Below are 72,089 nucleotides of genomic sequence, written 5' to 3'. Positions count from 1 at the left end.
AGTTCTAACATGTCTACTTTAGAGATAATGAGTGAGTTTCAAATGACTAAAAGGGATATATGCTAGAGTAGGAGAGACTACGTTTATAGTTAACGCCGAGAGGTATTGTCGTAGCAACCGTCTAAGAATACCTAGTAATCCTGTCAGGCAATTTTAGTGAGTCATAATAAGTCATTCTAAACTGAGAATATTTGCTGTCAAGACAACGGTTTAGCATAAGTTCTATGTGACACGTCTGAATATGTGAGGTTGTCTGTATTATATTCACTTGTTTTATTAGTCTGCATCTTAATTTTTCCTCAACCAAACTTTTCTGAAATCATTGAATCATTTTCTTAGTTCATTAATATTAGTTCTTAGGATAATACTTAGTAGGACTTAGCTTGTGACATTAGTTCTAGTTGTGGTGAAAATATATTTCTAATCCAATCCATTTGGAGACGATACTCAGTCACTACTATATTTCTTGTATTTGTGTATACTTGTACAAATCTGCTTGCCTTAGCGTATACATTTACAAGCGATCAAGTTTTTGGCGCCATTGCCGGGGATTGGCAACTGATGATATTTTTTAGCCATAACAAGTTCTCTTTGTCACATTATATTACTCTAACATAGTTTACTATTTTCTTTTGCATATTTTAATTATTGCATGACCTTGAGATCTTCTGGTAAGCCTTTGGAACCATTCGACCCTGAAATTGAGCAATCACTAAGACAAAGGTTGCGCGCCCAAAGAACCAGAGAACAATCAAATCAATTTCAAATGCAACACAACATTGGAGATTTAGGAGATCTAGATGCAACAATTAATCTTCAAGTTGCAAAGACCAAGAGCGATACAAGATCATTTGAACCCTATTCTCGATGACCTCAATCCAGGCATAGTGGCACCTGAGATCCAAGCCACTCACTTCGAACTCAAACCGGTGATGTTTAACATGTTAAACTCTATCAGATATTTTGGTGGTTCACCCAATGAAGATGCGAGACAGCATGTTCGTTCTTTCCTTGAAATATGTGACTCGTTTCGGCAACAAGGAGTACATGAGGATGTGCTAAAACTGAAGCTTTTTCCTTATTCCCTATGCGATAGAGCAAGATTCTGGCTCAGCGGAGTTCATTCCGGCTCAATGGAGTCATGGGCAGATTTATGCAAGAGTTTCCTACTACGATACAATCCGCCCAATATGAACACTCAGCTTCGCAATGACATTGCTAGTTTTCGCCAAGGAGATGATGAAGCAATGTACGAATGTTGGGATAGGTATAAAAGTTTACTTCACAAATGTGTTAACCATGCATTTCACGATTGGACGCAAGTGGTAATGTTTTACAATGGAGTCGACACACCAACTCGAATGATGCTAGATGCCTCAACGAATGGCACCTTACTGGACAAATCACCCGAGAAAGCTTTTGACATTCTCGACGACGGGATAGCAAATAACGATTATCAATTTCCAAGTGCAAGATTGGGAACTGACAGAAAAACATCAGGAGCATATGAATTAGAAGATAAAGATTCGATAGCATCTCAACTTTCGGCCATAACCAATATATTGAAAAATTTGCAACGTCCTAATGAGGTAAGAGAAGTCAAGGTGACCAATAATGTATGTTTATTTTGTCATGGCAATCATCATGAGAGTGAATGTCCTGAAAACCATGAGTCAACTAATTTTGTGGGTAACTATAATCGAAACAATAATAACCCCTATTTGAATACATATAATCCTGATTGGAGATAGCACCCAAATTTTTCATGGAGTAATCAAAGGAACAGTAACAATCAAGCCGCAAACTATAGGCCTCAACAAAATAATTCTGACCATCAACATTTTCAGAATCAACATCATCATCAGCCCTGGCTGAACAATAAAGGTATAGCTTCTTCCTCTAACACCAATTCGAATACTAATTCCTTGGAGTTATCATTGCAAGAATTCATGGACCTTGATGCACGAACATTCTGTAACAATTAAAAATCAAGAAAATCTATTACAAAGCCAAGCAACGCATTTTCAAAGCCATAGTTCATCTCTCAGAGCGTTAGAGAATCAAATGGGACAAATTGCTACGACATTACATTCTCGCCCACATGGAAATCTCCCTAGTGATACTGAAGTCACTAAGCATCATGGGAAGGAGCAATGCAATGTACTTACGCTAAGGAGTGGAAAACAAGTTAACCAAGATTACAAGTTTGGGGGAGAACACCTGAACAATCCTCGCCAAGGCGTAACACAACTGGATGACCAATCTGAGAATGTTGAACGAAGGGAAGCACCTGAAGAGAAAAAAAGAAGTGAATGCTCGAAAGAGCATCGACCAGATAACAAAAAAATTCATGGTCAATGCCAGCGATTACTCAGCACCATCAGCAGTCGATGTGAGACCACCACCATCATTCCCTCAATGATTGAAAAAGCATGATGATGAAATCTAGTTCAAGAAATTTGTTGATGTTCTGGATCAGTTGTGCATTAATGTTCCCTTACTTAAAGCCATCGATCAAATGCCTTCCTAAGCCAAGTATCTTAAGGAAATTTTTATAAAGAAAAGGAAAGTAGAACATGTCGCCACGGCAACAGAAATCTGTTCAGTAGTAAGCAAACTCCCACTAAAACAAAAAGACCATGGCAGTTTTATAATACCATGTTCCATTGGTAATGACTTCATAGGACAAGCTATTATCGATTTGGGATCAAGTGTAAACTTGATACCAATGTCTATATTTATAAAGCTAGATGGGTTTCACGTCCAGACCACATCGGTCATCCTACAGGATGCTGATCGGTCTTATGTGCGACCCGAAGGTAGAATCTGATCGGTCTTATGTGCGACCCGAAGGCATAATAAAAGATGTCATAGTAAAGGTGGATAAATTCGTATTTCCAGTTGATTTTCTCATCCTGGATTGTGAAGCCAATGAAAATGCACCAATCATTATGGGACGCCCCTTCTTAGACACTGGGAGAATCCTCATAGATTATGAAAAAGGAGAATTCATCATGAGAATAGGTGAGCAAAGTGTCATTATCAATGTATTCAACTCCAGGAAATAGGTGGACGATTCAGAGGAATGCCAATGCATTAACAAGATTGAAGAAAAGGTAATCATTGGACGAGGTGAATCCCTAAGGCTCGATGAATACAATACATTGTACCATGAACCTACAACCGAGATACATAAAGCATAAAACTTTGGTCCAGACGAATTGCTTTCAGAAGATGATCCTGAAAATCATGGCCTCGACCACAAAAATCTGAGCAATGAACACCCCGAAAACTATACCAAGCCAAGATACGGAGGAAAAACAAGGGACCAATCGAGACTTCTTCATAACAGATCAGGTATGAAATTTGAACCCTTACATTATGATGAAGTTAAATCTCATGAGTCATCTTCACAACATGCACTGAAGTTGGAACTTAAAACTTTGCCATCACATTTGAAATATACTTAACTAGGAGTTGATGAAACCTTACCAGTGATAATTTCTGCTAACCTAACCTTCGAACAGGAGAATAGTTTGTTGAATGTCTTGTCACAGCACATGAAAGCTATAGGATGGACGATGGAAGACTTGAAAGGAATCAGTTCGACCATATGCATGCACAAAATCAACCTTGAAGATTGGTGGAACCCCAAAGACAGCTCAACCCAATCATGAAGAAGGTAGTCATGAAGGAAATTATAAAATGGCTGGATGTGGGAGTAATTTATCCTATATCTGATAGTTCATGGGTTAGCCCAGTACAATGCGTACCAAATAAAGGTGGTGTGACTGTGGTTAAAAGCGAGAATGATGAGCTACTCACCACGAGAACAGTCAGGGGATGACACATATGTATGGATTACAGGAAGCTCAACAAAGCCACAAAGAAGGATCATTTTTCCCTCCCATTTATTGACCAAATGTTGGATAGACTATCAGGAAAAGCATTTTATTGATTTCTCGATGGATACTCGGGGTATAACCAAATTGCCATAGCACCAAAGGTCCAAGAAAAAATAACTTTCACGTGCCTGTATGGTACCTATGCATTTAGATGAATGTCGTTTGGACTGTGTAACGCTTCAGCTACATTTCAAAGATTCATGATGATGGCAATCTTTTTGGATATGGTGGAAGAGTGCATGGAAATATTTATGGAAGACTTTTCCGTCTCGGGTGATGATTTTGACCGATGTCTCGACAATTTATCCAAGGTGTTGAAATGCTGTGAAGAAGCCAACCTAGTACTGAACTGGGAAAAATGCCATTTTATGGTGACCAAATGAATAGTGTTGGGTCACAAAATTTCATGCCATGGCATTGAAGTCTACAAAGCCAAGGAGGATGCAATTATAAATCTTCCCCCACCTACTAATGTGCGAGGTGTACGCAGTTTCCTTGGACATGCAGGCTTCTACAGACGGTTCATAAAATACTTTTCACAAATTTCTAAACCTTTATGTCTTTTTCTTCAACAAAATCATCCATTTAAATTTACTAATGATTTTTTGAATGTCTTCACAGACTTGAAGAAAAAGCTTTCGGATGCACCAATTGTTATCCCACCAGACTGGAATGAACCATTTGAGCTCATGTACGATGCTAGTGACTATACAATAAGAGTTGTTCTAGGGCAACAGAAAAGTAAACTTTTCACTTCATATACTATGCAAGTCGTACTCTTAATGATGCATAAGTGAATTATACCACCACTGAAAAAGAACTCTTAGCAGTAGTCTTTGCATTCGATAAGTTTAGGCCATATCTAATAATAGGCACTAAGGTAATTGTGCACACGGATCACCCTGTCATTATATATCTGATTAATAAAAAAGATGCAAAGCCTAGACTAATTCGGTAGATATTCTACTGTAATAATATGATTTAGAGATCAAGGATAGAAAAGGTATAGAAAATCAAGTGGCAGACCATTTGTCTAGGCTAGATAAGAAACCTGATTGTCCTACCATCACACAAATTAAAGAGGATTTCCCATATGAGAAAATATTACTTGTCATGGATGCGCCGTGGTATGCTGACATTGTTAACTTTCTTGTTAGTGGTATTGTTCCTCTTGATTTATCTAGCCAGGGCAGAAAGAAGTTTCGACATGATGTACGACATTACTACTGGGATGAACCATTTCTATTCAAGCAATGCAGAGACCAGATAATCCGAAGATGCATTCCAGAAGAAGAGCAACAAGAAATCCTACACCAATGCCACTCGTCACCATATAGAGGGCATTTTGGTGGAATGAGAACAGCAGTAAAAGTGATTCAGTCTAGATTTTATTGGCAAACCATGTTCAAAGAAGCGCATGAATTCTACAAGTCATGTGATAGGTGTCAACGAACAGGAAACATCTCGAAATGGCATGAGATGCCATGGAAAAATATTATAGAAATCAAACTTTTCGACGTATGGGGAATAGATTTCATGGGGCCTTTCCCATCATCATTCGGAGATTTATATATTCTCCTGGCAGTGGATTATGTATCAAAATGGGTGGAAGCCATCGCACCACCTAAAAACGATTCCAAGACAGTGCTAAAGTTTTTGCACAAAAATATATTCACCCACTTTGGAACACCACGAGCTATAATTAGCGACGAAGGCACACATTTTGACAACAAATTGATTACCAAGGCACTGAAACGATTGGAGTACGACATAGGATTGCTATGGCGTATCACCCTCAAACGAATGGATAAGCTAAAGTGTCTAACCGGGAGATTAAGCAGATCCTTAAAAAAGTGGTCAACCCGAATCGAAAAGACTAGTCACCGAAGCTAGATGAAGCACTATGGGCTTATCGCACAACATTCAAGACACCGTTGGGAATATCCCCGTTCAAGCTGGTCTATGGAAAGGAATCTCATATACTGGTTGAACTTGAACATAAAGCCTACTGGACCATTAAAAAGATAAACATGGATGCTCAACTTGCTGGAGAAAGAAGGCTCTTGGAGCTGAACGAGATGAATGAATTTAGAGCACATGCATACGATAATGCCCGCCTTTACAAGGAGAAAACAAAATGATGGCATGACAAAAAAATATTGCCGAGGCAATTTTATCCTGGACAAAAAAGTACTGCTCTACAATTCACGCCTTAAGTTATTCCCATGCAAGCTGAAATCAAAATGGTCAGGACCGTTTATCGTTCACCAAGTCTATGACAATGGAGCAATTGAAATTCAAAACCAAAACGATGGTTCCATCTTCAAGGTGAACGGGCAGAGACTCAAGGAGTACAAAAGAGCCTAGTCATGCGCGATAAACCGGCATCATTGGCACATGATGCCCAAGAATCTGCTTTACTTAATTGAGTAAATATTCGTTACCTAGACAACGAAAATTTTAATTCTGTACATAAATAAGTTAAGTTATTTTTTTCTTTAATCTGTTTTATTTTATTATTTTCTTCTTTCTTATTGTAGGCAAACAAGGAACACGTGGCAACATGGGGAGTTGAAGCATGCATGAAGAAAAAGCCCTAGGGTACATGGTTTTTGCGGCAGAATAAAAAGGGAAAGAAATCCTTTTCCCCACTTTACGTCCAATCAGATATTTCTCATTTAATGAGAAATCTTTTCCCCACCATGAAAGGACTGAATTACTTCGAAACCACCCATCACTTTCCCAAGAAAAACTACCCAGCCTCTTCTTCTTCATCGTGTTTCCCTCTCTCTCTACAAACAAGAAAATGTTTTCTTTGTCTCAACAATACCTCCCCATCGCCACCACAAAAGTCAACCAAGTACAAGGTGAGAACAAGGAAAACGCCAATCCCAACAGCAGCTACTAGTCCAACACCAATCCCAGCAAAACCAACTCCTACGACCGAGCAATCCACTCCAGCATGAGCCTCATCCAGCAAAAAGCGCTACAAGAGAACCACGGGTCGTATACTTCAGCCATCTCCTTCTCAACCAGCAGCAGTAGATTCTAGATCCGAGAGTCCCTCTTCTCCCAAACGACGTCGAATAAGGGCGTATAATCAAGCCACCCCACCACAGTGAGTCGTTACTTTAGTTTTTTTTCTTTTTCGCATATGCATATAACATCATGTAGTTTAGTTTTCATGCATTGAGGACAAGGCATCCCTCAAGTTTGGGGGAGGTATTGTACCATATTCTGCTATACTTTGATATAAAGTAATTGATGTTAATTGGTTGAGAATTCTAGTTGTCATAACATAAATAGGTTGATATTATTGTTAGGAATGAATTAGGGATGCCCAATGATGAATGCAGAATTTTATTACCTAGGCCAAAATTATTGTTAAGAATGTCTAAAGAATAGAACTAACCCTAGGCTTGATTCCTTGAAATTTATAAACACGATTGTAGGTTGTCTTTGCTCTAGGTAATCTGTAAAAAAAATTTAGGAAAGAACTTTCTATTTACTGAGACTGCAGAAATATTCTAAGAGTAAAGTGGAAACTCTCTAGTGTTTTAAAAGTTGAAAAACTCAGAAATACAAAGGGACACTCCTCTGTGCAAAGGCATGAACAAGAAAAACTCCAAAAACAAATTGAGAGTAGCCAAGGTATATGAGTGAATGAAAGTAGTCACAGGATGACTCTGCCCGACTAGCTTGGGGGTGGAAGGTATACTCCCTTTCACCTAGAGTGTGGAACGGTAGGTGTGATGAGCTGACTCCCCTGATATATATATATATAAAGAGAATAAAAGTTGATAAATAACTAGAAGTATAAACTAAGTCTGATGAATAATTTGTTGCCTTGACAAATCAGGAGTGCTTACTTTAAGTTTTCAAATTGCCTCTATGCATAGACTGGTTACAATCACGCACACACAATAGCAAGGGATCCTGACTAGGGAAGGGACTTGACTGATATGACTGTCGAACATGTTGAGGCTAAACAATTTTTGTTGAGGGCTGAAATCTCAAACCATATGATTTTCTTAATAATGCTTCCCATGAAAATTTTAATTCTCTTCTAGCTAGTATTCATTACTTGAGGACAAGCAATAGCTTAAGTTTGGGGGTGTGATAACTCTGTGAAAAGACTTAATTCCTAGTATTTTCATTTAAGTTATTGCTCGTCTAGACAAAGTATGAACTGCATTTTTAGTTGCATTTAGTTGCATATAGGTTATATTAGATTGTGATGGATAAGTTTTACTTAGGCAAGATTTATTTGGTTTGACTGATGCTGCTGAAGAGAAAGGGTTGTTTGGGTTGAGTTTTTGTAGGAATCCTACAGTGGAAGAACATTTTAGTTGTGACAATGAAAGCGTTAGCAAGCAACTGCAGTACTTTCCCACCGTCTACCCACCAACCTTCCTTGGTGTCCTCCATAGCCAGACGATAGCAGAGCAGTGATCAAGCCTCGAGAGAGGGTGATCACCAAGCAGGCGCAGTGCTAATCAGGATTGTCGCGACAGAGCCCCCGGTTTTGGGAGTCGTTCTTCCTTTGTTTTTAACTCTTTATCTATTTAGGGTTGTAGTAAACGTTAAATCTTGGATGATCTTTGATTGCACTATGAATGCTTTACTTGGTGTTAAACTTTGTTTTGCCTGAACAATATTTTTATGTTTATGAATGATGAATTAAGTTTCGTTGATGCTTGTTTTGTTCATAGTTTAAATATTTTTCCTTAGCACTTTAAGAGCATCGAGAGATAGCCTTGGGTTTTGGTAAAACATGTCTTGGCATTGTAAGAGCATCGAGAGATAGCCTTTTGTCTAGATAAGTGATTCTTAAATTCGAGAGAATTAAGATATATCAACGTGAGCAATAGAATGAATCCGGGATAGTGAAGTTCTAACTTGTCCCTTAGAGATAAGGAGTGAGTTTCAAACGACTAAAAGGGATATATGCTAGAGTAGGAGAGACTACACCTATAGTTAACGCTAAGAGGTATTACCGTAGCAACCATCTAAGAATACCTAGTAATCATATCGGGCAGTTTTAGTGAGTCATAATAAGTCATTCTAAACTGAGAATATTTACTGTCAAGACAACGGTTTAGCATAAGTGCTCTGTACACGTCTGATTATGTGATGTTGTTTGCATTATATTCACTTGTTTTATTAGTCTGCATCTTAATTTTGCCTCAACCAAACTTTTCTGAAATCATTGAATCATTTCTTAGTTCATTAATATTAGCTCTTAGGATAATACTTAGTAGGACTTAGCTTGTGACATTAGTTCTAGTTGTGGTGAAAATATATTTTAATCCAATCCCTGTGGAGACGATACTCACTCACTACTATATTACTTGTATCGATTGTGCATACTTGCACAGATTTGTTTGCCTTAGCATATACATTTACAAGCGATCAGCTTGTAAGAAAAAGCAATCTGGTTGAAATGACTCTTTGGTGAACTTAGTGAAGACCTTCAGATCAGTACGGTATTATGTGACAGTCAGAGTACTATATTCTTAACGAAAGATCAAATGTTTCATGAGTGGATGAAACATATTGATATTCGTTATCACTTTGTACATGACGTAATTGCCCGAGGTGACATTGTTGTGAGCAAAAGCAGCACTCATGATAATCCTGCAGATCTGATGACCAAACCGCTCCGTACAACCAAGTTTGAGCATTGCTCGAACTTGGTCGATGTCCATTACTGAAAACTACCCCTTTGAGGGGTGTTGTGGAAGAGGTGGAGAACATGTTCGTTGAAGTGAAGAATTGTTTTTGTTGAGTTTGGGTGTCACGTCAAATTTGGATGTTTTGTCTCGAAACCTTTGCACTTTCATAATTTGTGTCAAGGTGGAGATTTGTTAGAGTTTGACTCGAATTCAAAGTGGCACAAATTAATTAATATATAAATATTGGAAAAGTAGGAAACCGAGTTTGATTAAAGTAGAAAACTTTATTAAAGTAGATTTTTACTTTATTTAATTTTCCTTGGTAATCAAGTATCTATCCTTATAAATAGATACTAAGGGTTAGGGTTAGATATCAAATTCCTTTTTTTTACCAAAATCATTTTGTATTTTCTTCCTTCATATTAGTAAAATTATTCTCCTATGCCTGTGGTTTTTCCCTTTTGGATTTTCCACGTAAATCGTGGTGTTCTTTGGTTTTCCTTTTCGATCATGTTTATTTGTTTGGCGATAATCATCGTTCCGATATTATAACAGAATCAATACTTTCAAACGTTAAGATGAATGCACCTATTTAAATTTCGATTGCGGTCATATTTAGTTATCTTATATTTATCGTGATTATAAATATAACAAGTATTATTGTTATCATTACGAATATAATGATTGTGTTTGAACAATTTTAATCGACAACTTTATCACAATATAACAATGGTTATTCTGATAGATGACAATTGTTTAAACCTGATATGTATAAAGGATGGGACTAGTGGGTGAAGTGATTACCTTTTCTATCAATTCAATATTTTAACAATTTTAGTTTATTAATTGATTTAGGTGATAAAAACTTTTTTTTTTGTTGAAAAAAATTGAATTCAAATAACTATTCGATCTACTGTTACAGCTTTATGTGCAACATCATGAGCAAGAGGTTCGGCCAGAGGATAAGCCACTAGTTCATCATGTTTTCCCTATATCATTACGTAAAAATTAGTACACTCAATTAATATATGGTGCAAACGATGTGATTATGCAAAACAATAGGTAGTGAAAACTATGATTTCGTTTTGAATTTAAAACTAAAATAAAATTTATAAGTGGGCATCGAATTGTTGAATTCGTCTGTTTCATTTAATGTTACAGAATGTATGCATTTGATTTGGTTGGAACCCATTCAATACTATCATTCTCTCTAAAGATCTTGGATTCGAGTATTTACATGTATAATATGAATACACAGTGTCAACTAGTTAATAAAATTCTCATGTGTCTAGCTTCCACTGAACAAAAACCCTAAAGTTGATGCATTTGTTTTACTATAAACCTACTTGATTCGTTTTGCAGCCTAAGAAAAATCGGATTGGTTGTTGAGATACGTAACATAAGAACAATCCTTTGGTACATTTGGAAATGGCTTCACTTCAATATATCAATATAACCCTTTTACTTGTAATCTCCACATCTACATTGATTCACCAACTCAATCCATATATTTTGATACTAACCCATATCAAATATTGTTCTTTATATTACACTGAAAAATTAAAATAAAATTTTGTAAAAAGAAAACAAATATAATAACATTAATCATTCATGTGTCGGTATCTATTATATTTGATTTAATACATACGGAAATTGAGTTTAACAAAAGAGTTAAACTCGATAACACAATTAATTTCAGACAATTGAAAATTGTGACATTTTAATAATATATCCAATATACATCGAGGTGCTTTAAAATGATAATTAGATATTCTTTTATAAAAGATAGCTATTATGTGACTATATCTTCGTATTTATCTCAAAATAAACCATCCAAATTAAAACAATGAATCATCAAATGCATTTAATAAAGTCATTGTCTCGAAATAAATTTCATGAATTGTTCTTATCACTCGAATTTTAAGCTATAAATTCATCGAGGATTAGTCTCAGGTGAAGCCTGAGGACACCTTGGGATACAAAAAAAAAACCATTTTTATTAAAAAATTAAGGTAATATTTTTTTATTACAAAATTAACGACACAATCTTCTAAGTAGAATGTGATGTTGGTTAATATTTTGAACTAAAGAGACATCCTTTTTAAACCAAGTGAATTGTTTTATTTAATTTTAAAAAGATTCAATTAAAATTTTGATTTCAAATAACATTTAGATTTGCATCAATAAAGAATAGTAAATTAAATTTAAAATTTAAATTCATTAAATTTACTATTAAGACAACATGTAATCGATTAGATAATAAATTTAGATATTGTAAGGATACTAACTATTCATCACACGTAATAGATTCTTAAATTTTTTATTTATTATTTTTCTCTAATTTCTAAGCACAAATTTGAAAAGTTATATTTAAAAGCACAATTTTCAATTTTTTAAAAGACGATTTTATAGGTATTTGATCATACATAGTCTTAGTGGCGGATCCACCCTTTTCTCAAGAAAGACACGTGTCCACTTTAAAATATTATTTATGTACATCTTATACGATAATTTTGTATTATTATACATGTATGTTCATCCTTAAAAAAAATTGAATCTACACACATAATCTCATACGATGGATGACAACTCTATTTCAATTTAAAATCGGTTCTTCAAATAAATATGAATATATGCATTTTCTAAATAAAAATCATCGAGCTTGACAGATTAATTTTTCTTTTAAATCCTTTTAATTTGTACGCTTTCAAAGTTAAGATAATGATTAAATTATATTTTTATCTTTCAAAATGGTAATGGTATAATCTATCTTTGATCCTTAAAATATTTTTGGCTTCGTCTCTATTCAAGAAAATTGAAAATATAATCTAATTAAAAAGGTTTAATTAAATTTAATGAATAAGATATAAATTACAATAATTGATTAAGTAGGTTATACGTATATAATTATATAAACTAGGTTATAATTAACTTTCTTTTTAATAAAATAAATATATTTAGGGGTAAACTATAAATTTGAGTAAATTTTCATTTTTACCACTGAAATTTTAAAAGTAACTAATTTGTCACTAACGTTATTGATTTGTAACAAAATGATCACTCCACCATTATCCATGATAAGTTGATGACTTGGCAATGTTATCAATTGTAAGAGTAATATTTAGTTTTACTCTTAAACTACTACTAAAACATCAAGCATGTCATTGAACAATGATCTTATATATAATTTGTCTCAAAAACTTTGTAACTTTCAGGTTTTTCGAACATCCCACCACCTATCTGACAAAACAAAAAACACACACAAACAAACCCGAGACATAGTTGTTAACATCTTTCTTTCCCTAATTGTTAATATCTACAACTTTTAGAACTGCCGGGAACCGTGGGAGATCTATTGTTACTTAATGGTGTTCTGGCTCCATGAGAAACTGATGCTCTTCCATTGCTCTCTTTCAGCTTCTATTCCATGCCAGTAAATGATTTTTCCTTCTTCTTAAGGTCACCCTTTCGTTGAACTACGTGTTTTTTGAGTTTTTTTCTTTCTCTACTTCATCTTTGGACATGGAATGTTTCAGTTTATTGCATTGAGATTTGAGGACGTAGAGATTCAACTTATGCTTCTTTCTCATCCCTCAGGTGCTTGAGGTTGAGATTGAGTATATAAATCATGTAATCGAGCGGAACTTGAATAGTTTTGAGTTTTATTTCTAGTGAAGCTTGAGTTTGAATGATGGTGTATTTGATTGAGCTCGAGTTTAGTTTCTAACAACAAATTTAAGTTCAAGCTAAAGCTTCACACCATTTGTGCTTGACTCGGTTTGATTGCACCCCTGTTTCATTATTTCTGAGCATTAATCTATGAAAACTTGTGAATCAAATACACATATGACATCTGTTAAAAGCATAATGGGGTCTTAATTATAGGGGTATTATCGATTCTCCAATGTAAATGATCAACATAAATTAAGAACATTCTCTAATGAATGATGTAATATCCCAAATTAAGGGCTAGTGACTAAAATTGAAGTTTTGAAACTATGAGGTCTAATTTCGAAAGATTGAAAAATTCACGGACTAAATTGGGAAATAGTTTGTGAAGGATTTAATAGTAAAGTTTGAAAGTACTAAGGGTATAATGGTCATTTGATAAGAAAGATTTTTATTTTTCCTTTATAAAGGAAAATCACGTGGAAAATGATAGAAATGAAAAGAGAAATCTGGAACTTTGCTTATTCTTCTTCCTCCTCTTCACCGTGAGCTCATTTCAAAGGTGAGTTGGATTCAACTTGAGTGTTTCTTTAATTTTAAGGTTTTTTTTTATTCTTAGAGTGATAAAAAAGCTTAAAGGAATTTTAAGTGGCTTAAAACTTAAAGAATTTCAAGTTATGAGAGATTAAGAAAAATGAGTTTTTAAGTGAATTGATGAAATAAAAGGAGTTAATGGATTTAGAAACTGGAATTGACTTGTCATCAACCTAATTAAGAAATATGAAGTGTTAGAATTGAAAGTAGAACATATTGAAAATTTGGCATGATTCTTGATTTCTATATAGAGGATAGAATTTTTAAGATAAAGATGTGATAAATGAGCAAAAATGGGTGTAAGCATGTGTATGTAAGCAAAGAGTATGAAAGGGAATGAAACATCAAGTGTTGAAGCTGAAAAGAGTTAATTTTTGGGCTTAAAAAGGAAAATCTGGGCTAGGGGTATCGATATCGATTCATCAGGTACCGATACTTCAAGAGTAAAATTAAGGAAGTCATTCTTGAGGTATCGATACCTGAGGAACAGTATCGATACCAAGGGTACTGATACCTTAAGGACGATATCGATACCATCTTTGAAACGAAAAATTACAGAATGCAATATGGGTATCGATACCTAGGCAAGGTACCGATACTACAGTTAGGAAGTATCGATACCCTAAGGGGTACCGATACTACTTCAAGTAGAAAAGAGAATTAAACCTTTATTCTAGCTTAAGAAATTAAGGATCAAATTATAGTATTGGGAATGATGATATGTATATTATATGTATGATTGTGTAGATATCGATCGAGAGCAACGTCCGGACAAATTGACAAGTAATAGTCATCAAGAAGAGATAAGGAATTGGTATTGACTAGTGAGGCCAGGTGAGTGCTAGTTATTATATATAGGACGTTTTATGGAAATAAGACTTGTGATGAGTCTATTTCCACTATTAGATTGTATAAGTCCTTGAATGCAATTGTTGTATTAATATGATTTCTTTGTGGATATGAACACATGCATATGTTTATAGGTTAAGTATGTGAATATTAGTCATGAGAATACGTGTTTATATGATACATGTTAAGTATCCATGATATATGTGAAAACATGATAATATGATATAAGTGAAGTTATGTGATACTAGATTATGAAACTGTATGAAAAGGGTTATATGAGTATGTAAAATAAGTTATCAGATCATGAATCATATAAAATAGTAAATGACTTATAGGATAACAACGGAAAGAATATGAGCTAAGTGATTATAAACAGGTAGATATATGTTTAGATGAAGATATGATAACAAGACATAAATTATATGAGTTAAGTATTAGAGGAAATTAGTATAATAGACTTATTGTATTAGAGGAAAAGTGAGAGAAGCTAACTAACATTGATCTTTCGGATAATAGGAGAATATAAAATAAGTCATGTAATTATATGATCATAAGAGGTAAGCAATATGATAAGATAAATTTGATACATAAGAAGGTAATACAAGTTGTGTATAAGCGATGAATTATGCAAATATAAAACATAAAATAATGAATTATGAGACCATATGCGAATAATATATAAATTAGGGGACATGATCGTAAATGATAATACTAAAGTATAGGATAAGCCTTATAGGAAAGTTGTATATACTTAAAGGAAATTATGATATAGGAATTATCGAATGAAGAATTATAAAATCCTATGAGAAGGTTATAAGTGTTATATGATTTAAGCAGAGAAATGCATATAAGATTATATGCCTGTATGATCATATGAGAAAGTGAACTAAGTTCAATGATTTTATGTGAATATAAGGGAATAAAACGTAAACTATATGAAAAGATATAAGTCATATGATATGACATTGTTAACATATGAGAAAGGGTATAAGAGATATATGTGTTACGTGATATATGTGATATATATGATATATGGGAAACATATGTGAACAAGAGATGGCAATGACATACATGTTATATGAACACATGAGAAGTGTTATAAGCTAAGTGACATATGAATATGAAACCATATGAAAAGTGACATGTATATGTGAATATGTCTATGCGATATAAGTGATATGAACTATCATAAATGCCCATGTTATGTGATATGAGAGCTATAGGTATAGTTGGCATGCCAAGAGTCGAGGGTTACCTAGATTCTTCAGGACCTATGGATAGTGGTCCTTCGGAACAAATTCTAAGTGCCCCTAGTGGGAATTATACGAGCTGTGGTGACAGCATATGTGCACAACCTCTATGTATTCACATATCTTTAGTTTTCACATGTGTACATGGGCTAATAAAGAGATAACAACAAATACATTATATATGATTTATATGTTTTGTGCTATGAAACATGTTATAAGAATTATAGGATGCTATGTATATTTCTTTGCGAAATGATATGCTTGTTATATGATGTACAGAAATAATAGGTACAATATCATTTGTTAAAATGGATTAATTATAATAATATATGATAGGGATAAGAATGTGAATGATGATATGTGTGCAGGTGAATAGTTGTTGCATGACAGAATATATGATTTTTGTATGACATGATAGTATAGATTATGCATGCATTGTTAGGAGTTAAAGTTCATATTATATGTTTTGCTATGCCTCATTAGGTCATAGACTTAGCGTGTGTATGTTTCACACGTAGGTTCCGACAAGAGAAAAAGGAGTGAAGATAGGCGATCCAGGTCAGCTCCTCCTTTCAACAAATCAGATCACAAATTATTTGAATGCGTGTATTTTTATTACATATAATGTTGTTGGCATATAGTCTAAAGATTTGAATTGTATAAGCTCTAATATGTTTTGTAAAACCAATTGATTTTAAATAAAAGAAAAGTATTCACTTTCTTGAATTATGAAATTAACTTTTAGTCATTTTGTAAAAAAAATGTTTGAAAAGTCAATGTGATACCTTGGACTCGGATCCAGGTCGGATACAGGTTGGGGGTGTTACAAATGAAATGTCTCCTATATGCATTTGCATCCTCCTACAGGAGTGTGCACTGGTTTGCTAAAATTTTCAGTCGGTGCTAGGATGTAGAAAGGCTGAAAACCTTGACAACCCTACAATTGCATACTATTTATTGGCAACCCTGATTAAGCATTAAATTATTGCATGCTGCATTGTTTGAGTCTTGTATTTGATGACTTTTAAGATCCTTTTTAAACACCTATGAATTTCTTACCCCTGAGGAAGATTTGTCATCAACCATAAACCCGTTACAGGTTGCAGAAGCTACATACCCCAATAACCTGACATCCACCAATTAACCCAAAACTAGCACGGAACCTCGTACAGTGACAGCCCCTATTTTAGAAACTGAAACAATGCAGAAGCAGGATAGAAGTACCCAGTTCAGCCCCAGTTTCTGTTGCAGCCCAAACTGCAAACAGATGGTCCAACGTCTATGATTAATACGCTAAAGTTGTTGAAAAGGTTGCAGATGCTAACAATTAGGGAACGAAAAGTGTTAATAATTATGGCAACGGTTTGTTTTGGAGTGGTTATCGCTTTGTAAGGAAACTGGTTCAAATATAGGGAAGATGGTGAAATGTTTAAAAGAAAACTAAAAATTTTAACAAATTTAGTGTAAATTAGATATAAAAGCATTGTTCAAAAACTTATTTAATGTTTCAATAATAGTTTAGGGATAAAATCAAATATTATTTTTTTGTTAATGTTGTCGCATCATTAATTTGACGGGATTATAGTGGAATGACCTTTTCTTACAAATCAATAACGGATCAATTGATTACTTTTGAAACTTCAGTAAAAAAATTAAAACTTATTCAAACATTAGCAATGGTATACCCTACATTTAATGACCTAAAACGCATCTCAAACACAAAATACAATGTAGCAATTAACTTGCATGGAAATTCTCTCAAGCGCATGATAAACAATGTTGTTAGCTTCATATGCTCCTGCAAGTCAGCCATCTAACCGGTCTAATTAATTAAGTAATGTATATATTTCCGATATAAGTTTTAGAAATTTGTTTAGTACGTTAGTTATTGGGACACAAATATTAAATAAATTCTTTTTTTTTTTGTGAAAAACAAACAAACATATATGAAGTAATGAATTAAAGTTTGAAAAATTGTAGGAAAAAAGACCAATTGCTAAGATTCCTTACCTGTTGCATAAAAATACATTAATGCGTCGCCAACGCATAATAATTTACAAAGTCGACACTACTTGTGAAAATAAGATGGTAAAAAACTTCCATAGTTGGCCTTGTGTAAAATTACTTCTTTTTTTTCCGTTGAAGCCTTCAATGAAGTCTACCTAGTTTTGTGGGCTTTGGCCAATTTCTTCTTTCTTTTCTTTACGGCTTTCGGCACTTTAGTCTTTCGAGCCTCCCTTTTCTCCTCTTTGACTTTCTTTTTATTCTCTTTTCTAGCAGCTTTTTTGTCAACCTGCGCCGAATCATCATTCAACAGACCCTTCTCTTCCAAGTCACTCGAGTTCTCTTCATCCTCACCTGTTTCAGAATCAGATGCAAACTCAGCTTCGGATTCACTCTCCTGAGAATTAGGATGGCCAGATGAATTGGTCATAGACCCTTCTACAGGTCCCGTGTTATTATCCCGCTGCTGCTCCACTAGTGAAGATTGACCTTTAGGGAGAGCCTCCTTTAGTCCTGTAATAGTCTTGTAATATAAGTCTCCAGTGTCCTTGCCACTTGTTATCCGTATTACGTCCTCCTCAACATTCTTGACATGATCTAGTGTCTTAGGAATATATGACTGAGGAAAAGGAACAAATAATCATGAAGTTAATATTCACAACGAATTTATGAAACCTGATATTCTATCTTAATGCAAGTATGATGCAAAATCTTGAAACTTTATTGCAAAAGCAGATGGTAAATCCTCAAGATAGGTTGTAAGTAAAAGGAAAAGACTTTCTAGACCAAGCATAGGTTACATGGTCTCTTGTGGGACTTTAGTGACAATGTGTGACGGTAGAGAATCATAGCAAAAGATATACGAAAACTGGTAATAAATCAAAGCAGGTTGGCTGACATAATCTTTTGCACTTTGTTGGGAAAAGGATGGACTCAGATGCATCCCAGAGAAAAGTAGGATTTATTTCAACAAACCTGAACAAAAACAGAATCTGCAATTTCATCCTCCACAGACATATCTCCTCTTGCTAAAATCTTCTGTTGAACCTGAAATGATATATATGTTAAGATAGAAGCATGAATATAGATTTAGTTTTGAATTTATACGAAAAGTGTGTGAAGCAAATACAAAGGATAAACCTCTTCCAAATAACTATCCACAGACTCGTCCGTGATTGTTGGATCCACTATGAAGTCAAATAACTCTCGAATTGTCATGACAGCAACACCATGTTTTCTAAAAAAATCCTGCATGGGTACAATGTATGATCAGCTCTAGCAGTTGTCCAGTCAGTCAAAGACAATGTTGCATTCCTCTTATCCAAATAAATATTTACTATATGACAAGAAAAGCATAACAAGTAATCTTATTTAAGGGAGACTGGAGGAAGGAACCAAAATAATGAAGGAAACATACAGAAACATGAACACAATCTTCACGCAAGAAATCCAGGGCGTGTGGGTGGTCAAGATCAACCGATTGAGATACGTCAATTATGTACAAATGCCCCTGTAAAGTGGAAAATTTTCAAATGAACCTAGAATTACTTAAAGTTCTTTTTTTCCTCTTTGACTATGTTTTTGCTCAGAATCTACAAAAAAGAAGGGCTGAAAGAAACTTGTATTATCGGTAGCAAGGAAATGAAAATATTAGTCATCACCTCGAAATAAAGTATGTTATATTCACTGAGATCTCCATGAACCAGTTTGCATTTCTGGTATAACGTCCGCATTGCAACTATCATCTAGGGAAAAGAGGGCCAAGTTTAGCATGTGGAGAAAAGAAAGAGAAAAATGAAGTAATATAACTTAAAACATTTTGGGAAGCCCAGAATAATGTTATTGTCACTTGACATAAGGACACACCTCAACATAACATTCCCGTAACTTGTCCAAAGATAACGAGGCGTCTTTAAGACGAGGTGCAGCCCAACCAGCTTTTCCTGTAACACAGTTTTAGCACCAAAAACCCATGTAAAAACAGCATAACAAAAACGGTAAAACCACTTGCATATGTCCTGATTATCAGACAGACGTGAAGTAATAATGATAAAGATTTCACATACCTATGAATTCCATGACCAGCACATGAAGTCTCAAAAGTAAGGGGTTTGGACACCTAATCCCTGCAGCCTTAAGCCTGCAACTCAAAACAAACATATCCACTGATGGAATGCAAACAAAAATGATGCACACATAATTATTGATGTGCCTCTATTAACAGAAGCAAAGGTCAACTTTTAAGAAACAATATTTTTTTTTGTTTTACCTCATAAGATTCCTCATTTCTTTCTCAGCCCATGTCTTCACCATTTTTCTAGGATTGTGCTTACAATAACCATATCTGAATCGGTAATCACCTTGTACATATCGATCACGATCCCTGAAGTTATTATTAGAAACCATTTGATTACATTGGTGACATATATAAACATTGGCACAAAAACATGGAATTTAATATTGTTAAGGTATAAAATCGTATAGCAGTTCTTACAAAATTAATTCGCTACACAAAATATGGAACAAGAGACAAGCCAATATGTATAATGAAATTGAGAACATTCACCCAAAAACAATATCAAATGGAATGTAAAAATTATGCTTAAATCCCATGCCCTCATCTCACCATTACTAACTATTTACAAATGAAAAGTAAAGTTGTACAAAGTTAGGAATAATTAAACAGAAGATGTTTGAGTCCAATCATCTAATAAAAAACCCACTTACTTGAAAACCAAAACAGAAGTTTTATACACTTTGATTGCCAGCTCCTGACCATCCGATTTTGTTGCATGATATACATTTGCCTGTACAAAAGACAAACTAAATATCACATGAATTCATCAAACTATGATACTACAAACTGATGCATAAGAAATTAACATCAAATAATAACATCACATTTCATACTTCTTTTCCAGTTGAGATGCAGCCATTTATATCATGAAATACACCTCGGTTCAGCATTTTAAACAGAACCATACGAGTTCTTGGATCAATAGCCTGCAGAACATCATCATGAGCGACTCAATCTTCCAAATGACTAGTAATTAATAAGATTAAAAAGTATCATTAAATATTCAGGGTGATCAATTATGAGTATTTCACCTGCTCAACAGTAGCACGATCAGCTTTCTCTGTAGTTTTTGTTTTACCGATGGCCATGTCACGAACACTTTCACGAATTGCAGTTGTAACTGAATTAGACATTCCAACATTTAACCTCCCTTCCCACTCCTACACCATCCAATTCAATCACCAATACAACTAAAAGAAACGAGGCAGAAAAGGAACAATAAACTTAAATTTAGCAATAATAATCCATTTTTACCTCTAAAGGGAAAGCTTGAATATGACTAGAGAACTTCTGGTTACGGTTAGAGAGAGGTTGAAGAGCGGAGGAATTAGGCCGTGAGTGATGGCCGCCGTGAGCGTTAGGTCGCCTCGAAGTAAGCGCGAAAGAACCATCGATGGACTCCTCATCATCCTTTGGAATCCAAATAATCCAATGCCTCGCCAATTTCAGAATCGGATGACCACGAAAAATCTTCCTCGTCGTCTTCGAATGCTGCAGCACCGTTCGGTGCTTCTTCTGGCTTCTCTTCCAACTGAGACATCCCGCCGATATGGCTTTGGCACTTCCAGAAAAAAACGAGAAGGTGGTTGGCGGCAATCGGTTACGGGGATAAAACCCTAAACTCCCTGAAAACGAACAAAATTTCTCTTTACTTAAATGGGCTGGCTTGCTGGTCCAACCGAGATCTCTGGCGGAACTTTTCGGGTAGGCATTTTTTTCTACTTATCTATGAATAAAATAATTAAGAACATTTTGGTATTGTTTTTAAAAAAATTTAAAGTAATTTTAAATTTAATTATTTAAAATTATTGTAAAAATGTAAAATGATAAAAATATTTATTTTAGATATTAAATTATAAATTTTAAGTTATATTTAAATTTATTAATATTATTTTTCATTCATATATTACACATTTAAATTATTATTTTATTAAATTAATTAAAGAATATAAATTTTTAATATTAAAATTTATAATTTACAAAAAACATATCATTGAGTATAGTCATAGAAACAATGCAATCAATGCCGTGCATAATCATACTCACAAAATCAAAACAAAAATGAGGTTCGGATCATGAAGCTTAAAAATCTATCCACAACACACAAACAGAAATTATGATGTAGTTCGGAGTTACACGTGCATCTAGGGACTCACACCTTTATAACTCAATAATAATGATGATTTGGGTGAGGCGTGGGTCATTCTCGCATCACGAACGTACATTTAATGGCCCAAGTGTCTCGAGTGAGACTTGGAGCACATCTGCATCATGAACATATTATTCTCATATCCATTTTTAAGATTTTGGTTGTCCTTGGGAGAATAAAAAATTAGGGCCTTAATTAAAGATTTAAATTACAGTTTGTATTTATGTCTTCAGTTGTATTGTGTTTTATCACTACTGCAGATATAATAGATGATGTTGTAGTCACTGCAAGTACTGTGATTGTGAATTTTTAATAAATATGTTACTATGGACATAACGATTGTAGATATCGCGGTTTCAGGCAATATCATTACCACTACATGATGGTAATTGCTGCGGTTCCATACCGTTATTTAAGTAAATGTTTCTAATAAAAAGTATTGAAAAAAATAAATCTTAATGGCAATTCCATAATAACAAATATTAAAAAATAGCTCTCTAATAACAAATATATAAAATATATTATAAAAAATTTGGGCCCCGGACATGCTGAGATACGACTCTAACTTCTGTAGAGTACAGGAAGAAGTGTAGGTCATAAGAGCATGACATCAATATCCAACTAGTAGACTTTTAATGCCTTGATACAACTCTTAAGATATTAGATAACTCATCAAATATATTTATGTGACAATGAAATAAGTTTTATAGAATATCTCATCATAATGTTGTTATGAAATAAGTTTATTAACTATCACTAATCTCGAGGCAAGTTTATCAACCGCTTGTTAGATATTCAAAAAGTAACCAAACGCTTGCCTTGATGAGTAAGAAGCGATGAGTAGTTTTAAGTAGTGCTGAAGTTGAGATTGGTACACTTGCACCAGGAATTTGTAAGGGAGTGTAGATTTAGAGATTATTGTTTTTATATACAAGATTTGAAGATGAGTTAAAAATGATTAGTTCAAGGTCCTAAGTGAAAACCAATATGCTATAAGCAATAAGCATTGTTAAAAATATGTTGAGTTAGGCAATGAAGTGCATATATTTCTTCTACATTTACACAGATATGAACAAACTACGCAACAAGGCAGTCACACTTCAATTCCGACTGACTAAGTGCACCTGTTGTTCTTCATTTACAGGAATGGCACATGAAAGAAATATCCATTTCCAGGTATCTGCAATCTCCCAATAATCTGCACCAATAACCATATAGCGGATAATTATGGCATTCATATATAACATCTCACCAACTATATTCTGGATGTTGCACTCTGATTTTGGTTCTGTTGCAGCAGAAATGGAAGGCTACTCTACCCGAACCGTCTCAGAAGAGCAAAACCTTGTAGAATTCGAGTGATCAGAGATCCTAAAGTTCCAGAGTTCTTTAGAAGAAACCAAGTTCTCTTCACAAAGGAATTCCCGAGAAAACCACTTTTCTATTGTCCGGTGAACGTCATGCACTACGACATGAGTCGTCGTTCCAGCTCTGGCTAACATGCTTGCAGTGTAGATAGTTGACATCCTGCCTGGTGCATCCAGTGCGTTCCCGATCGGTCCTTCGACCACCACAACATCCCATTTGATCTGATACTGTTAGGTATGGCTCATAAATATACCAGTAAAGAGGACAGGAGATGGAGCGGAGTGAGCGAAGCGAACGCAGCGAACATCAACTGTCCTTACAAAGAAAGTCTCGTCGTGGGGTTACGAATTATGTGGGTTGGGGGTACGGGGGCGCAGCCCCCGCGGTACAGTACAGGGTTAATTTTGTAATTATGTACCAGGGTTTTCTATTATAAATAGAGATGTAACCTAGACCTAAAATATCATTGAATAAAAAAAAAAACTTCTAGCGCCGCCTAGGCACCGAGGACGTAAGCACATTGCCGAACCTCGTAAAATTCTCGTGTTCTTTTGTTTTCTTTACCCGTTTTCGTCAACAGATACACTTCTTTTGATAATGTTCTCAACGCCAATTTGCAAGTTGATTGTTGGAACAGACTTGTGATAGGAGTGCAAGCAGGATTTCCCCTGGCATGCTTGAGCAGCTCGTATGCCTTCTTAGCTGGTACCTTGTACTTAACCTCATAAATCCAATTCCCGTTCGAATTAGCCTTGATTTCACTTATCTTGTAAGGGTCATCCTCAAGAAAAATAGTGATGCCCCCTGCATTTGTTGATGAGAGATCGAGGTATTGGGACTGAAGGCCAAAAACGAGGAGGTTACAAGGCGCTTTACTGCTAACGAGATTCGAAAGAAGCATGAACTCCTTTGGGGTGAGAAGGGTTGCATTGAGGGAGGCTTTATGTGAACCCGCCTTTGATGGAACCTTACTGCATTCACGAGGAGATGAACACTCCTGCTGCATAGGCGACGACCGGCAGCCAGAGACGAGGAATTCATCGCGGTGATCGCAAGTTTAAGAAGTCTGAGAATGGAAAGGTACGCCAGGATGAAAACAAGCACAGGCAGTAGTTTCTTTCCAGGGAATTTCATCTTTAAAGCTGATGCTATGCCAAATTTGGGGCTGTATGAGGCTGCAGAGCTCGAAAACTGAATCGAAGGAGCGATCAGAAGGGCATGGGCTTGAGATACTTCAGGAGGCATTTCTTCTCTAGATTTTTTCCTTTTCAGTACTTTACGGGAACTATATGACAACCTACACACAGAGAAATTTGTGAGGTTTCTTTTATATGAAAGAAGACAGTCTTGAGACCAAAAGAGCTAAATTTGGGATTCATATCATGTTGCGTGAGGAAGAAGAAAGGTCTGTGGGTTTGTTTTCGAGTGTTACACCTTTCCTTTATTATCAGCTATCAGCAATCCACCTAACTGAAATGTGGATCTGTATAATCATTAAGGTTTGGTGTTCCCATCATGTTGCATAAATGGTCTGAAATCATTAACACGTTTCTGTGATTCTTAGATTTATATTTTAACTGTTTTGGTGGGTTTGAGTAATGGTTAAGGAGGCTCCCTTCAGTTTGTTGCCCCATCCCTTTCAATCTTTCTTTACTTCCTTTTTTGGTACACTTGCTTATTGCATGTGAAAACTGCAAGTTTTTGGCAGATTGGGTGCTACTTCATGCACTTGTATTGTATTTTGTGTATATGCTGATATTTTATTAGTCTGATATAGATTTTAACATTTTTAATTAATTTCTAGTGCTAATGTTATTTTTTTAATATTCCCTTTTGGCTATTGCTTTATGTAACGGGTCATTACTTTCTTCTGGAGAAAAAAACCATATATGATTAGATCTACAATGCCACTAGTTGTGAAACAGATTATGCATATTGAGATGCCCTGAAAAAAAATCTATGAACCTTTCAAAGACTTTTCACATTTGTGAGAATTCAATGCAATATAAATCTATAGAGCAAAGGAAAACTAGGATTCAGGGCTCAGTACACATTTGTGAAACAGGTTATGCATATTGAGATGTCACTTTTTAAAAGTGATTGCATGACATTGGAAAAGAGAGTTCTCGGGCAACAATATCTACATCACAGACAAATGTGCTCGCAGACCACCAATATTTCGCTTTACTCAAAATTATTCGAGTTGTTTTGACTCAACTCAATAAGTTTCAATAAAAATTTATTCAATATGTGCTCATTAAAAAACTTTTTGTTCATTAAGCTCGTTAGAATTTATGCCTTGCTTTCTTTAATGCATGTAAAATATAGCAATAATATTATATAAAACTTAATATAAACATAAATTAATAAATTTAACCAAAAAAATATTAAAAGTGTGCGAAGCAATTCAAAGTCACAAATAACCAAACTAACATATTAAACGCCATCATGGAAAACAAAAAGTTTAAGAATACATAATCCTAAAAATAAGGCAATCAATATTTTAAAAAATTATTAAAAAATTAAGGAACTACTAGTGAAATTATCAAATGAGTTAAACCTTGTTGTACTTGATTCATTAAGGTATCAAGACGAGTTCAAATTCAAGTCGAATAAATTCATAGAACATTGACCGAGTCGAACTCGAACCGCTCAAGTCTGAGTTTACAAGCACAGGGGAAACCAAGAGTGACAAGTAGAAGGAAGTTGATGGAATGGTGAAGATTGGAGGGCATCTGGCAGGAAGATAACTAACCGGAATCAGGGACAATATGGAGCTTGCTTCGCAAAGCATATGAACGTACAAAATGCTGCCCCCAGAATGTAGAATTTGCTAGTAGAAATTAGACAATGCCGAAATGATTGTTGAAGCTTACGATTTAAAAGAAATGAAACAAGAGGTTGTTGAATCATCCGGAAAACATGACAAGAAGTGCACATTATGATTAGGCAAGTTTTAATGTCACCTGCCTCGACTCAAGCTCCAAGGAATTGTATAGAAGCACTAAATATGAGTCAAAGCAAAGGTGTTTGAGATGTCGTCGAATGCAAGCATAAAACAATAGCAAACCAAAATTCCTTGCAGCTCAACTCCAACTGTCTGCCCAATTGCTTAGCTTAACAAAAACAACATTAGCAAGTCTGGATGGACAAAATTACTTTAATACAAAAACAACCTTCAAATTGAAAATTCTCAAAATCAACCAACATTAAACCTACCCTTGCCCGTCAACATTCCCCTCAGCTTCGTTACCTCCGCCTCCATAGGAGGCATCCTCCGCCCCGGTCGTCTTCCAGACACTCTGCCATGCCTGGGAAGGAGGCTGACCATAAATACCAGCGGTGGGGTCGACGGATGGTCTCCCAATCATCATCCCACCAGGCTGACCCATGGGAGGATAAAAGTAGGGCACCCCACTGACGGCAGCCCCCACCATCCCACCCAAAAACAGCCTCTTCATTGATCTCATCTCTGGGCACGATATCACCAGGAAATTGAAAATGGCGGCGGCGATGTCGTTCTTCTGAAGCGTGCGTCGCTTGTTCTCCTCGGCGTGAAGCCAGGAGCGGATGGTGTGTTCCCATATGAAAAGATCGCAAGCCTTGGCAAAGAGAATGGGGGCCTCGGAGGAGATCATGCGGACATCTTCGTCGGCCTTCATGATCTTCTTGATGCGAGCGAGGGGGAGTTGGTGGTTCTTGAAGTCGTTAACCTGCTCGATTTCATGGCGCTGGTAAGACCAGAACATTTGGAGTTGCTGCTGCTCCTGCTGCTGGAGAAGGTGGTGGAAAGGAGGAACGGCGGCGGAAGTGGGGGGTTGAGGAAGATAAGGAGAGGACCGAGCTTGGTGGTTGGTGTCCATTGGGAGAGGTACGTGGGAAAAGCAGAGGTTTTGCATTTTTATTTTATGGATTGGATCGGGTAGACTTGGGGTTTGATCGTAGGGATAGGGTTGAAGATGATTGAGATGGATGCTTTAAGGGTCAGATTTGGATGGGATAAAGTACCGCTTGCCCTTTCACCTGAAATTTTTAATTGGATATGTTCCCTTGACTTCATTTCTAAAATTTAATAAAATGTTGTCTCCATTTCTCATTTTATTACAAGAAAAAAGTTCTTTAACTTAAGAGTAAACTGCATTAAGTAATAAATACCACTGAAGTTTAGGATAAAATATTTGGAACATTTTAAATTTGGATGATTCAACTAAAAGTTTACTTATAGTCAAGTGATTATTTGGATAATTTACCCTTTTAACCATGATTGATGCTTTTTATAATAATTAATTAATATAATTTTGGAATCTACACTCATGCAAATGTATAAAGGACAAGGATTCGAACAATCGCAACTACATGAAATTTCGCAAATTTGTAAAAGGTGCAAGGGGTGTGAGTTTACAAGAGAGGGCATGCGGCTGACTGGGGGCCTTAGGTGTTGATTGAACAACGCTAGAGTGCCTAGTACTGCCAAGGCTCGGTGGGGGCCTAGGTTTCCAGATGCGAGGGCAGTGAGCGTTGTGAGGATTTAGAGTTCTAAAAGCAAGGGTGGTGAGCTATACGAGAGCCTAAGGTTACAAGTTAGGGGTGTAATTTCAACGAAACAAAGGGAGCTGAGAGGCTATCAGGGTTTGGATGAACAATAAAGACGAGAGGCAAATGGTCTAGTAAAGAGACACGGTTGCTGACAGAAGGAACACGACGAGAGTGGAAGGGCGTTGGGATTTAAATGAATGAAAACGAGAGTGCAAAAGGTTTGGTATTTGGACAAAACAAAAGTTAATAGTCCAATGATAAAAATATAATGAAATGATAACGTAAGTGATCAAAACAAAACCAGTGATCAAACCGAAAACAAAAGAGATTAATGTATTTTACCCAAAAGTGAAACATAGGACTGAGAATCATATACTATTTACACACGATTCTGGTAAATACACATAACGAAAGGAGATTGTTGTTTGTACAAACGGTCAATTAATCAAGGATCAGATAAGAGAGCATTTATAGACCCATGGATGCAAACTAGAATCTGAAGCAAATTCTTTTGTTTCATCTAATGCTACAGTTTATTTTATATATTCCGTCATTCAGTTTCAGTTATAAACAAATAATGGAAAATAATCATAGCTCAACACTCTAAGCCATGCATCCAGCAAGCCGAAACCTGATAAAATTATGATTTCTCGATTTGATTCGAGAAGGATATGAAATCAAGCTCCATGTATTTAAAGGAAAGTTGAATAATTTCATCTTACAATTTATGAGTTACAAATGGGAAGAAGTTTATACCGGTGCTAATTCCCGGATCTCTTCAAGAAAGCTAATAAGCCAAGCCCAGCAGCAACTGCAGCCCCAGCAGCAACAGCACTGTATGCAGCAGACCATGCATCGGAGTTGGCATAATCTAGGCTTCCTGAACCAGAACCCATTCGATGTCCTTTTGTTCCTGAATAATCTAGATGCAATCGCAAACCCTGCAGAAGTCATCAGATCAGTTGTATCAACTTAAGAGACCACGAATAAGATGCTTGGGAACCGCAAACTATAAAACCTGCGAGTGATTAGAACTACAATGAAATAATGTCTTAATGGATATCCATCAAAGATCGTCAATTTGTTTTTACAAGTTTTCTTTGGACTCATTGTACGAGCTATATCTAGTTCCAAGCATCTTTCCATCATACATAAGTGTATTATTGTTAGCGAATAACGAGTAAAGTACGCTGTAAAATGCTCAAGTAAGCGTAAATCCATTTAAATCACACAGTCCAATCATACCTTCCAACCAACTAACTTTGCATGCTCAACAGCCTCTGAAAGATCACGGTCGGATGCCAATACAACTTTGTCATGGTCTTCATCTTCATACTGCATGAAATCTCCACCGATTAGCATAAATTTTGGAGATAAAAGTTAAATACCAAATTAATCATCATGAACAGTCCATTCCCCCTGCACCTAAAAACCTACCAAAATTTGAGGTACACTGTTTCTATCTATGTCGTCCTCCAGCCTATTGAGGATTGCTGTTATTAGATCTGTCAAACTCCGTGTATCTGTATACAGAAGCAACAAACAAAAACCGTATTAAAGGCCTTACAGAAGAATTAGGTCCCTCCGATAATATTTTCATGATTGTGGGAAATACAATCGCCTGCTAGCTCAAAAGGTGCTACAGTTGTAGGGCCAATAACCAAATGCAAATCATACTAGATATAATCCATAAGATCAGAACGTAATCCAAAAATTATTCCCGAAGCTACTGTCATGTAAAAGTTAACTTGGCCAAGAAAAGTTTTGGCAACGTAGCAAAAATTTAAGAAGTGAAAATATAAGCAACACTAAATGTTACGATCATACCAATTTGTTACAATCATGTGTTTGTGACTGATAGTTCAGCTCGTCAAAGGGAGACTGAAACCTTTCAGCTCGTCAAAGGTATATTGAAACCTTAGGATTCGTTAAAGAGAGACCCAAATCTTTTAGGGTTTTGATATAAATTCTGCTTAGGGGTTTACTATTTAATGTCCTTTAAAAACGGACTAGTCTTATTACATAAAGGAAACCTACTCTTAAAAGGAAAATAAAATCAATAGCATACCACAAGTAAATCTATGCATTCGTCCCCTTTTATCTTGTATTTTGAAGCCAAACGTATTTGGCATATTGGATGAAGCATAGGGAAGAGATCTCCCTGTCTCTGCTCCATCACTGAAACATCACTATGAATAAGTTAGTGGACAGTAATGGCACAAATCACAACTATATAATCAGAGAAACATCAACAAAACAAACCTCCGACTCTCATTATCCTCTTCATTGGGAGGTAAGGCCATTGCAGAATCCCAAAACTTCTGCATCATTGTTGTGGCAGCCTCATTATTGACACCAGAAGTACTCCCAACCTAGTTTTGAAGAACACGAGGAGACCGTAACAAGTTAAATACTTTCGAATAAATATCCATACATTACAGCACTTATCCATTAAAATTACATTAAGAACATCATAATCTTAGAAAGATACTCACTTGACTTAAAGTAGCGATAGCAGCATGAGTAATATGGATTACATCAAAAACAGCAACTATATCTCCATCTGCATCCATCAATAGAAAATAACTGGTTTAATGCATGTACAACACTAGAATCTTTGCAAAGTAGTAACTCGTATCACCTCTATCTACAACAGGGAGGTGCAAAAATTTTCCATTATGCATGGTATGCAAAGCATCAACAATCGGCGTGTCAACTGTTGCACATTCTGGGTTAGGAGTCATGACCTATGCAGTGAATCAAAAGCAAATTGACGAGCATATTTTAGAGGTGAAAATGATGAGTCGGTACAAAAGCTTATAAGGTTAATATATGAAAAGGAAAACAGCATATCCAAAAGTGCCAAATACCTTCTCCACAGCAGTAGTCTCTGGAGGCAGATTTTGTGCTATTACCCGCATCAATAAATCCTTTGAACTGTCAGAAATTCGGAGGCATAGGTTACTAGGTTAGAGTATATGTCAAAAAACAACTACAATTGAAAGTAAAACAGATTGGTAATACTCCTTCCTCAACCACATAGAAAATGACGTTGAATTGCATTTTGATTCAAAAAAGACTCACGTTAGAATCCCTCGTGGTTTGTTTTCAATTGTCACAACTGCAGAGTTTACTTGAGATTCAAGCATCTTTTTCGCAGCCACTAAAACCTTGTCATCTGGTGAAACTGTTACAATCCTGATAGATAGGCATTATGTTAAGCTAAGCTACTAATAGTATCAAGAACAAACAAAATATCATCAAAAGAGGTTGTATAAAGGACCAGATAGATATAACAAAAAGAAAGTATTACCTACTTTGGATTGTCTGTAATAATCGTAGACATTGAGGGCCTGAACATTCGCTCACGAAGTGTCTCAATGAATGTACTCTGACCTGCATATCACACCAAAAGATAGCACAGACTTAAAACAGGTCAACTGAAATCTAAAATAAAAACAGAAAATGCATAATACAAGGGCCAAAATTAAAAAGGAGAGAAGGTACAAATACAAATATAAGGGCCAAAAGCAAAAAGTTGAAAGGTACAACTTGCAAAAACAACTTCATTGAAGACAAGAAAACATCATCCACCAACCTGAGAGAGAAGTTCCCCAATTTTTTTCTACACCTTCAACAGCAGCAGCAATAGCATTTCCCTTTTCAGCTGCCCTTTCCATTCGAGCAATAGCATCATACAAACACTTAGCTATATCAAGCAAAGCAATGACTTCCCCATTTTCTACAACAGGCAAGTGTCTAAACTTTCCTGTTTAGAAGGATATATGAACAACATTAGAGGTAAGATTTGAGAAAATATAACACACAGAGGGTAGATGTGCATAACGAAAGGCAAACCATGAACCATCTTCTGAAGTGCCTCCACTGCAAGAGTATCAGAAAGAACAAACAAAGGGTTCTTGGTCATTACTTTCGAAACTGGTGTCTCCTCCAGATTAAGATTCTTGGCAATCACTCTCGTTGCTATGTCCTTCAGCCAATAAAGAACAAGAACCAATAAACAAGACACATCATAGTTATTACAGTTCAGTGCCCAGAAAGGATGCAACCCCCCCACCCCCACCCCACACACAAAAAAAAAAGAAAAAAAAAACAAATGAGTGGAACCAAAGAATAAATAATATGAAGAAAGAGCATTCCTCATGCAAATGTCAAATCCAAAATGCCCGAGAGAGAAAGGGATAAGATATGAAGTGAAAGTGAAGAACTAATTCATACAGTTTGTCTCCACTCCACTAGTTTCGATATTTTAAATGTAAGTGGATTGGTTACAGTTCACAAGGAAATCAATAATACCTTATCTGTGAGGATCCCACAAAGTAATGCATTAGAGTCAGTAAGCAATAAAGCATCAACTCTACGAGCAGCCATTCTACGGCAAGCTTCATAAACGCTTGTACTATCAGGTACCGTCAGGGCCTTTGAAAGTCGCAACCTCCTCACAGTACGCTCTCCAGCTAGTCCCCTTTCCACATGCAAGTTGATACAAAAAGTTCCATTACTACTTTCAAGATAAAATTTTACATTGGTTGGAACTTCAAAATATAAACCTTTTTTTCATCAATAATTTGACAGAATGAACAAAATAAAAACATAAACTTTCACAAACTATCAGTGGTCGCTATGGATTTTATCCACTTAGAAAAATAAAAAGAAACTACAAAATAAATATACATAGTCAGAACTGATAGCAGCTTCTACTCTTCTGGAAACTGGACTTAAGATTTCAAAGAAAGGGGAAAGCTTTTAGAGTGTGGACACATTTTAAAGGTTCATATTTAAAGCAATGCAACTAAATAGATACACCAATTGTTCCAAGTCCAACCCTTCAACTTAATTGAAGTACCCATTGTAGAAAGGCATTTGACACCTCAACATGTGCTTGTTTTATTAATAAAAGAATATGAGCTTGCAAATAAAAGAAAAACTGAACGATCCTATGACAGACATGTTGCCAAGCAACACAGGCAACACTCCCAATGCATAATAAAAGCTAAAGACGAAAAACATCATGGTTGCTAGTTGCTAATGATATCCAACTTCCATCGTAATGAATATACCTGCCAACATCCCTTTCCTTTATATTAGGCAAACAACTTGCGCTTCCTAGGCAGTATTTACGAGCTAACAACCTAAAACCTAAGACTAAACAGCAAAAACATTTTATTCTCAAGATAAATGCCATTTTTCATAATTTAATTTACACAGAACTTCAATAATTCTTCAATATTCAAATTAAACTAATATATTTTAAAAATGATATTAAAAAGAAAATAAGAGTTGAAACAAAAAATACTTACATAGGACGAGAAGATGGTACGAGTTTTCGGCTGGTGTCGGAATCTCCATTCTCCGGTGATTTCTTCCTTGTCGACGACAAGTTTACCATTGATGAACTTCGCCTAGATGAACCTCTCTGACTTGCCATATCCAATCCCTGCTAAACATGTAGAATTTCCATCAAAGAAACATATAATAAAAATAAATCAATAAAATAAACAAACAGCTTACCTGAATCAGAAACTTGTTTTAAATCCTATGTCCAATCCAGAGATTGCAGTAGTATCGCTAAAAAAATTAAAAAAGGAGTTCGATTCTTTTGATGCAGAATGAGAAGAGGTTTAGCCGGAAAATCAAGCGATCCAAACAAAAGGAAGACTCTAGGCTTTAAAGGCACAATCGCCGGAAATTTTCGATTTTCAAGATTTTGACGAGGAAAAGAAAAGCCGGTCGAGAAAATTTGGATTCTCCCGGAAAATGCTAATGGAGACCAAAACGCTAAGAAATGGGAAAGCGTGTGAAAATTGGTGGGATAAAAAACAAGATTCTTCCACGTGGGATGTTGTTTTAGCTGTAATTACTCCAATTAAATGGGGTTTGGGAGGTTTTTACAATTTTAGCCAAGCCGGTTTGGTTGTTTTTTATGGGTAAAGTACATAAATGGTCCTCCAATTATAGGGATTTGCTTTATTAAATCCCTTAACTATTAAAAATTATAAAATAGTCCCTAATTATATGGCATTACTTTGTTGAGTCCCCTAATGTTAAAAGCTACAAAATGGACACATAACTGTTCGTATGTTCCAAACTCGTCTTTCTCCATTAAAAAATTGACGACAATCTCAGTTGAACGTTAACCTATTGATTAGGATATAATAAAATTTGATCTCAGAATCTCAAATGACTATTATATCATCGTCAACATGTTAACGTCTAGCTTAGAAGGCCGTCAATTTTTTAACGAAAAAGGATGAGTTTGAAATATATGAATAGTCGAGTGACTATTTTGTAATTTTTAATAATCTAGGGACTCAATAAAGTACTACCATATAGTCAGAGGACTATTTTATAATTTCTAATAGTAGGAGGACTCAACAAAATAATATCATATAATTGGAGGATCATTTGTGTACTTTACTCTTTTTTATTATGAATAATAAAATGGTTAATTCCCTTTTAATATTAAAACTAAATAATCATTCTTTTTGGCCTTCCATTTTTTCTGCATCTAAAGTTGACAAGCTGTTTTGAAAGCTTATACAGCATGCGAGCCTATCTTAGTTGACTTGTTATCAATTATTATTAATTCAAAGTTAAAAGACAACAAAAATCTTAGATTAAATTTATATTTTTTATATTTAAATATATTTACATTACAATAAGTCTTAAATTTTAATTGAGTTAAATAATATTTAATCTGATGTTATATCTCATTATCATTTAAATTCAGCATGTATGCCCATGCTGCTTTGAACAATTCAATCATAACATAGTCATTAGACAAATAAATAGCTTTCAATATTTTTGCCCATAAGGAATCGTATTTGATATTAGTATCTTAAATTATATCTGTTTATCGGATTATTTTTAAATAACTTTTAAAATTTTTCATAGATTGTTAAAATTTTCAAAAAAATAATTCAGACTTAAAATAATTTTTCTCGTAACGATAGTAGCTGAATTTATAAAAAAAAGTGATGTTAGATCAATATTATAAAATAAAAAAATTGTATAAGAACAATTAAAATATTTAATGAAAAGAAATCAATTAAATATAAATTAAAATTTAATGATAAAAAGATATTTACTTAAGATACATTCGCGAGATGCTAAAGAAAGAATGGAACGAAAGAGTTCTTTACATTTAAAGAGAAGACAACCAGATCGCAAACAAGTTAGAAACAAACGACCCCACTAACCTAGAGGTTCACGGTCTCACTACACCATCCACAGACTTTGCAGGTAGGGGTGTTCATTCGGTTAAAACGGTGGTCGATCGAACTGAATTAACTATAATTGAATTAATCAAACTTTTTTTTTTCTTTAATCGTTAACCGAACCGAATTTTTTTCGAACATATTAACCGAACCGAATAAATTTCGGTTAATTCGGTTAATTTCGAATTAACCGAATTTTTTTTAAAATTTTCTAATTTATATAAAAATTAAATATTTTTTAATTCAAAACAATTTTATAATTAATTTAAATAATATATAATTATAAAATAAAATTTTACATAAATTTTTAATTAATATATAATTTAAGTTTAAAAATTATTGGATCTTAAATTATTGGGTTTTAAATGGTTTGGGCTTAGCCCATATTTATATATAATATATTAATAATTTTAATTAAAAAACAGTTTGCAATTAATTTAAATAATATTATTAAAATAAAAAATTATATAATTTATATAATTTTTTAATTAATTAATATTGATTTAAGTTTAAAAGTTATTGGATCTTAAATTATTAATTGGGTTTTAAATGATTTGGGTTGAGCCCATATGTTATATATAATATATTTAATATTTAAAATTTAATTTCGGTTAATTCGGTTAATTCGGTTAATTAACCGAATTCGAACCGAATTAACCGTTAACCGAATTCTAAAAATTTTCTTAACTGTTAACCGACCGAACTAATTCGGTAACCGAACCGAATTAACCGAACTAATTCGGTTCTGTCGGTTAACCGAATTAGTTCGATTATTTGAACACCCCTATTTGCAGGATTCCAGCAAGATGATGAAAACTCATATTAGCTAGCTATAGAAGCTTTTCCACTTACTCATAAAAAAAATATTTACTTGAGATAAAGGTAACACCCTAATCTGGCCCGATTCTAAGATCGAAGGACCAAGGTATTACACGAACTACTGAAACGACTGACCGAATTTTTTTTTTCAAATCATGTGCAAATAATCATTATAAAACCATCCATAATAGTTATAAAGTAAAACATACTGATAATTCAGTTTACAAAATATATGGAAGTACCCAATGGTAAAACTCCAAAAATACAATAAGTTTAAACAGAGTTATGACTTGAATTAATACAAGGTCCATAAAGTACATTCCCTCTAAAAGACTCAAGACATACATTGAAAAGCGGCTGATCTAGAATGTATTTGCGCAATAAGCTCCTCGTCGATCCTCTATTGACTTGCGCACGGAAACAAATTCTGAACGTTCAGCTCACAAGCTCAGTGCCACACTAATAACTATACTTTACTACATGCATTCATTTTATGAACATGCTGACAAATAAAAGTATGAGCATACGAAAGTATTTAGTACGTGTTTAGGTAGGTCTAGTGTTGTAGTCGGAGGAATTTTCTGCATCTTAGGATGACACCCTAGGCTACCTAGGATACCTTCGGGTATCAAAGTGAGATCCGGAATTTTCTACATCGGAAACATACATCTGACCAACTTACTCCATTGAGTCTTGGCGCATATATGCCCATTCGACAACTTAAGTGCCTTAGCACTAACTAGCATATCCAGATAATTTTAGTAAATCGATCATGTTCACCTACCAAAGTAGCTTGGGTGTCTTGATCGTTTCCCGAGCATCAAACAATAGCTAGTTTTATGTCACCCTAGTTTACTCCATTTCTAGTTGTCTTTACAATTATTTAAGGTGTTCTCTCTTTTTGTCTTATTTCATAAGTTCGGACAACCCTAGACCACTTTTACCCAAATGTTTAACTTAAAGGATTTCTTATCCAAATCATGATGTGGGTACAGATACTCTACTTAGAGTATCGGTACTTATGGGCTAGAGTATCGATACTTTTCTTGGTATCTATACAAATATTAAGTTCGAAGCTTGGAAAATTAAGGTGAGTATAGATACCCTTATTTAGGGTATCGATACCCTCTCTATGGTATCGATACTCCCCTGAGTATTAGTACCAAAATAGCTTATTGGAATACAACTCTAAAAACGGTATCGATACCCTAGAGACAGTATTGATACCCCATGAATAGGTATCGATACTCTTGACCCCCAAATGCATTGTTTTGAAATATCTAAAGAACAATATCGGTATTGTTCCTCTAGTGTCCATACTCAGACCCAAAATGTCCTATTTTGGGCACAAAAATGTACTCAAGACCCTACCCATTCACTCTCCTAAGACCACCAAGTAGTATTTAAGTCTTATGTGAGTTATTAGAGGTTAAAAGGATTCATATTTCATGCTTAAAAACACTACAAATGAAATTCACCATGAAAATGTTTGGGCATGCTTCATGAACTCAACTAAGCAACCATGCACATATAATTAACTACATGTGGTATAGAAAAATTAGAAATATGTTACCTTAGTGCTAGGTTGTTGGAAAGCATCCTCAGCTCACTCAAGAACCAACTTTTCCTTGTCTTTTTCCTTAGAGCTTTCCCCTACCTCTTTCACTAAACGCAAGTAATGAGATAGATTACTAACCCACCTAATCTCACTTTAATAGTAGCTTGAATAAGAGATTGGAGAATGGAGATTTTATTTCTTACCTTACGACTTCGAAGTGAGAAATGGAAGACTACCAAGTTATCACCTTTGATCAAGAATAGGGAGTGGTAAGATGAAAGTTTGAGTGAAGGATTGAGACAATGTGAGTGGGGAAAAAGAGAAATGGAGATACCTTTTTTCTTTCTCTAGCCGTGACCTCATTCCCATTAATTGGGATTCAGCCTTTAAAATATAAAATGAGATAATCACTCCCTTGGCCACTCAAGTTTTGGTCATAAAGAAAAAAATACCATCTTTAACTTCAAATTAGGCTCAACCCAAGCCTAACTTTACCCAAACTTGGTTTAAAGCTTCCTATAAACTACCAGGTTTATCCAAAGTCCATCGTGGGTTAACCAAGAATTACTAACCCAAGATTTGGGATGTTACAACTCCCCCTCCTAAGAAGAAATTTATTTCTCGAAATTTACCTCAATAGAAAATATGTGGGCATTGAAGCTACATGTCCTCCTCGCCTCCTCGACCTAGTGGTTCCTCCACATGACCTTCACCAAGGGGATTCTCTTGTTCCTTGGTTCCTTTACATCCTTAGCGAAGATCTTGACGGCTCCTCTTCATAGTTCATGCCTTGACTTACTTCGATTTGTTCCAAATGTATGACGTGGGAAGTATCGGATCGGTACCTCTTAAACATGGACGCATGGAACACGTTGTGGATATGCTCCAACTCTAGGGGTAAGGCTAAACGATAGGCCACTAGTCCAACTCTCTCTAGAGTCTTGTACGGTCCTATGAAGCATGGAGTTAACTTCTCTCTACACTCAAATCGAAGCACTTTTTTCCATGGAGAAGTTTTGATGAACAACTAGTCTCTCATCATAAACTTTATATCCTTACGCTTCAGGTCAGCATATGACCTCTGTTTGTCAGAAGCTTCCTTCAATTGGCTTTGAATCAATCGAACTATCTCCTTAGTTTATCTAATTAGGTATGGGCCTATGACCTTCTCTTCACTAAGCTTTATCCAACAAAGCAAAGTCCTACACTTGCGTCTATATAAAGCCTCGTATAGAGACATCTGGATGCTAGCGTGATAACTATTGTTATACGCAAACTCCACTAACAGAAAATGGTCTTTCCAGCTGCCCTCAAGGTCTATGACAGTGCATCTGATCATGTCCTCTAAGATCTAAATGACATGTTCGGATTGTCCATTTATCTAAGGATGGAAGGCGGTGCTAAAGTACAGTTTAGTACCTAAGGAATCATGAAGGGCCTTCCAGAATTGAGAAGTGAATCAAGGGTCTTTATTTAAGATAATCGAAATCGAAATCCCGTGTAACCTCACTATTTCACGAATGTATAGCTGGGCTAACATCTCCAACGTATAATCCATCTGAACCGGAAGGAAATAAGATGGCTTGGTCAAACAATCCACTATAACCATTACAACATTGTGCCCCAGTCTAGTCACCAAAAACCTGATTATGAAGTCCATAGTTACCTTTCTCACTTCTACTGTGGTATCGAAATCGGCTGAAGTAATCCCGAGAGAACCTGATATTTCGCCTTAACTTTCTGGCACACTAAGTATTTAGCAACAAACTCAAATATTTCCCTCTTCATGCTTGGCCACTTATACAATGGTTGGAGCTCTTGATACATTTTGTTACTACCGGGATGAACTAAAAGTGGACTATAATGCGCTTCATGGAGAATATTATTACGTAGCTGCTTGTCTACGGGCACACACAACCGACTCTTGAAGAAAAGTATGCCTCCATCATGAAGTTAGTAACATAGAGCTTCACCCTGAATACCTTGTTCCACTTGAGCCCTCAAGTTATCATGAAAACTCTGTAGCCTCTTTACTTCGTCCACTGATTCATGTTCAACCTGCAACTCAGCTATTAAACATCCCCTTTCAGTAAAGCTCAAGTGCACCAATAAGGCTCACAACTCTAGCACCGATTTCCTACTCAAGGCATCAGCCACCACGTTCACTTTACTTGAGTGGTAGTCAATCACATAATCATAATCTTTTAGTAGCTCTACCCATCTACACTGCCTTCGGTTCAAATTTTTCTAAGTGAGTAATTACTTGAGGCTCTTGTGGTCCATAAAGATGTGACACTTATCCCCAAATAAGTAGTGCCTCCAAATATTTAGTGCAAACATGAATAATGTAAAGTTCCAGGTCATAAGTTGGGTAGTTTCGCTCATACGGTTTAAGCTGGCAAGATGCAGGTCACTACCTTCCCTTCATTCATCAAGACTCATCCTAGCCCGTTTAGTGACACATCAGTAAATACGGTGAACTCCTTGCCTGACTTAGGTTGGGTCAAAATAGGAGCTCCTTTTCAAATGATCAACACTTTCTTTGCGTATTTCATCCCATATGAAGGGAGCCCCCTTTTTTTTAACAATTTAGTCAACGATGCCACTATCATAAAAAAATCCCTTGATAAAATAGTGATAATATCTAGTGAGACCCAAGAAGCTACATATCTCAGACACATTCTTTGGTGGTTCTTAATCCAATACTACTTGAATTTTCTGGGGCTCTACTCGAATACTACAACATGACAGACAAACAAAACTTAAGTCAACCAAAACTCACACTTCCCAAACTTAGCATAAAGCAAATGCTCCTGAAGTGTATGTAGAATGATATGGAGATGTTGGTCATGTTCTTCCTATGACTGAGAGTGCACAAGGATGTCATCTATAAAGACCACCATGAATTGATCTAGGTATGGGTGGAAGACGTGATTCATCAAATCCATAAATGTCACCGGCGCATTGATAAGTCCAAACAACATTACAAGGAATTCATAGTGGCCATACCTTGTCCTAAATGCCATCTTGGGTATGTCGGCATTTTTAACTTTCAATTGGTTGTACCATAATCTCAAATATATCTTGGAGAACACACACATTTTTTAAGCTAGTTGAAGATATCGTCAATCCTAGAAAGAGGGTAATAATTCTTGTTGGTCAACTTATTCAATTGCCTATAGTCAATACACAACCTCATTGACCCATCATTATTCTTGACAAAAAGGACCACTGCTCCCTAAGAAGAAACACTTGGTCGAATGAACTTTTTTTGCAATAACTCTCGAATCTGGTCCTTTAACTCTTTTAAATCCATCAGTGGCATGCGATGGGCAATATTAGACACTGGAGCTGAGCCAGGGAATACTTCAATGCTAAAAATCAATCTCTTGGTCATGTGGCAACCTTGTTAAATCCTCTAGGAAAACATTAGAAAACTCTTATATTGTGTGGATATTCCTTAGTGTCGGAATTGCAACTCTAGTGTCTACAACATGGGATAAGAAGGCTTCGCACCCCGACTAAGTAATCTTTGAGCTACTGCTACCGAAATAACCTTGGTAGAGCAACCTGACTTCCCGTTAGTCATTACCACTCTAGTTCTATCATCTTTTTTGAGTTTAAGTTATCTCGCCTTACATTTTAAGCTGGCGTTATGCTTTGAAAGCCAATTTACACCCACAATCATATCGAACTCCAAGAAAGGTAACTCCATCACATCGGCTAAGAAGGTTTAGCCCTAGATCTCTACTGGCCATCAGCGATGGACTTTATCAACCAAGAACTCTAACCTTAGAGGACTAGACACTCGAACCCTTATTTCTAAATCCTTAGTTAGAATATTTCTTTCCCGAACCAAATCGTTTCATATGGGTGGAACCTGGATCTACCAATGCAATGACAATAATGGAAACCATTGTAAATATACATGAGATCACATTTACGATGTTGTATTCCTCTTGGACTCGAACGACATATTGGCGTGAAGCCACTCTAGGATTTGGACCCACCATAGATCATGCGATACTCATGTTAAACTATCCCAAAGTAGTCATGGCACCTCTCGAGAAATCTCGACCACGCTGAACTGATAGCGTCAATCTCTACATCAAAGCGGGAACCACACCCTAAGATCTATTACAATCTCCAATGAAATACTCCAACAAACCACAGTTGAAGAAACCTCTGAAAACTCAGTGGCACTCACCGAGGTATCTCCTACCACAAGTCAAGCACACTAGTGGGATGTGGCCTCCACAAGCCTTGAGAACCCCTGGCTCTCTTGCTCTCTTGGTCGAGGACTGGGAGGGTCTAGCTAACTCCAAGACTCTCTAGCTATGTCCCAATGAATTACGCATTGCCTGAGCCGTCCTACTCAACACCCTCTCAAATGCTTTTGCCTACTGGGTCAACTCTACAAAAACATAGTGAGGATCGATCTCCAAATGGGTAAAGATATCAATGTGAAGACCCTCTCTGAACCTCCTACAATGGTGAACCATTGATACTACAAGCTTTAGTGCATATCGACTCAGTCTAAGTCCCTCATCTCATCATTGTGTGCCTCTCTAATGTATTTCTACCAAAACTCTGACAAACAAATACTATAATGTAAGAATTTTTGGCTTCATATCAAACTCTACTATCTTCCACTAATCGATTATTTCATCATTCAGAAGGGCGATGATGCACTTTAACTTGACCTCGGGAGTAAGGTACAACTAGCGCAACATCTAGAGAGTCTCTCTAAGCTATTGGTCTAGTACGATGGGGTTGTCATCCCCAAAACCATAAAAGTCAGTGATCTTTACCTACAGAGCCTCTCAACGGAAGACTCTTTGGAGACTGCTACGGGAGGTGATGTTGGTGTTGCAGAGATAGAGGCTACATATGACATCCTATGAATGACAAAGACTATCAATCTAAGTGTGGACGTGAGGTCCTTGAAGAAGGTCACCTCATTGATCCATGTATCTCCTAGTACCTCAAACTCTGAGTCCTGAATGAACTCATCACCAGTATTACAAGCAAGGGAAGCTTGACTCTCCTCTTGACCCTCGTGACTAGGAGATATACTATCAACCATCGCCTATTTTTGTAATTAAAAAGGAAAGAGAGGTCATTATCACAATTCTAGAGAATTAAGTATTCTTGAAACTCTATAGGCATGTACTTACATAAACAATTCACTGACTCTAACCTGCGGATCCTAGGAACAACTAAACTTAACGCTCTGATACTACTAAATGTAACACCCTAATATAGTCCAACTTGAAGATCGAATGACCAAGGTATTACACGGATTAGTGATACAACTGAACCAAAATATTCTTTCAAATCACGTACAAATAATCATTATAAAACCATCCATAATAGTTATAAGGTAAAACATACTGATAGTTCAGTTTACAAAATACATCGTACCTAATGGTAAATATCCAAAAATACAATAAGTTTAAACAAAGTTGCGACTTGAATTAATATAATATCCATAAAGTGCATATCCTCTAAAAGACTCAAGATAAACTTTGAAAAACGACTGTTTTAGAATGTATCTGTGCGGTAAGCTCCTTGTCGATCCTCTATTGACCTGCACACAGAAACCAACAGGAGCCATAGAAAAAACTAGTTTTCATAGGGCAATTATCATTGCTTATAGACCCGAACCTGGGTGATCTATCCATGACCAGGATGAAGCTTGGGTGAAACTAAGTGGAGGTCCGAGCCGGCTGATGTTGAAGAATCAGTGGATGAGTTATAGTTAGGGGTGAAATGCCACTCGAACCCAGAGCTAGATGGTTCTCTCCAAATGCATCGTTGAATTGAATTACTAAATATTCAAATAGAATTTGAATATTGAGCGGGAAGCGAGAATCAAACCCGAATCATTATCTTAGAAGACTAGGGGTTATAGTCGACGTTGATTCATTTTTTTTAGATTCTCTAATTCAAAACCGAACATGAAATTTTGGTTTCATTCGACTCCTTTATGGAAGATGGAGAAATTCAAAAAACAAGAAAAAATAAAAATAAAAAAAAATAAATAAGGCATGAACGAAATGGAATAAAAATTTGGCCCATAACATATATCTTAGTTTTTTTGTCTGAATGCATTCACAATAATTCACTTTCTAGATGATCCTTCTAGAAGAGTGGGATTAGAATAGAACAATTTTTGTAGTTACTTCCTTCTCTATTTCTATTTGATAAAATCCTTAGGAAAAGCATTTTGTTTTCACCGGGCTAAAATAAGATGTAAATGTCTCTCGTAAACCAAAGTTATCGTTTAATAGCTATTTTGCTTTATACTACTTGCATTCATTTTATGAACATGTTGAAAAGTATAAGTGTGAGAATAATAAAGTATTTAGTACGTGCCAATGTTGGTTTAGTGGTGTGATCAAAAGAAATTTTTGCATCTCAGAATAACACCCTAGCCTACCTAAGATACTCTCAGGTATCGGAGTGAGATTAAAAATTTTCTACATTAGAAGTAGACATCCGACCAAGTTACTTCATCGAGTCTTGGGGTATCTACGCCTAGTCGACAAATGAATTGCCTTAGCACTGGCTGAAATATCCATATAATTCTAGCAAACCGACCATGTTCACTTACAAAAGTAGCTCTAGTGTTCTGGTCATTTCCCGAGCGTTAAACAAGGTCTAGTTTTATTTCGTCTAGTTTACAACATTTCTAGTTGTGTTTACAGTTAAGGTGTTATCGTTTGTAGTCTTACTTCATAAGTTTGGATAACCCTAAACCACTTTTACCTACATATTTAATTTGAAAGGGTTTCTTATCAAAATCATAATTACTCTTTTTAGAGTATCAATACTTACAGGTTGAAATATCAATACTTTTCTTAATATCAATACAAATTTTAGGTTTGATGTTTGAAAAATTAAGGTGAGTATTTATACCGTTATTTACGGTATTTGTACCCTCTCTATGGAATCAATACTCCCCTTGGGGTCAGTACCAAAATAGCTTATTAGATTACAACTCTAAAAATTAGTATTATACCCTTTATCGAGTATCGATACCCCGTGAATTGATATCGATACTCTTGACTCTCAAATGTCGTATTTTGAAACAATCTAAAGAATAATATATATATATTTCCTCCAGTATCGTTACTCGAACCCAAAATAATTGTTTTGGGCACGAAAATATACCCAAGACCCTACCCATTCATCCTCCTAAATCCACCAAGAAGTATTTAAGTCTTATTTGAGTTATTAAAAAAGTTAAAAACAAGACACCTTTCATGCTTAAAAACATCACAAATGAAATTCACCATGAAAATGCTTGGGCATGCTTCATTAACTCAACTAACCAACCATGCGCATCTAATGAACTACATGTGGTATAGAAAAGTAAAAAAATGTGTTACCTTACTGCTAGGTTGCTAGAAAATGTCCTTAACTCACCTAAGAACCAATTTTTCCTTGCCTATTGCCTTAGAGCTTTCCCCTACCTCTTTTAGTAAACACAAGTAATGAGATAGATTGCCAACCTATCTAGAGACTTTAATAGGTTAAAGACATGACTCTTAATCTCTAGAAACAAATTAGAACGCCCTTAAACTTCTAAACCCAAAATCCCACTTAAACCCCCACCTAAGGTTTCTCATGGTCAAAACATGTATGGATGAGCTTGAATAAATGCTCGCAGAATGATAATTTGATTTCTTATCTTATAACTTCCAAGTAGGAAATGGAAGACTACCAAGTTATCACTTTTGATCAAGAATAGGGACATATAAGATGAAAGTTTGAGTGAAGGATTGAGACAATGTAAATGAGGAAAAATAGAATGTGAGACAACTTTTATCTTTGCTCTAATCGTGACCTCATTTTCATTAATTGGGGATTCAACCTTTGAAATATAAAATTAAATAATCACTCCTTTGGTCACTCAAGTTTTGGTCATAAAGCAAAAAATGACACCTTTAACTTTAGATTAGTCTCAACCCAAGCTCAACTTCACTCCAACTTGGTCTAAAGCTTCCTATAAACTATTGGGATTTTCCAAAGTCCATCTTGGGTTAACCCAGAACTACTAACTCGATATTTGGGGTGTTACAATAAATCACAGAATTTAATTTATTATTCAATAATTATTTTTAATATTCGATTGTCTTACTGTTGTGATCGTTTGTTGTTGTATCATAGGAGACTGGCGTCCAACATTACTCAAAGCACCGAGGAAAGGACGAATTTGTCTTAAGAAAAACTATTCATACGGGCCTCAACGAAATTCTTCTTCTATTTGTCTTAGTCTACTCATTCAAATTCTATATCTACAAATGAGTTACCAATTACATTTTTCTACTTTAATTCTTTCTTTATTTTTCTTCATTCGATTTACATAATGGTATTTGTTTATTATTGTTATTTTATGTATCAAATTAATATTTTGTCTAACAACCTCAAAGCTTTAACAACATTAAATGCGATAATAACGTTTAGCACATTTTCTATAATAATAGGAGGATCATCGTGCATATGTTTGATCGTATTCAACATGGTCAAATGTAACATCCATTGTTTCCATGTTTTGAAATTCTATTCATAGAATCTAAAATGCTTCTCATTGTGAATCACGATCACCGATATCGTTGAATTTTTCAACAATATCTTCGTAGTTCATTCCTAAATTATTTTACTACTTATATTAAAACTTGTCCGCAATTATATGTGAGAATATTTCAATTAACAATATAATGATTTATAAATTGTAGAGTGACCAAACCATGCAATTAACAAATCAATAATTAATAAATAAATTAAAAGATACAAGAATACCAAAAAATTAAGAAGATAAAGATTAGTACGCATCAAATAGAAGAAGAGATCATGAAACTTTCGTGAAAAGGTAAAACTTAGGTGCTAAAGTCAAAACAAGGGAAAAGTTTAATGGTTAAGCATTAATCAGACCATGCAACGATTAGCCTAAAGAAGAGAAAATATGGACTTACGTAGGGATTTCACCATGAAAAATGGTGAACTACTTACGTATCACTTTGTGCATTTTAGTACTAATTTCCTTCCTTCACCATAATTTCCAATTTAAAATATTTTAGCTTTCCTTCCTTTGAGGTTTCCTCTACCGGTTTTCCAATTTTAAATATTTTAGCTTTCCTCTACCGGGGAGCAAGATTATTAAGTTAAAAACTAAACCCTAAATCTTAAACCTTTCTATAAAAATTAAAATCATTTTACCAAATTGAAAATCAAATACATGTTTGGAACCCTTGTGCTATAGACTTTTCATTGATAGTTTCACTTTCATTGATTGAACAAGTGTTCTTATGCCTTAATAGAGCAGGAGGAATCGATGTAAGTCATCACTCCAAGAAGAAAAACTAAGGTTTATGGCGAGTGGAAGATGAATTTTTTTATTTTGGCAAGTGACGATTATGGGACTTTGTGCCATATAATATTGCTTGTAACGTCCTCATTTAGGATCAAATTGATATAATGTATCAGATTTAAGATCAATTTGTATTATTTTAAGATTAAAATTAATATAATATATAAATTTTATGGACTAAAATTGTTACTATATTATTCAACACCACCATTTTCTTTAAGTCAACGATCAAACCGAATGACATGTGATCAAAACAAAAAGGAAATGTAACATTAGTCCGATTTTGAAAAAAATAATTGAATAATCAAAATATAAAGACAAGAATAGAGGAGTAATAAAATTAGACCTGACAAACTTGACTCGAACTCGATTACTCGAACTGATTTACCTAACCTGATACATGATATTAACACAAATATGATAATCAAATTTGATCTGATACCCGACCCATACCTGACCAGAATCATACCCGATAAAAAATTTAGTAAAACTGAAAGCAACCCGAGCCGAAATTAACCCGAACCAAAACTGAAATTAACCCGAACCAAAAACAACCCAAATCGAAACTAACCTGAACCGAATTTTAACCTGATCCAAAAGCAACCTGAACCAAATTTAACCCGACTCGAAAGCAACCTAAATAGAAATTAATCCGAACCGAAAGTAACCCTAAATGAAAGCAAACAGACTTTAATTTACCCAATTTGATTTGAATTGAACATTGCCCTATTTTTCACTTGATAAATGTGTAAAAATGGACAAGTAATTTATTGTTATTATATATATTTTAACAATGTGATGGATAGTAAAAAAATATATGTTTTATTCTCTTTTTTAATTATAATCCTAGTTAGCCATCAACTTTGATAATAGTTTAATGAATATAGTATCACCTTTGATAATAGTTTAATGATTTAATATTAATTTTTAGTTTAAAAATTATATTCATATTTGATTCGATAATTTTTAAAAACAATTATAAAATTATTTGAATGAAAAATTCTAAAATAAAGTTACTACCTAGTATTTTGTTTTATATGATGAACATTAATTGTCATCGTTTAGATAGTATACTCAATAATGAATATTTTAATTAACTTTAAAAGAAAAAAAAACAGTTTTTTTATAAACACAAATTAAAATAAAACACAAATCTCAAATAAAGAATTCTCTTTCAAAGAATCAAAAGTGATATGTAGCTACTACTCTAGCACATCAAACTCAGTTACATTGAGTTTCTCAATAAAACTTTCTTAATAAAACTTAAAAGATAAATAAAATAGTTTGAAATAATCAAATTCAACCCTCTTAAATCTTAAAATATCAGTAGACAAAATTACTTTATGCATCAGTTATTGAATTAAATCCAATCCACATCAGAACCAATAAACTCATCTTCATGTGAGCTCCATAAATTAAAAGAAGTTATTAATTTGTTTACCAAAATAAACAAATGAAATAGATTAATAATAACAAAAAAAAGTTGGTGTGGTAAACAAACTTTACTATAAGAAATTGAAAGAAATTTAAATGGAAATAAAACTTACATTCATAACCGAATAACCAACTACGAGACGTTATCAAAGCTTCCACATTTTCAGGGATAAAAGTTGATTTTGAAGCAACTGTTGTAAGAGATACATTCAAAATATCCTTAGCAAGATGAGAAAATTGTCTATATCGATGCTCATTTTCTTTCCGAAAAGTAAGGATGTCAAGCTCTATTTTCCTATCAATTTTGGGGTCGTCTAAGTAAACATCTAATTGTGTTTTATTTTAGGGGAAATAAATCGAACGAATAGCAGTTCATGAAAAAACCTCCAAAACATCTGAATTTCGATTCCTTAAAACGTACGAGTAAAATAATACGCACTCAATTTTAACTTAATTAAGATAATTTGTTTGTAAACATTTATTTGATTTCTACATTATTGGCATTTCATTATCCGACTTTTCATATCATCTTTTATTGTTGCCTTCATAATCCATTCATGTATTTTCTCATTTCTAAAATAAGAGGCAATGTTGCTTTATATCTTGAGTTAATAGAATCGTGTCCAACATGACTGGATAACGATTTCAATTAATTCTTGGAGTGAAGGGACACCCTTTTCAATTTAAATAGAGTGAATCAAGTCCGTTTTGGAGTCAAAGGTTTTATAAAAAGGTTCATTCATTTTCCAAATTCATAAAAATAGAAGGATCGTAATTTAAATTTTAAATTCAAATTTGTAAATTTTTTCTACTTAGAAAACGTATAATCGAGAGGTACCAATTTTGGGTACTATGGGGATGTTAATCATTCTCCACAGGTAATCGACTTTCAAATCCTTAAAAAAGATATTCTGGTGACACGTAGAACAATTTTTATCTTTAAAATGATTTTCCTTAAACTTGTTTTAAAAGATATTATTAGGTATTCGATATACCTAACCCAAAGGTCGATGACGACTCTAAATTTCAAATTAAACAAAAATTTAAATTTTCTAAAATAAAATCATAATTATTTTTAAATTTATTCAATTATATAAAAAATGGTTATGACAAATGTCATACTTAACAAAGATTCATCTTTTCCAAGGTTGTTAGTTTATTTTTATTGCAATTATAAATTCTGAATGCTCACAATAATCCAAGCCATGGGTAAAATCTAATACTCTAAGGCATATACGACATCACCCGATAAACAATGATATATGAGTGTAGATGGCGACGGCCAAAACCTTTTTCTCTGTTTGCAGGTAAGCTCTTATAGCCACGTCCGATTTCGCCACAGCAAAATATTCTAGCCATGGAAAACCCCAGAAAGTTCTCTGAGAGTGGAGTGTTGTCAACATTATGTTGACAAAAAAATGATTTCCCAAGGCCGATGCAAACAAAGATAAAACCTCTGAATGGTTTAGTTTTACCAATGTCATTAGCAACCGTGCTTTTGTTGAGGCTACTTTTTGAAATCCCATTTTGACATTAAATTTCTAAGGGCAAATGAGACATCTTTCATTGAAGATGATGCAGTCCTCAGATCTGAATAGTAAAACCGAAAAATAATATAGCAATGCCATCGACAGAAAGATACTCTAAACCTCCTATGTTGAAAAACAAATAATCCATTTGATTCAACAAGAATGAAAATAATGGAATATATGCAAAGGCAATCGTTGCCTATGTTTTATTTGTGGCATTGCATAATAAAGATAAGTAAAAAAATTATTCGACTAAAATTTTACTAATAGTATAAAAAATAGTTCCTGTGGATCACTACGGTCTGCTGGAAAAAGAAAAACAGAAGAATGATAGTGAAATTTTCTTGTTCTGACCCTACGCTTTGTCTATCTTAGAATAAGCCTGACTGATTCTTTAATCTTGAAGACATATCCTATATCGGTGCACAAACTCAAATGCTACCATTAATAGCTTAGATGAAGATTTTACTCTACTTGTATTTGAATTGACTGGTACCGAACAGTGAAAGTATCAACTTATCTGAATGTAAATTCTCTTATTACAATTAAAGAAAATTTGGCTCACTTATAATTTGTAAACAAATGCCAAATATCATAAAATAGAAAGTTTAGCAAAGAGCCCCAAAATATTTCTTAAACCTACACCATTTTTGCATATTCTTCTCTAATATGTCTATGAGACCATAAAACTTTGCATCTTCTTCTCTAATATGTCTATGAACCCAAAAGATGAGTCTTGAAGTACGATGAGCTCAAGTCTATACATATTTCTCTATAACTCACAATTCGAGAAAAAGGGCATAGTGAAGCATGGAGAGAGAAGGTATGGATCAAGAAGATTGATAGCCTCCTTAAACCTAAGAGGAAGAAAAAGAGTGCACCCTAAGTAGTGACTACAAAGACCGCACAACAAACTGAACAAAGCAACACAACCCTCCAACACCCACATTTGAAAAAACACCTGCATACAAAACCAACCATTCTATAGTGAATTACAATGCAAAACTTAGCCTACCCTCTATCTCGGTAGGTAATCTGCCAACATATATTGCTCCTTCCTCATATGGATTTAACTACATAATTTTCCTAGAGTATAACAGATACCAAAGGGAGGAGTAAAGAGGCCTATTCGGGGGGATTGAGGAGGATTGCTACAGCCAATTCACCACCATCCCGCAGTCCGATTCCACAACTAGCCCATATTTCCTAAACCATTTTGACTCCTTAAATAGATTCACCGTGTGGTCCACGACCAAAATTTTAGCAAGAATCAAGGAGCCACCCCCATAGGAACCGAGAACGATAGCAGCATTTTACCCAAGTTGTCCCAAAGAACACCCCTGATACCCCCTGCACTACTGTCAGCCTTTATTGCTCCGTCAACGTTAAATTTTAGGAAATCCTTCGAGGGAGGAGACCAAGAGATATGGGATCAATCAGGTTTATACTTCAGCAAAGCATTGACTGCCCTCGAGAGATTAGTAGCCAATTCCTCCTTACTAATTAGGGCATCTAGGAATTTCTCCTTTAACCAACATGCCACCCAAAACATTTGTAGCACGTCCACGATCTTCTTGTTGAAAACCACGTCGTTCCTATGTAGCCATATAGTCCATAAGATCGTGTAGGGAAGGGTAAGCCACATTAATCTTCTACATCTACTTGGGAGGGACTCCCTCCATAACAACATGGAATTTTTCACATTATTAGGAACCATAAACGATATTCCCCCAGAAGCAAGAAAATATCCCCACAATCTCAAGGAAAATTCACACGTTAACAATAGATGATCAATCGTTTCAATATGTTTTGAACATAAAGGGCAACCCCTATCCGACAATAAAATCACTCCCCTTTTCGCTAGTTCTTCTCTCACCGGAATTATTCGATGTAGGGCCGCCAAACGAATGCCTCAATTTTGATTGGGGCGATCCCTGCCAAGGATAATTCTTCCCAATTGAAATATTTGAGGCCGATAGAGACCCACAACCTTACTACATATTTTGTTGAATAAATCCCGTCGCTTGACCCAATCCACTTAACCCAATCTTAGTCGGAAGACGAGCCTTCAAAATTATTTAGAAGAATGAACAATGTAGAATATTGTGCCCGCTCCCAGTCAAAAGGATCCCTCCTAAACTGAATATTCCATCTCCAACCCGATGCTAGTTTCGAACCAAAATCAGTGATTCTTTCCTCCTTGTTCATAGCAAGTGAGAACATTATGGGAAAGACGACCATTAGGGGCTATCTACCAATCCACACATCTTGCCAAAATTTGATTTTCTTGCCATCATCCACCTGCAATTGAAATCTATCCTTAAAATTCAAATTATTATCCCTCTCCTTGAAAGTATCAAGAACTCCTTTCCAAATCCAAGAAATCCCATGAGATTTTGAAACTGCAGGGAGCAAAGACAAGGGGTCCAGATTATGCTTAGCAACTAACCCGAACCTTCAACACCACTTCCCAAGCAAGCCATTATTCATTAGTTTCAAGTCTGAAATACCTTAACCCCTGCAATCTATCGGCTTACAATCATCATTCCATCTCAGTCAATAAATACTCTTTCTGGCCGACAATCCTCCCCATAGAAATCTCAAGAATATTCTATTTATTTTATTGTATACCGAAGTCGGCATTCTAAATAGGGATAAGAAGTATACCGGCAGACACCAAGGACGAGGAGAGACAAGGAGATGGATTTCCAACCCGCCAACCTCTTTTCCACTTTATCGATCACTGATTGTCACAGCGAACAAGAATTGCGCCTTGCTCCTAAAGGTAAACTGAGATATTTTGTTGTAAAACTGCCCGCAACACATCCGATACAATCAGCCCAAGCAGCAACTTCACGGGTAGTAGAATTAACCCCAAAAAGTGTACATTTCTTTAGATTCAGTAGGAGACCCGAAGCGAACTAAAACATTCGAAACACCCTTTTTCACATTCTTACTTTAAGCCTCTGACGCACCACAAAACACAACCAAGTCGTCGGCATACTCTAAGTGAGTGATCTCCAAGACGTTTGAACATTTACCTACCAAGCAACCGGAGAATAAACCCGGATAAACTTCCTTCTTGATCATCAAATTTAGAGCCTCTCCCACCAAATTAAAAAGTAACGGCGAGAGTGGACATCCCTACCTGAGACCTCTTGCCTGATTGAATATGCTCGTAGGGGATCCATTAACTAAGACAGAGATAGAAGCTGTTGAGACGCAACTGACATCCAGCGATACCATCGATTTTTGAAACCCATCTCTTTCATTACCCGAATGAGGAAATTCCACCCGACCATATCGTATGCTTTTCTGAAATCCGTTTTAAACATCAGACCAGCTCTACCACTTTTTCTAGTGCGTTAATCACTTTGTTAGCGATCAACGAGCAATTGAGGATCTGCCTCCTCAAAATAAAAGCGAATTGAGCGTTACCTACCACCGAACTTAAAACGAGTCTAAGGCGATTTGCTAAAACCTTGCTTAGAAGTTTATAGATCCCCCAACAAGGCTAATGGGCCAAAAATCTTCCAACGACGGGGGGTTTACTTTTTTTTTTTAGGAATATCGCAATATAGGAGTGAATGTGCAAAATGAAATTCAATATTCCCAATACCTGACAATTTAACATGTATTAACATATGTTACCAAACAATGAGGAGAAAAAGTAAAAGAAAAAAACCCATAAAACCACACAAAGAATCCATAATGGGTCATCACATGATGCATTGTATGACTCAACACCAACTAGAAAATAATTGAACATTGTGGATTGTAGAAAACAACAGGAAAAATCAAGAACAAGTCCTCGGAGAATTAGCATGTAGAAAATGGGGAGGGAAGATCAAGTATGAGACCAGGAGAACAACTTAATAAATTGTTGCAACTGCAAATATGTGCTTCTTGATTTGGAAGAATTGAAATGTAAGATAGTTCATGCGGAATTTATCAGGAATGAGATTAATGAGATATATGTATGTGTAGTGATTAAAACGGTTAATAAGTTTCATAAAATTTGAGAAAAATAAATAAATACAGAATCATAGGAATAGTTATCATGAGCTTTGTTTCTTTCTCTTCAAAAACAAGAGAACAGTATCAGGAGACTGTTCGACATTTCTTGAAGCATTACTACTTCTATACACAAACTGAGCTCTTTCATCGCCCACAATGATTGTTTCCGTAGACATAGCATAATCTGAGACGAACATGAGTACCAAAAACAACAATAAACATGCACAAATCTTCTGAATAACATAAAAGGAGTAAGATACTGCTAGAACTAATCTGACAACCACATATATCACCTAGTTGGGAGCTCAGAAGCGATGTGACAGAATTATCAGATGTCATTGATCATGTCTATATGTTGGACCCGACATTGATATGTTCCATTTTATATGTTGCACAGAAAGGCAGAATGTAACATATAACCTAATGGTCATGCCACCCTTTGAGCACATGTTTGTTCCACTAAGTCAAGAACATAGATGAGCAGTAATTATTCTCTAGTTAAGAAAAGAAATTTGATGGAAATCTGAGGTCTGAGTTTTGGGTATGTTTTCTTAATTGTATGTTGTAGCTATTTAGATTTTAAAAGAATAATGTTTTTTCTATGCTGGAAAGAGACAATAGGTACATTAGAGTCGTTGTATGAATTTCGGATGCAAATATGGTCTAAATAGTCACTTCCCCTATGCTTACAATCAGTTCAAGTTATCAGCTGGACGATCAATTTTGTTCCATTGGAAGCCACATTTTAAAGTGCAATCAATTAAAAGACCCTAACTTAGCAACTTATCCCTATCATTATAATTGCTGGCGGTGTTGTGGAAGCGGACACAGAGGATGTATACTCCTTAATATCCATCACAAACTTGTCAGTCATTGGCCATTGAGGTACCTGGTAAAAGGGCAAAGATTTTCATGCTAGTCTTCCTTCCATAAATCAAAACTAAGGAACCAGTTGATCAGGGCTTGGCAACACTAAGCATCAATAGCAGAATAATATTTCACCTTTCACTTTCGTAAAAGAGGGATCACGTCGACCTTAAGTCCCTGAACGAATCCAACAGTCAATACAATACCGGTATTTACATGAACTTCCTCATCAGAATTATCAGTCCACTCAACCTGCCATTTCGAGAACCAGAATTCAAAAACAAAAACATAAAAGTTTAAGCATCACAGTGATGACAGTATAGGAAAGTACTTAATAATAGAAAAGAAAGAACAAACCTCTCTAAAATCATGAGTTAGTGCATCTCGTCCAAGAATTCCTCTAACAGAAGATAAAATAATTGGTGTTCTTGATCCAAAATTTTCTACCATCTGCCCAAGGTGCAAAACATTTAAAAATTTCTGGAAAATCAACTCAACCCAGAAAAAAAGAAAGTAAGAAAGATGTTATGTTTTTAGACTTCATACGAATTGGAGAACATCATTGAATTCAAATCCAGGACCAACACTTGCAATAACTAAATGGGATCGAATTGGCTCCGACATAACCTTGTCAAAAACCTCTTGTAGCAACCTGTACGAATATTTACAAACAAAAATCAGCAAAATAATATAAACAGGAGCCAAAGGGTTGACGGAGATGGCGGAGGAGAGCTTAGGGTGGGAGAGGATGCGAGAGCAAGTGGCGTTCCAGTCCTTAGAGTCGGCGGAAGCGAAAGAGGTGGCGGGTAGCCTTGAAAGTATGTTTTGAAGAATATCATCGTTCATCAAAGAAAACCCAATGTTTTGCATGAGTTTGTGTTGATAAATCGGGCAAAGTACGAAAGAACACAAGAATTTTAACGAGGTTCAGCAATGTGCTTACGTCTTCGGTGCCTAGGCGGCGCTAGAAAATTTTTATTCAATGATAATAGCTTCGTTCACTCCGCTCCATCTCCTGTCCTCTTTACCGGTATATTTATGAGCCATACCTTACAAATCTCCACCTTGGCGAATATCCTGTCCCTTAGGAAACATTCAATGTGGGTTGGGTTACCTTACTTCTTTAACGACTTAATTGTTGATAAGATAACACGCCATGTTAACAGCCTCAGTCCAGAAGTGTTTGGGAAGCCCCGCATTCAACCGCAAACATCTGGCTCTTTCATTCAACGACCTGTTCATCCGTTCCGCAACACCATTCTGTTGTGGTGTCTTGCGCACTGTAAAATGTCTCTTAATCCCGTGCTCCTTACAGAAATGTAAGAACTGTGAATCTGTGTACTCCGTACCATTGTCAGACCGCAAACACTTGATTTTTTGTCCTGTTTGGTTTTCTACCTCTCTTTTCCACAGTTTAAATTTCTCAAAAACTTCAGATTTCTATTTCAAAAAATACACCCAAACTTTTCGTGAAAAATCATCAATAAAAGTAACATAATACCTAGATCTACCCAAAGACGATGTCGTGGAATGCCCCCATACATCAGAATGCACATAATCAAGAATCCCTTGAGTTGTGTGCTTCACAGTCTTGAAACAGACTTTAGTCTGTTTACCAAGAACACAATACTTGCAAAAATCGAGCTTACAGCTTTTGATATCATGCAACAGATTTCTTTTGTGTAATTCTGCGTTCGCTTCGCTCACTCCGTTCCATCCCCTGTCCTTTTTACCGGTATATTTATGAGTCATACCTTACAGTTTGGGTGTTATTGGAGAAGGTGATGATCGGTTCATTCTACTCACCATCGAAGGGCTTAAGGGGTGGAAGACTCAATACCAAAAGTTTCTCGTTTACTTTGGACTTCTTCACTCTATTTCCATGTTTTCCTTTCTATCTCTAATTTTTTGCACCACTCAATTATAAATATAAACAGATAGAATTCCTTAAAGCAAGTTGAGTTTAAATCTTAATGTTTACAAATAAAATAAATTTGATTGATGAAACCTATGAGAGGATCTTCGAAATTCAATTAAATTTAATATGATTAGAAAAGGAATTCAGACGAATTTAATCTTAAGTAGAATCTAATCGAGCTCGAGGATTATATATATTCAATTTTTTTAAAAAAACTTTTGATAATAATTTTAATATTTTAATATGTATATTCAATTTTTTAGTGAGTTAATTTTAATTTTAGCATATTTATATTTATATTTTGATATTTGTCAAATTTAATATTTATAATTTAAAATAATTTTTATTTTTTGAAAAATTAAAATAAATTCTTGAACTTTATAAACAAACCAATTAGTCATTGAACAAAACCAAAAAATCAATTTAGTTTATATGTCATGTCATCTACCACTAGGGATGGGTATGTGTCGGGTTTCGGCCAACCTTACTCGACCCAAAAATTTTACATCATTCACCGACCCGACCCGAAAAATATATACCATCTACCGACCCAAGTTTTGAGATAAAAATTGAACCTGATCTGATTCGACCCGAAATAATAATAAATATTATTTTTATTCTATAAAAATAGTGATTTAATTGAAAAAAATAATATATAAAGGGGTATTACCCGAAATAATAATAAATATTATTTTTATTCTATAAAAATAGTGATTTAATTGAAAAAAATAATATATAAAGGGGTATTAATGTAATTATTTCTAAATATATAAGGTAAATTTATAATTTTTGTCGGGTCGAGTATTGTTCACCCTAAACCCGAATCTGACCTGACCCAAACATCACCTTTAAAAAACCTGACTCGACTCGACCCGAACCTGATTTTTTTTTTAAAACTCAACCCAATCGACCCGAACCCTTGTCCATCCCTATCTACCACTTCGTCAGTCATAGTTTATTTTCTGAGTTAGAGGGTCACATTGAGAGAGAAAAAATATGATCACCACGTTAGTTTTTTTAAAAGTATAAGGGCCTCTGATGCATTTTTGCCAAAAAAATAAATAGGAAAATCGACATATCCCACCAATTTATGTTAGATACAACTCTATAAAGTTAAATGTATACATAGCATGTTTGAGATTTTTTGTCAACTTTAATATTTATTTTAATTTTTTTCAAAGAATAACAAATTAATCTTTCCAAAATAAATTTAATAATATAATTATACTACTAAATAAAATAAAACTCGCGTTAGAATTCATCTCTAAATTTACATTAATATATATATATATATATATATATATATTACTTTTTTAGTATTTTAGTTTTATTTTTAATATTTTTAATATTTTTATGTTTATTTTTATATATTTAAAATTTAATATAATATATATATATATATATAATGATTCTCCACGGTCGATGCAAGCAAAGATAAAACCTTGGAAAGGTTCCGTTTTATCACCACGCTTTTGTTGAGGCTGTTTTTTAATCCCATTCCACCTTCAAATTTCTAAGGGGCAAGGAGAAATCTTTGCTAGAAGATAATGCAGCCCTTGGATCTGGATGGTAAAATCGGAAATAGTCGCCAGTTCTGATGTCAACACCATCGACGTAAAGGAAAACATAAAAACAATTATTCGACTAAAATTTTATGACTAGTATAAAAAATAGTTCTTTTAGATCACTATGGTTGACCGGAAAAGGAAAACATAAGAATGATAGTGAAGTTTTCTTTATCCGGCCCTACGCATTGTCTATCTTAGAATGAGCCTGATTGATTCTATTATCACTAATATAATTGTTTGCAAATTCTCTTATTGCAATTAAAGAAAATTCAGGTCAATTATAATTTGTAAACAAATGTCTAAGTATCATGCAACAAAAAGTATAGCAAACATCCCTGAATACCTTTTAAACCTACACCATTTTTACAAGTTCACCTCTAATATGTCTATGAACCTAACAGATGAGTCGTGAAGTACGATGTGTTCATGTCTGTACATATTGCACTACAACTCACAATTTGAGAAAAAGGAAATACTTTGATAAGCAGCAAGCCAGGAACTAACATGTATAGATAGCAAAAAAAATCAAAAGAGGGCAAGGTAAAGCATGGAGAGAGAGTATGGATCAAGAAGTTTGATAGGTTGATATGACAATTATGTAACGTGTTTATATATATATGCAGCTACGACTGGGATTGCAACCCATATAAACTTAGCCTATAGCATCCATGCCATATTTTTTGTGAAACCAAAAAAAGATGGGAGAAATGTTTCAAAGTCTTACCCTTCGACTCCATAGAGTGCCAAGGTTGTCATCAACCTAGGCTTATCTGAGCAAACAGAACAGTTCTGTCGTCTTGTAACCTCAATGTAAAGATCAAGACAGTCCATGTTATTTTCCATCTGCCATTACTTTCACTTTAAAAAGTTTAAGAGCATGGATGAACCCTAAACAGTGCCATAAGCACATCGATCTTTTTATATGGTATCAATGCAACGGATCAAAACTTTAGTAGAAAGGGATGAAGCTACAAGACAAAGGATCGATTAGGAGCACAAAAACTTACATTAAACAGTCAGTTTGCACTGCATCAGCAAATTGTTTTTAAAAAAAGCGCCTCAAACATTTTCAGGCAAGACCCATTTGGTCAAGGGAACGCCTACTGCGCCTAGGCACACTTTTTTGTCAGGCGATAGGCATAAAAAAGCCTGCCTTATTGAATTTCTCTTTAGTTTCTTTTACTTTTCACCTTTTTTTCTTTTACTTTTCACCTTTGTTTCTTTCATTTGATATAATATCTATACTAGTAAGCAAATGATAATATCAAACTTGACACTTTATAATATTTAAGCATTCAACAACCAGTACTGACCACAAGTAAATCAGACATATTGAACAATAAACAAATTACATGTTTTGTAGATAAAGTAGACTCCAATTTAGAGTTTACCATATATCTTAAACTTGTGTGTGTGAGTGTGTGTATCATATAAAAACTCACTATACATATTGTGCTTTGCTTTACGTAGGTTAGCACTTTTTTGTGCCTAGCGTCTAAGGCAATGTAAGGGTTTAAGCACCTAGAGTGCACCTTGCACCCTTAACAACATTGATTTTAAATGCTTCTATGAAATTCATACTTTCTTATATACACTCTGAAGTGCATGAGTATACCTCATTATCGATATCTTCTAGCATCTGTTGACTATCAAGAATCTCTTGTTTCCCTTTCCTTTGGCAGTGAGCCAAGTAACAGTATAAGAATCTTGCACTCTAACGGACACAGCCTTAAGCTTTGGTCCGACTGTTGAGACACCATTTGACAGTGCAAAATGAAATTCAATATTCCTAATACCTGACAATTTAACATGCATCAACATATGTATATAGTGGCATGTATATACTATAAGTGTATCATATTTGTTCTGATATGATAGTTATAAACTGGTTTGTAGTATTAAAATAATATTGACTTAACATGGGTATTGTCGACACTGTTTTTCGCTCGGGCAGGGAAAGACTAGTACCGACTTGGGGGTTTTCTCTTTGAAAGGAATTTTCAAAATGTGAGGAGTCGCAACCAATCATTTAAGGTGCGATTGGAACACCATAAAAATCGGGTGATTTTAAAAAAACATTTTATTTTAATAAAATTACCAAGTTTTAAGGTCTGCGAAAATCCAGAAATTAGGTTCGGGAGTCAGTTACGCATGGGGAAGGATTAGCACCCCACAGGTGCCTAAAAATTGGTACCTAGTTGATTACCATATACTTAAAATCAAAAATTTTGAGTTCGAACGTTAATTTAAAAATCATTACGGATGCAAAGTTGAAAAGGGTATTCGTTTATTAAAGCCGATAATATTCGCCCCCTAGCATAAACATGGGAGATCAGATATTGTGCTTGATAACCGAATATTGCCTCGTTTTTATAAAATCATGTTGCAGTTTTGAAAAGGATGTCGACTTATTTCGGGAATCACCAGTAGTCACCCCTGAGCATACTTGTGGAGATATATAATTAATTCACTAATAAGTGAATATTGCCTTAGGGTTAAAAATAAAATGTAATCAAACAATATTTATTTATTCTAATTAAATTACGAGTAAATTAAGACTTTTTCCAGCTTAAAGTGTCAAATTATGAAAATTAAAGGAACTAGGGAATTAAATCTAAAAATATAGGGTCTAATATTAATCTAATTAATTTTAATGAATTATGAAATATTCAAATAATTAAAAATGGAACTTCGAGCAAAAGCGAGGACCAAATTAAAAAAAATCGCCTAAGTTTAAAGACTAGGTTTCAAATGAAGCCTAAAATGGAGGCTCTAATTATTAACCTAATAAATTTAAATTAATTATGAAATATTCAAATAATTAAAATAGAACCTCGAGCAAAAGTGAGGACCAAATTAAGAATTCTTCTAAATTAAAGGATTAAACTATGAGAATATAAAGTTTAAACAAAATATCAAATTAAAATAAATGGCGTGAATAAAACTATTTGTAAAATGGATATATTTATAAATATTAATACATAACATATACATATATATTCAAAAATATTTAATATATATTTTTGTATTCAAAGTACAACTTATAATATATCATATAACAATTAAAATACTAATTAACATAAGCATGTATATATATATATTATATATATATATATATTATATATATGCAAACGTAAGGTATAAAATATATTTTTACATACAGTATATAAACATAAATTTAATATAAAGGCAACAAGTAAATCTTATAGATATTTAACATATAACTTTATTTATATAATATATAATATATAACAAGCAAATATATCTAACATATAATATGTACAAATTAATATATATGGCATACCTAACTTATATAATATACCTATATAAACATGAAACATACATATATACGTCAACATATACCTTATATAAATTATAATAACATATTTGCATAGAGAAATTGCTAAAAAATAATAATTATTATATGGGAACATTAAAAGAACAATAAATGGATAGATATATATATATATATAGTAAGAAAGCTTTTATCTAATGAGAATATATAAAATAAAGTGAATCAATACTAATATCATTAAACTTTAAAGTATATAGAAACTAAATCAATTACATGAAAATAGATTGAAAATTATAATAAAAGTGGAAACTAAATAAATAGAATTTAATGGAGGAAATAAAGATAAGAAATTCAACATAATTGGCAGGAGAATAAATGTTTCAAATGTAAATACAATGTTAAATAAGTAAACCAGAAATAAGGACTAAAATAATACTAAGAAAAGTGCATTGTACAAATAAATGGAGTAGAAAATTAAATCACAAAAGGACCAAATTAAAAATAAAATAAAAAACAATATTAATATTAAAATATAATAATAAGAGTGTTTCAAATGTAAATACAATTAAATAAGTAAACCAGAAATAAGGACTAAAATAATACTAAGAAGTGCATTGTACAAATAAATGGAGTAGAAAATTAAATCACAAAAGGACCAAATTAAAAATAAAATAAAAAACAATATTAATATTAAAATATAATAATAAGAGGAAAAATGACTGAAATGCAATAAATAAATAAATAAAAAGTAGCTAAATAAATAAAAAAGAAAAAAGCGTGACTTTTAGTGACTGAAGTGTAAATAGGCGCCTAAACTAGGGGACCTTCAAGCAAAATTATTAAAAAATATGACATGCAAAGAAAAGGGAAAATAACAGTATTGGTCCATACACGTGACCAGAATGTAAAAGCACACTAAAGTTAGGGGATTAAAATGCGAATAACCCAAAAAATTAAAGCACACACAGAAAAGGAAAAAAATCAGTTTTGGTCCATACAGGTGACCAAACTGTAAAAAAGCACTAAAAGTGGGGGGATCTCAACGTTATTTCCCCCCAAACTATTTCTATAAATACTAAGTATTCTCTTTTTTTCATTTCATCCTAATTTTAGGAAAAAAAAACTTAAAACACTCTCTCCTTTCCCTCGGCTAGCCGTAGAAAAACCCAAAATGACCCAAATTTTCCCCAAGCCTATATATACCCTCCTAGGACCTATTTAAGGGGTAAAAACACCGAAAAAGGCTCCTAAAGCCCCTTAAAACACCACTAAATCGTTCGACTTCCCCAACTCCAACGACCCATCGAAGCCTCCCTTTTGACTCAAAGGTAACTGATCTGACTCTTTTCTATTTATTTTGCATTTTTACTGTAGAAATGACCTCGATTATGGTTGTTATTCGATTTTAAAAAATATTTTATTTGTTATTCGAAATATAAAAAAATATCTACATGTTATTACCTTTTTTTCTTAAAACGAAGCTAAATGTTGGTATCTTTCGAAAAATTGAAAAAGAGTTGTTGTTTTTTTTATTTGAGATTCGAAATTAAAGATTAGAGAGAACAAAAAATATTACTTGAAAAATGAAAAGAAACAAAAAAAAGTAACCTCAAATCCTATTTATTGCTTTGAAAGGATGAAGAACAGAGTCTTAGTTGGGCCCCGTATCAGGTTTTTGGTTTTGGTTGAGATTGGGCTTGGTCGAGTTTTGGGGGTTTTTTTGGGTTTGGGTTTTAATTGGTTTGGGCTTGGTAAAAGGGTTTGATTGTAAAATGAAAAAAATGGTGCTCACATGTATTTTTATATATGAATAGTATTTTGCATGCTTAGTTCCTATTTAAATTATTTTTGTTTAAAGAAAGAAAATTTTTACCCTTTTTTAGTAGGAAATATTTTTAAATAGTTAGTGTGACACCTTTAAATTTTATTTGGGCATGTGTCCAAGTTAATGGTGTTACATTTATTAGTATCAGAGCTACAGGTTTAGCCAATTCTCTACTTCAGCTGAATTTATTTTGAGTTAAAAGTGTATACATGTCACTAGGATGTCAATATTACTAATATGATTCTTAAGTGATTGATGTCGCTCCTTAGTAAAATAAGATGTTGTGTTTGAAATTCAAGATAGGAGAGTAAAGAGGAAGTCTCGGAGGGGACTACGAATGGTAGTAATGAAGTGAATTTGGAGTCTCCTGCTCAATTGAAACAAAGAGGAGCAACGACACCTCAAGGAGTGCCTGTGCATGATTAGGGGATCTTTTTTCAGACGCTGGAAGCGATTCTGGCATGTTATCAGCCGCCTCCCCCTCCATTTGCTCCTTTTTTCCATGAATATTGATCCCTAAAGAGTTAAAAAGTTTTAGAGCACCAAAATTTAAAGGAGAGTCGGATAAAGGTCCATCTGTAACACCCATCTCCCGTATACCTTTTCGTATACGAGCTACACATGTCACATCACTTTCTAAAACAATTCCTCATTTGAAAACCAATAAAATTTTGTTTTGTTTGTTAAACATTTTATAATTTACTTATAATAAAATATACATTTACTAAGATAAACGAACAAAAAGAGATGTTCAACATTTCATCATTTTACAAAAGTTTAATTCAAAAGCTTTTCAGAGCATATTTTTCTAAACCTATTAAATGCCAACTAAAATACATCAAAAGTAGACATGTGAGTCGTACTATTACTGACGAGTCGATTCTGGCTTGGATGTCTAATGATCTACTCACTCAGTTGATATTCAACATAAGCGTGAAATAAACACACGTTAAGTATTACTTAGTAAGGCATACTTAATCATAAGTAAAATTCTAAACACAATTTATTTTATTACAATTTACATTTCAAGGGATTCTTTCAATTCATTAAACACTCTATGGTTTACATAGTTAATGCTAATACCATCATTCCTTGACCATTACTATCATATATGTGGTTTGCATACCCGTTACCAATATAAAAAATCCACTTCCTTAATATAAATTTCTTATATCTATGCATATATTTCCCATACGACAATTCATACACTTAGTATGAATCTCTTGACTTTTTGCACGCAAAGTGCCCAATACAGAAATTCATACACTTAGTATGAATTTCTTAACTTTTTGCACACAAAGTGCCCAATACAGAAATTCATACACTTACTATGAATTTCTTAAGTTTTGCACACAAAGTGCCCAATACGGAAATTCATACACTTAGTATGAATTTCTTAACTTTTGCACACAAAGTGCCCAATACGGAAATTCATACACTTAGTATGAATTTCTTAACTTTTTGCACACAAAGTGTCCAATACGAAAATTCATACACTTAGAATGAATTTCTTAACTTTTGCACACTAAGTGCCATTTGGTAATCACCATACATACATCAATAATTCCTACAACTATAACTATCATAACATATACATACATAATTAAATGCAATCACCTGGCTTGCCATGCTTTGATATCCAAAACGTAAAGATGATAACTCCGGGACTTGGCCTTTACCTTTTACTTTACTTGACTCGGGAGCTTGATTTTATTTTTATTCCATATTCATTAAATACATGTGCAATATAAATTTTTAGTATATTTCCTAGAAATTATACTTCAATATTAATCAAAAGTACTTATTATTAACTTTCTACAACAATAACATCCTATCTTACAATTTCTTACTCTTCAGTAGCGATACCCCTACCATGGTATCGATACTACCATACTATGGAACCGATACCCTACTATGGTATCGATACCATTTTTGCATTCCGTCTCAGAATGGTATCGATACCTTCCCTTTGGTATCGATACTCCCCTTCGGTATCGATACTCCCCTTCGGTATCGATACTCCCATTTGGTATCGATACTGATTGAATCAGTATCGACACTACATAGCTGATTCATCTCATTTTAGCCTATAATATCGGTAATGTTCTATCAGTACCAATACACATGCCTATATTTTCTAGTTTTCAACCCGAGATATACCTAAATTTGGTCAATTTTCCTTATGTTTACCCCTAACAATACTATGTACCCCTTCTCTACTTATCCATACTAACTTTCTTTCATTTAGAAACTTAAAACATCTAGTATCCCTTAAGATCATTTGATTCTAAGATTCATACCAAAATTTCTAACTTGTTTTTAAACTCATTCAATGCTTCTAATCTTTCATTTACCTCTTTGACAAGTCAATTCTACTAATAAACATCAATAAACCCTCATATATTAACATATCATTATAAAACCCATTTTCTAAAATCTCCTTTATTTCCCTTATCTCACTGTTTTAATCTCATCTAAACCTTCCTTAAGCTTCCATCATATTCAAGGCTTCAGTAACCAACCAAAAACGAAAGAATAAATTAGTAAATTGAAACACACCTTTGAGCTTTGGAGGAGAGCTTTTCTACGGGGGAAAGAGGAAGAAAAGAAAGAAAACTTTTATGATAACCTAATTCCCTTTTCCCATTTTCTTTAATACCAATTTAAAATGCCTTTTAAATTCTCTTTCATTTAAAGGACTAAAATGCCCTCTTAATAATCCATTGTCACAATTTAGTCTAAACCATTAATCCTAATCATTCTCATCTTTTATCATTTATCGAATAAATCCTCATATTTTTAAATCCTTTTAATAAAGTCCTTAATTCAATATTTGGGGCATTAAAATTCTCCCCTTAATAAAATTCGTCCTCGAATTTAATGAAGTACCTGAAGCAAAGAGATATTGAAACTGCTTTATCATATCCTCCTCTCTTTCCCAGGTAGCATCTTCAACCTTATGATTCTGCCAAAGCACTTTAACTAACGAAATCCTTTTGTTATGCAATTCCTTTGTTTTCTTAGCTAAGATCCCACTGGATTCGATCTGTAGCTTCTAAGAATTGATACGTGAAAAACATTGTGAATCTTGTCCATATCCGGAGGCCAAACTAACTGATAAGCCACAGCTCCAACCCTTTTTAATATCTCAAACAATCCAATAAATCTCGGACTCAACTTTCTTTTTCGCCTAAAACGTAATACCTTCTTCCAAGGCGATACTTTCAAAAATACCTTGTCTCCCACTTGATATTCTATTTCTTTTCTTTTCAAATATGTATAGGACTTCTGGCGATCTGAGGCTATATTTAGATTGCTCTGGGTAATTTTCACTTTATCTTCCAACTTATTCATCGAGTAGTCTACTTGAACTGGGATAAAATGAGTCGTCTTGGCTAATCTATCTACTATTATCCATATCGAGTCCTTTTTACACGGTGACAACGGTAAACCCAAAACAAAATCCATTTGTACTCGCTCCCACTACCACTCAGGAATGAATATTGGCTGCAGTAGCCCAGATAGCACTTGATGTTCAGCTTTCACTTGCTGACATGTCAAATATTTAGCAACAAACTCTATTATAGCTCTTTTCATGCCAGGCCACAAATAACGACTTTTCAAGTCTTAATACATCTTATTCCCACCTGGGTGCATGGTCAAAGGGCTATAATGGGCTTCGCAAATAATATCCTTCCTCAAATCATCATCTTTAGGAATGCAAAGCCTTTCATGGTAATATAAACTTCCATTATCCCTTATTTCAAAATCTTTGATCTATTCTTTTTCAACCTGCGCCAATCTCATCAAACATTTCTTATCTCGACCTTGCAGCTCTTTAACACGATCCAAAAGCATCGGTTTTAACTTTAATTCCGCAATTAAAACACCATATTCATTCAAAGACATACGTGCATCTAAAGCCCTTAAAACTGAGTGCATCCGCTACCACATTAGCCTTTTCCGGATGATAGTCAATAACTAAATAATAATCTTTCAAGAGCTCAATCCATCTTCTTTGCCTTAAGTTCAACTCTTTTTGAATCAACAAATACTTTAGACTTTTATGATCTGTGTAAACATGGCAACGGTCACCGTACGAATAATGGCGCCAGATTTTTAAAGCAAACACCACTGCGGCCAATTCTAAATCATGCGTAGGGTAATTTCTCTCGTGATTCTTCAATTGTTTTGAGGCATAAGCCACAACTTTCCCTTCTTGCATCAGTACACATCCTAACCCATTATGGGATGCATCACTGTAAAGGACATATTCTTTACCCGACTCAGGTTGCAAGAGCACTGGAGCCTCAGTTATAATTCTCTTTGCCTTTCAAAACTTTCTTGGCACTTTTTTGTCCAAACAAAAGGCACATCCTTTCCCAATAACTTAGTTAGCGACAGAGCTAACATTGAAAAGTTCTTCACGAATTGCTTATAATAATCAGTAAGTCCCAAGAAACTCTCAACTTTTGTAATATTCTTTGGGAATTGCCAATCTACTATGGCTTGAATCTTCTTGTGATCCACTCCAAGGAAAGAAATCTCATATAACCAAAATTCACATTTGGACAATCACGAAGTACCTGAAGGACCACTCGAAGATGAGCATCATGATCCTCATTTGACTTGGAATAAACCAAGATATCATCTATAAACACTACCATGAACTGATCCAAATACAGTTGGAATACTCTGTTCATTAAATCCATAAATGTTGCAGGAGCATTTTTCAAACCAAACAGTATTACCACAAATTCATAATGTCCATACCGAGTCCGAAAAGCCGTCTTGGAGAAATCTTCCCTTTCGATCTTTAACTGATAGTACCCTTACCTCTGATCTATCTTAGAGAACACTGCTGCACCTTTCAGTTGATCAAACATGTCATCAATCCTTGGAAGAGGATACTTGTTCTTTATTGTTACCTTATTTAGTTGACAATAGTCAATACATAACCGTATAGACCCATCTTTTTTCACAAATAAAACAGGCACTCCCCAAGGAGAAACACTGGGTCTGATAAATCCTTTATCGAGTAGTTCTTGCAACTGAGTCTTTAATTCCCTTAACTCCATTCGAGCCATCCGATACGGAGCCATAGAAATAGGTTTGGTGCTCGGATAAACCTCAATTCTAAATTTTACTTCACGATCTGGAGGGAGACCCTATAACTCTCCAGGAAAAACTTCTAGAAACTCCCTAACTGTGGGGATATCATGTAATTGCACTTCTAGCACTCGAGTGTCCATCACATTTGCTAGAAAAGCAACACATCCTTTTGACATCATTTTCTTTGTGGTCATGGCTGATATCAAATTGGACATGGATTTCGCCTTCTCACCTATCACCACAATTTCGGAGCCTTCCTCATCCTTTAAGAATAATCATTTCCGGTGATAATGTACCCATCCATGATGTGGAGATAACCAATCCATGCCAAAAATTATTTCAAACTCATCAAAGGGAAACTCCATCAAGTTTGCCAAGAATATTACCCTTTGAATCTTAATTGGACATTTTCTACATACCCTAGCCACCCTTGCACTTTGACCCATATGATTTATTGCTATCATTTCACTAGAAATTGGTTCTAAAGGAATTCCTCTAGTTCTAATCAACTTGGTACTAATATACAAATGTATAGAACATGGGTTAACTAGAACAAAAATAGGGTCATCAAAAAGGTGATATGTACCTGTTATGATCTTCGGATCATCCCTATCTTCACTGGTCTTTATATTATAAACTTGGGCCACAACCTAAGTCTCTTATCTCTGGCTAGACTCATTTTGACCACCTGATCTTCCTCTTCCTCCACTTCTACTTGGTGCGACAACTGATCTCTCTGATTGTGCTGATCTATCTTCTGATTTCTTCGGGCAACTCTGAGCAAAGTGACCATGTTCACCACAATGGAAACAAGCATCGAAAAGCAACCTACATACTCCCCCGTATGACTGGTCGTATGTCTGACATAGAGGTTTCTCTCCATGAGCTCTACCCGATCTAGTAGCATAGGAATGAGGCTGCTTAGTTTTTTGTGAAGCTATAGAATAATCAACTCTGTCAGTGAATCGAGAACATAAGCCCTTGCCCCTTTTTGTATAATGTGTAGGTGAAGACGTTCCAATCATTTTTCCCATTGGAAAACTCTATTCTGATGCTAACGTCTCCTCTTGAGCTCTTTCAATAGCCTTTGATTTGTTTATAACTTCTTGTAGACTATACAAGTTTAAGGCTAACATCATTTCTTTCAACTTAGGCCTCAAACCCTCGATAAACCAATCCCGATGAGCTTTTTCATTAGGAACTACCTTGGTAGCATAACGACTAAGTTTGTTGTATTCAGCCTCATACACGTGCACTTCTTGATCACCTTGCTTCAAGTTCACAAATTTCAGTAGCATGGATCTCATAAATTGTTCCCCGATACACTTATTCTTGAACTCGTCTTGGAAAAATTGTCAACTCACTTGTTCCGGCGATGGATACATTGTCGTATTTGTCCACTACACCCGAGCTGATCCTCAGAGTAATGATACCACTCCACCCAACTTTTCATGATCTGAACACTATAAACTTTCCAACATTGCCTTAACATCATTCAACCATAAATTCACATTCATCGGACCTTCACTTTCTTCTCCCCTGAACTGAGGAGCTCCCAAACTTCTTAACTCCTTTGGGATTAACATTCGCTGTACTGAAGGAGTAGGGGGAGGCGGAGGAGGTTGAAACCTTGTCAAAATAGCATCTAGAGCTTACATAAAAGCTCCAAACTCCAGAACATGCATACCCTGAGATGCCAGTGCGCTGGCATTCTCTAACGGAATCAGATGTTTGCTATTTTCCTTATAACTTCCACTTCCTGATCCATCTCTACTTTCTTGACCAGCCGCTCTTCTCGAATTCATAGAATCTGACATCTATCATAACATTCATAAAGATCGTAATTAAGTTAGTAAGCAGAGACATCTTTCATATTCATTCTATACCCTATCAGTAACCTTGACATCTTAATGGCATGTAAACTCTTTTTACATTAAAAATTACACTTGATTTAGCCGAGAATTGGCTAAACCTATAGCTCTGATACCAATAAATGTAATACCCATCTCCCGTATACCTTTCCCTATACGAGCTACAGATGTCACATCACTTTCTAAACAGTTCCTCATTCGAAAACCAGTAAATTTTTGTTTTTGTTTATAAAACATTTTATAATTTACTTATAATAAAATATACATTTACTAAGATAAACGAACAAAAATAGATGTTCAACATTTCACCATTTTACAAAAGTTTAATTCAAAAGCTTTTCAGAGCATTTTGTTTCTAAACCTATTACATGCCAACTAAAATACATCAAAAGTAGACATGTGAGTCGTACTGTTACTGACGAGTTGATTCCAACTTAGATGTCTAATGATATCCTTACTTAGCTGGTATTCAACCTACGCGTGAAATAAACACACGTTAAGTATTACTTAGTGAGGCATACTTAATCATAAGTAAAATTATAAACACAATTTATTTTATTACAATTTACATTTCAAGGGATTCTTTCAATTCATAAACACTCTATGGTTTACACAGGTAATGCTAATGTCGTCATTCCTCAACCATTACTATCATATATGAGGTTTGCATACCCATTACCAATATAAAAAAATCCACTTCCTTGATATAAATTTCTTATATCTATACACAAATTTCTCGTACGATAATTTATACACTTAGTATGAACCTCTTGACTTTTTGCACGCAAAGTGCCCAATAAGGAAATCATACACTTAGTATGAATTTCTTAACTTTTTTCACATAAAATGCCCAATACGGAAATTCATACAATTAGTATGAATTTCTTAACTTTTGCACACAAAGTGCCTAATACGGAAATTCATACAATTAGTATGAATTTCTTAACTTTTGCACACAAAGTGCCCAATACGAAAATTCATACACTTAGTATGAATTTCTTAAATTTTGCACACAAAGTGCCAAATACGAAAATTCATACACTTGGTATGAATTTCTTAACTTTTTGCACACAAAGTGCCCAATACAGAAATTCATACACTTAGTATGAATTTCTTAACTTTTGCACACTATGTGTCATTTGGTAATCACCATACATACATCAATAATTCCTACATCTATAACTATCATAACATATACGTACATAATTAAATGCACTCACCTGACTTGCCTTGCTTTGATATCCAAAATGTAAAGATGATTACTCCGGGACTTGGCCTTTGCCTTTATCTTTACTCGACTCGAGATCTTGATTTCGATCTACTCCATATTCATTAAATACATGTGCAATATAAATTGTTAGTATATTTCCTAAAAATTATACTTAAACATTAATCAAATGTACCTATTATTAACTTTCTACAATAATAACAACCTATCTTACATAGCTGATTCATCTCATTTTAGCCTATAGTATTGGTACTGTTCTATCAGTACCGATACACATACCCAGATTTTACAATTTTCAACCCATGACATACCCAAATTTGGTCAATTTTCCTCATGTTTACCCCTAAAAATACCATGT

At 34.6% G+C, this 72,089-nt stretch overlaps 3 protein-coding genes, 1 long non-coding RNA gene and 1 pseudogene across 8 annotated transcripts; all 5 read right to left on the bottom strand.

Annotated features, from left to right (window-relative positions):
• Positions 1–18,024: 18,024 nt before the first annotated feature.
• On the bottom strand, positions 18,025–21,634 carry LOC120158824 (serine/threonine-protein kinase rio1-like). The gene is given in 13 exon segments (XM_039169567.1): positions 18,025–18,565; positions 18,922–18,993; positions 19,087–19,194; positions 19,364–19,456; positions 19,608–19,691; positions 19,813–19,889; positions 20,013–20,086; positions 20,216–20,329; positions 20,674–20,753; positions 20,857–20,949; positions 21,055–21,183; positions 21,278–21,436; positions 21,438–21,634. Coding segments are annotated over 13 exon segments (1,674 nt in total). The 5' UTR covers positions 21,564–21,634; the 3' UTR covers positions 18,025–18,100.
• Positions 21,635–23,221: 1,587 nt separating this feature from the next.
• LOC120158617 lies at positions 23,222–24,855 on the bottom strand (annotated as a pseudogene).
• Positions 24,856–26,648: 1,793 nt separating this feature from the next.
• LOC120158647 (nuclear transcription factor Y subunit C-1-like) lies at positions 26,649–27,475 on the bottom strand. The gene has a single exon (XM_039169458.1). It carries the CDS (start codon positions 27,437–27,439, stop codon positions 26,756–26,758), a length of 684 nt encoding a protein of 227 aa, XP_039025389.1. The 5' UTR covers positions 27,440–27,475; the 3' UTR covers positions 26,649–26,755.
• A 1,084-nt stretch (positions 27,476–28,559) lies between these two features.
• LOC120158565 (CBS domain-containing protein CBSCBSPB5-like) lies at positions 28,560–33,871 on the bottom strand. 5 transcript variants are annotated; one of them, XM_039169390.1, is made up of 15 exons: positions 33,609–33,871; positions 33,398–33,537; positions 32,394–32,598; positions 31,935–32,067; positions 31,675–31,845; positions 31,394–31,472; positions 31,161–31,274; positions 30,947–31,013; positions 30,718–30,823; positions 30,572–30,639; positions 30,339–30,448; positions 30,145–30,254; positions 29,514–29,599; positions 29,322–29,411; positions 28,560–29,017 (listed from the first exon to the last, which is right to left on the bottom strand). In XM_039169390.1, exons 2-15 carry the CDS (start codon positions 33,523–33,525, stop codon positions 28,838–28,840), a joined length of 1,647 nt encoding a protein of 548 aa, XP_039025321.1. In that variant the 5' UTR covers positions 33,526–33,537; positions 33,609–33,871; the 3' UTR covers positions 28,560–28,837. The 5 variants fall into 5 exon arrangements, with proteins under 5 accessions (XP_039025321.1, XP_039025320.1, XP_039025324.1 ...); XM_039169389.1 differs by having other exon boundaries at positions 33,398–33,534; XM_039169393.1 differs by having other exon boundaries at positions 32,394–32,554; positions 33,609–33,869.
• A 21,480-nt stretch (positions 33,872–55,351) lies between these two features.
• On the bottom strand, positions 55,352–55,696 carry LOC120158727. Its single transcript, XR_005519276.1, has 3 exons — positions 55,611–55,696; positions 55,461–55,566; positions 55,352–55,364 (listed from the first exon to the last, which is right to left on the bottom strand). It is a non-coding gene; the product is annotated as an uncharacterized LOC120158727 (long non-coding RNA).
• Between the last annotated feature and the right edge of the window lie 16,393 nt (positions 55,697–72,089).

Source organism: Hibiscus syriacus, unplaced genomic scaffold (assembly GCF_006381635.1).
Source record: "Hibiscus syriacus cultivar Baekdansim isolate YM2019G1 unplaced genomic scaffold, ASM638163v2 tig00111330_pilon, whole genome shotgun sequence".
NCBI lineage: Eukaryota > Viridiplantae > Streptophyta > Magnoliopsida > Malvales > Malvaceae > Hibiscus > Hibiscus syriacus.
This window is presented reverse-complemented; position numbering and strand designations above follow the sequence as displayed.

What these genes read in the sequence shown, in the direction of transcription:
- LOC120158647 (XM_039169458.1), bottom strand. Translation starts at nt 27,439, where the DNA reads ATGCAAAACCTCTGCTTTTCCCACGTACCTCTCCCAATGGACACCAAC.
- LOC120158565 (XM_039169390.1), bottom strand. Translation starts at nt 33,525, where the DNA reads ATGGCAAGTCAGAGAGGTTCATCTAGGCGAAGTTCATCAATGGTAAAC. An exon ending in GTACCATCTTCTCGTCCTAT is followed by an intron (nt 32,599 to 33,397) that starts GTAAGTATTTTT and finishes TCTTGAAAGTAG; the next exon opens with TAATGGAACTTTTTGTATCA. An exon ending in GAGGATAATGAGAGTCGGAG is followed by an intron (nt 30,255 to 30,338) that starts GTTTGTTTTGTT and finishes GTGATGTTTCAG; the next exon opens with TGATGGAGCAGAGACAGGGA.